General features: G+C 31.4%; 5 protein-coding genes across 6 annotated transcripts; 3 read left to right on the forward strand and 2 right to left on the reverse strand.

The window, feature by feature from the left end:
- Nucleotides 1–15622: 15622 nt before the first annotated feature.
- LOC123899699 (transcription factor JUNGBRUNNEN 1-like) lies at nucleotides 15623–17965 on the forward strand. Its single transcript, XM_045950912.1, has 3 exons — nucleotides 15623–15925; nucleotides 16480–16805; nucleotides 17475–17965. The coding sequence occupies exons 1-3, from the start codon at nucleotides 15718–15720 to the stop codon at nucleotides 17889–17891; spliced, it is 951 nt and encodes a 316-aa protein (XP_045806868.1). The 5' UTR covers nucleotides 15623–15717; the 3' UTR covers nucleotides 17892–17965.
- A 4923-nt stretch (nucleotides 17966–22888) lies between these two features.
- On the reverse strand, nucleotides 22889–25862 carry LOC123899698 (1-aminocyclopropane-1-carboxylate oxidase homolog 1-like). The gene is made up of 3 exons (XM_045950911.1): nucleotides 25180–25862; nucleotides 24170–24491; nucleotides 22889–23240 (listed from the first exon to the last, which is right to left on the reverse strand). Exons 1-3 carry the CDS (start codon nucleotides 25719–25721, stop codon nucleotides 22983–22985), a joined length of 1122 nt encoding a protein of 373 aa, XP_045806867.1. The 5' UTR covers nucleotides 25722–25862; the 3' UTR covers nucleotides 22889–22982.
- A 2084-nt stretch (nucleotides 25863–27946) lies between these two features.
- Nucleotides 27947–33751, reverse strand: LOC123900061 (nitrile-specifier protein 5-like). Of its 2 annotated transcripts, XM_045951360.1 has the most exons (4): nucleotides 33656–33751; nucleotides 29623–30306; nucleotides 28719–29040; nucleotides 27947–28350 (listed from the first exon to the last, which is right to left on the reverse strand). In XM_045951360.1, the coding sequence occupies exons 2-4, from the start codon at nucleotides 30159–30161 to the stop codon at nucleotides 28093–28095; spliced, it is 1119 nt and encodes a 372-aa protein (XP_045807316.1). In that variant the 5' UTR covers nucleotides 30162–30306; nucleotides 33656–33751; the 3' UTR covers nucleotides 27947–28092. The 2 variants fall into 2 exon arrangements, with proteins under 2 accessions (XP_045807316.1, XP_045807317.1); XM_045951361.1 differs by lacking the exons at nucleotides 27947–28350; nucleotides 28719–29040; nucleotides 29623–30306 and adding an exon at nucleotides 30957–32143.
- A 6846-nt stretch (nucleotides 33752–40597) lies between these two features.
- LOC123900060 (elongation factor 2-like) lies at nucleotides 40598–44922 on the forward strand. The gene is made up of 4 exons (XM_045951359.1): nucleotides 40598–40798; nucleotides 41727–41774; nucleotides 41869–41956; nucleotides 42441–44922. Exons 2-4 carry the CDS (start codon nucleotides 41772–41774, stop codon nucleotides 44879–44881), a joined length of 2532 nt encoding a protein of 843 aa, XP_045807315.1. The 5' UTR covers nucleotides 40598–40798; nucleotides 41727–41771; the 3' UTR covers nucleotides 44882–44922.
- A 5176-nt stretch (nucleotides 44923–50098) lies between these two features.
- LOC123897664 (1-aminocyclopropane-1-carboxylate oxidase homolog 3-like) lies at nucleotides 50099–52722 on the forward strand. The gene is made up of 3 exons (XM_045948384.1): nucleotides 50099–50701; nucleotides 51774–52095; nucleotides 52340–52722. The coding sequence occupies exons 1-3, from the start codon at nucleotides 50199–50201 to the stop codon at nucleotides 52589–52591; spliced, it is 1077 nt and encodes a 358-aa protein (XP_045804340.1). The 5' UTR covers nucleotides 50099–50198; the 3' UTR covers nucleotides 52592–52722.
- The last annotated feature ends 19367 nt before the right edge of the window (nucleotides 52723–72089 follow it).

Consider the following 72089-nt stretch of genomic DNA (forward strand, 5'->3'; position numbering starts at 1 on the left):
GATCTCATTCACTTTGCATTACTAGCTGATTCTGAACCATTGAACTACAGAGATGCTTTGAAAAGTAATGTGTGGAAGAGGGCAATGGAAGAAGAGCTGAAGTCAATTGAAAAAAATCAGACTTGGAAGCTAGTTGACTTGCCAGACAAGAAAAAGAAAATTGATGTGAAATGGGTGTTCAAAGTGAAATTGAACCCTGATGGCACAATTTCAAAGCATAAAGCAAGGTTAGTTGCTAGAGGATTCTTACAGAAACATGGAATTGACTACAATGAAGTGTTTGCACCAGTTGCTAGAATAGAGACTGTGAGATTGGTTGTAGCATTGGCCTGTAAGAACAAATGGAGCCTGTACCATCTGGATGTGAAATCAGCATTTCTGAATGGTCCACTTGATGAGGAAGTGTATGTGTCACAGCCTCCAGGTTTTGAAATAAAAGGAAAAGAATCAATGGTGTATAAGCTGTATAAGGCACTATATGGCTTGAAACAGGCTCCTAGAGCGTGGAACAAAAGGATTGATGACTTTCTGATTCAGATAGGGTTTAAAAAGTGTGCTGCTGAGTTTGGTGTATATGTACATTGCCCTAAAGATGAAGATATAGTCATAATCTGCTTGTATGTTGATGACTTGCTCATAACTGGAAGTAGAATTGCAGAAATTGCAAAAGTGAAAGATAAGCTCAAAAGTGAATTTGAAATGTCTGATCTTGGTGAACTTTCATTCTTTCTAGGAATGGAATTTATGAGAAGAGGAGATGGTATAGTAATGCACCAGCAGAAGTATATTGGTGAATTGCTTGAAAAATTTGAAATGGAAAGCTGCAATCCATTATCAAATCCATCAGAAACAAATACAAAAATTGATGAGTGCTCAGATGAAGAGAAGGTTGATCCAACTGTGTTCAGACAAATAGTTGGCTCATTGAGGTATGTGTGCAACAGTAGGCCTGATATATGCTATGCTGTGAGTGTTATCAGCAGATTTATGCATGATCCAAGGAAGTCACACATGATAGCTGCTAAGAGAATCCTCAGATACCTCAAAGGTACTTTGGAAATTGGCTTGCTATTCCCTATTGGTACAAACAGTGCAGGGAGTACTTTGATAGGGTATTCTGATAGTGATTGGTGTGGAGACATAACTGATAGGAGGAGCACATCAGGGTATGTTTTCAAGTTCAATAATGCTGCAATCTCTTGGTGTACAAAGAAACAAGCTGTGACTGCTCTCTCATCTTGTGAAGCTGAGTATATAGCAGGCACCTTTGCAGCATGTCAAGCAATTTGGTTGAATTCAGTGATGATAGAAATCAAGTGTGAACCAGTGAAGCCTCTAATCCTAAGAATTGATAACAAGTCTGCTATAAGTCTTGCTAAAAATCCAATTTCACATGGCAGGAGCAAGCACATTGCTACCAGATTTCATTTCATTAGGGAACAAGTGACAAATGGAATGATTGAAGTGCAGTATTGTCCAACTGAAGTACAGCTTGCAGATGGTTTTACAAAGGCTGTGAAGCTTGACAGGTTTGAGTTTTTAAGGAGGAGCTTAGGACTGGTTGTTTGCAATTCAAGCATGAATTAAGGAGGAGTGTTAAGAAAGTGGTTAATTCATCTTGAAATTTGTTTTTTTGGTGTTGTTAGAGTTAGTTACAACAACTTGTTAGTTAAAGTTTGTTAGTAACTAACTAAGTAGTTAGGGAATTAGTTTAGGCCTAAGGGATGAGCTGGCTTGTTGCATAAGCCACCCTATATAAAGTGCAACTAGTGCATTATATTGTAATTCAATTTTTTTGGCCCATTAAGGATGAATAAAATCTCTATTTTCCCTAAGTCTTTCATGTTCAGTTGTTAATCAATTCATCAAGAAACTTGTTCATCTTGTATATAGCAGTTTCTGCAAAACTGCTAGTTTGCCCACAGTCAAGCCTGCGTGCCTGCTGAGCTTGCCTGCAACCATCCTCTGAAGTGCAACAGAGTCAGAGGCAACACATCCTCTGAACCGTGCATCCTCTGAACCAAGCAAACTCTTGCTTCTGCTGCGCCAACAGTATTGTGTTTGTATTCCCGCAAATTCTATCTGCCACTAGTGGAAAACACAATGTGAGAATAAAACACAAAAATAATAACAATAACAATATCAGAGATCGGAAAATCGAAGAGTATGAAAAAGGAAGGAAAAGGAACAACGATGGCGAACCACGAAGACGACCGAAAGCAAAGGAAGGGAAAAAATTAACAGAGGATGATGCGCGAAATTAACAGAGGATGATGGCGAATGACTGTAGAACAACGGCGACGAACGACGGTTGAAGTTTTGGGAAAAATTGACAGAGGATGATGAAGAGATGATGCGCGAAATATTTCAGTTAATATAAACCGAAATATTTTGTGTTCCAATTTTTTCGGTTCGCAAAAACCAAAATTTTTTGTTTCAATTTTTGTGAATTTTGAAAGGAAAAATGGGATTTTAGGGGTATAAAAGAAAGTCATGGGTTGGAAGAGAAATCATCCGATTTTAGGTACCACAATTATAAAATTTCTTTTTAAATCTGATACTACATTTTGAGGTGAAGAAATTAGAGAGATTTTTTATTTTTTTGGACATTTAATTGCTTTAAAATCAACATTGGTTGATTGAAATCAGCATTAGCATGAATCGAAATTTCGAATCGTGCACGAATTATTTAAAGATGTTTGAAGACACATTGCAATAGCTAAAGTCTAAATTATTGAGAGAAAGGATTCATGTTTTCTCTAGTGCATTCTAGAAAGAAAATTATTGAGGGTTGAGAGAAAGAGAAAGGTAAAAATTAGAGTTGTTATTTGAGAATTCTTGAAGCTAATTTGTTATGATTTTTTTGCATCCCTTATAAAAAATTATTGATAATAAATTAGAGAGCTACTTACTTCTTCGGACATAATTTAATTTGAGTAGAATAGAATAAACAATTTTTGTGTCTTTGGCTTTCTTTAGTTTTTATCTTTACTTTTATTGTTTATTTGTTTTTTTTTACATGTAGAAGAAACAAAAGAAAAACAAAAACAAACTATTTAAAAAAGAAAGTCCCACAAGCATCCGGTAGTAGAAGAAGATTCATTCCATATGGGGAATCAACTATAGAAAAAAAATGTCTTACGATTGGCAGCTCTAAATTTTGCAAGGTAGTCAACAATAAGTTTAAAATATATTTTTTATTGAATTTATTGTTTGATTCGACTTATTATAATATTATTATTATTATTAGAATATTAGAATATTCTTGTTTTTATCAATATGATTGTATAACAAATAAAGACAGAAAACTTACGTTGTACTATTGTAAGAATAATAGACCTTATTTTGCAATAATATATATACAATAGAAATTTCTATCTTTGTTTGTTATACAATCATGAATAATAATAATAATAATAATAATAATAATAATAATAATAATAATAATAATAATAATAATAATAATAAAAGGACTCTTTAACTTTAGTTTCCATTGTTATATTATTCTACGTTTCTTGCCCAATTCACAACATTTTGAATCTAATTTTTGTCATTAATTTTTTATTTTTTTTAGTAAAGTGAATTGGAATTAACATTGTTGTTAAAATCGCGTTTTAAGTTGTAAACTAGTTCGATTTAATGTTTTTAGGTATGAAAACGTGTTAAATCGGATGTAAACTCATTTTTTTGGTAAACTCGGGAAAAAAGAGAGCTTACACCGAGTTAACTCGGTCAAACTCGCTGGAAACGTGTAAACTTGTGGTTTTTTTTGTATACTTTAACTCTAGGTTTTTTGTATACTTTAACTTTTTAACGATTTTAGAAACTTATGAACCTTCTTATCTAGATTGTTATTTGGACGTTTATATGATTTGATGGGATAATTATATATTTTAATACAAGTTTATGGACATAATGTTATTTATATGTTGATTTGGTGTATTTTGCCTTTATAATTAAGTTTATATTTTGAAATATCGACGTTTTTATAGTATTATACTAGTATATATGTCATGTACATAATAATTTTAATATTATTTTAATTTTTGGTAAACTCGTAAGATTTTAGGAGTCGAGTTTACGTGTCAAATTTACCTAGACAAAATGAGTTGAGGTAAAAACTGAATCATGACAACCTTGGGAATTAGAAATTAGGATAGCATCAAGAAAAGACGTGGTTGTATTTACGTGATTTATTCTACAATAATGTGAACAATATCTGAAGTACTTTTTATATATTTTTTATTTATCCATGAAGTACTTTTTTTTCTTTCTATATTTCTGATTTGGATGTTTTCTCTTTCGAGCCCGTGTTTCTTTTATACTCCTTGAATTTCCAATTTTGCCCTTGAAAAAATTTCGGTTTCTCTGAATTTGCACTAGAAAAAATTCAATTTTTGCGAAACGAATTTTTCTACAAGAACAAAATTAAAATATTGGGAGTATAAAAGAGTCACGGGGGTCAGAAGAGAAAACATCTCTCATTTATCCACTCAAAAAAAAAAACATCAAGATTGAAGTGCTAGATTTTATCCATTTCAATTCTGTGGGTTTCCTAAATCTTTGAGAAATTGAATGGACCATTAATTTGGATAATAGACTACGATATTTATGTGGTGCAAAATATGAGTTCTTTTAGCACCTCCCATCATTCCTCACGCGCATTCTAAAATTATCAGAATAATCCTCTTGCAAATAGGGTGTGAACGTAGAAAGCGAGTGCTACAAAAATGTGACTGTTGGGTTACTCTCAAAATGAAGTCACCCGTTTTGGGAATTTCTTTTTAAAAAAAAAAAAACGTTTGTTGTGTACAACGCGAACTCATCTCAGATGTTCGCATTTTACATATATAGCGAATTGTGTCTATATATATGCATGAACCTTCAGACATAAACAGTACACACCTTCACCAATATTTTTCTTCACTCTAGACCCTCCAAAAAGCGGCCATTTTTGGCGAAATTGTGTATCCAAGCCACAATCCAAACATCAAGGAGCTCCACAAAGATCACATTGATTTGAATGCAAAGGTAATGTGACTCTAAAACCTTCTACGTTTGATTTGTAAAGCTTTTCATTTCAATTACGTTAAACATGTTTCACTGCTACAGTTCGCACGCTAATGATCGAACTAGTACAGGAATGTTCGCATTTTACATAGTGAACCATTTTGGGACTAAAACTGTTATTTTTTTTTTCTTCGAATTTTAAGAATTGTTATAGATGATTAAAAGGCAAGCAAAGACGATAAACATAAGGTTGATATTAAGTTAGGCAAACAACCTAAGGTTGAAGAACAACACAATGTTGATGCAAAGTCGACCAACAAACCACCTAATATTGAGGCTCCTAAGGTTGATTTTCCCATGAGAAGGACCTGGTCCGTGAGACAACAATTAATATCACGCTTCCGAGAAATATCATGTCAACATTGAGGAACAGACGACAACTGACGGCTACAACCATCAAATATATTTACAATGCAAGTGGGAAAATATTGTGGAAGCAAATTTCAGAGAAAGAATATAAGATGTTGTTCGAAGAATCGTGTGGACAATGGCTTGGGTTCGTAGCTAGCATATGTTAAGGGTACAATACTAGTGCCGGTGAATGAAACATTTGTAAGGGCGTGGCCTCTTTCAGCATGCCCTCTTTCCTCATCACTTTGATTCCTTAAACACTTAGCAAGACCTCTCAAAGTAATATAGTTTCTTTTAAAATAAGAAAGTTGGATTGATCACCCTTCAAAACAGGGGCTGAAATTGCAAATTAAAGGCATAGGAAAAATATATATTAAAACAAACATACCATAGTCATGATTTGATATTCCATCAATATCTCAGCATGCCCTGTTGGAACATGATGTGAAATTGAAGGAAGAAACTTGGTATAGAATAAACACAAGTTATGAACTAAGTGGAGTGTGAATTTAAAAAAAGCAATTTTAAATCCCACATTGGAGGGAACACAACTCTTAGTAGTGTTTATATATTGAAAAGTGTCCCCTTGGGGTGTGCCCCAAGGGGTACCCAGTTCATGCACTCATTGTCGAATATCACACACTCGCACATTCCGTTGTCCGGCCGGCTCGACTCGGATCGGGCCGGTTTTAGCTTGGGCCTTGGTGATATATTAATTTTTTAATACTAAGAAAAAGAAAATTTTATTTTTTCTTTAAGTGCGTGCGTGAGCTTTAAATTTTCGCACATGTTAATTGTGCGTGAAACCAAGTCATCGATGCTGTCACATTTTTTATCAGTTTTTTGAAATTCAACTGATTCCTAAAATTCAGTAATACAGTTCCCCACTTCCTCAAATTTGGTTTTCAAATTATAGGATAAATAGCAACCTTTTGTTGTAATACAAGTCTCTGATTACAATTTTTTCCTTCTCTCTGCTTTGCTTTATTCACGAAAAAAAAAATCTTTCTTTCTTTGTTGTTTCATCGAGTGGCTTCTCAGCCATGGAGAATTGATACTCTTGTATCAATTATCGAATTGATTCATCGAATCAATAGAGAAGGGTGTATCTCTGCCCGAATTCTACAGTGCAGTAACAATTCGGTATTAAATTATGAAAGTTGTTTTATCCTGGAGACTTCACGGTTGATAGTCTACTCTGCACAATTTTGAATAATACCGTGAAACGTCTTAAAAAGAGTGTATTCACTCGCGACTCAGCCGATAATATTTTTACAGTAGTAGCATTTTTGAAATTTTTTCAAAATAAAAAACAACATGCCCTCTTTCCTCATCACTTTGATTTAAGCCAAAGAATATTTAGTAACATTATTGCAATGGTTTGGCATGAACTTCAAAAAATATATTGGTTGTAATAAGGTAATCTTTTGTAATATTTTCATGTCTATGTTAATATTTGTTGTTATATTTCAAGATTGTAATAAGGTAATCATTTGGATAACTTAAAATTTTTCCTAACAACTACTTCAAGGTTGGTACTTAATAAATGCTTTTACATAGTTTTTCAATTTTTTTACTACTTTTGATATATGAAAAATCATAAGCATTATAAAGCCAACATTGTTTTATTAATCTTAACTATGTCATGACCTTTCTATTTTCTTCTAACACCATCTCCTATGTTTCTATTTTCTTCAATAGTTTTTCAAAGTGACGGACAATTGATTATATATATTTTATTTTCAATTCACACATCAATGTGAACTTTGTTCCAACAATATGTAACAAAGAAAAATTCAATAACATACCATAAAAATAAAAAATAAAAAATAAAAATAAGAAGAAAGTGATAAGCCGGAGTAAGTTAAAGAGGACTTGAAAATTTCTTTTAGGTGCAACTTGCCAACTCCCTCTTCTAAAAACTTCATAAGTCAAAACTAGTTTTGTTTTGCTCTATTTGATAATTTTTGTTAATTTTGAACAAAGACTAAGAATGAGGTCCATAAAATAAAGGGACCCCAAATAATTTGCTTTCTTCGTCACAAGAATTTTAGCACTGAATTTCTCAATTGTGGCAAAAAAGTCCATATCTGTCTTTTTGTTACACAAAAAATTCCACATCAAAGAGGGCCATTTTCTTTAAGTATAAACTACACATGGCAACCAAGTGGTGCTGGCAGATTTTACGCTCCCAAATCGTAAAGTTTGGTTATCTCCAAACTCGCTCAATTTTTAACCGATATAAAAATTAAAACCTCGAATTCATATCTAACATGGGTATTCTGTGAGGTTCAGGTATCCTTATCCCGCCCACCTCTATATGAACTTGGGTTGTCAGGGCCCCTTTTCCTGAAAACCAAAGGATTAAATATATATATATATATATATATATATATATATATATATATATATATATATATATATATATATATATATATATATATATATATAGCTTGTCTACGAGTTTATAATTTAAGAGAGGTAAATGTAATTCAATATAAGCATGGCGGCTTTGGGGACGGGTTCAAGGTAGGTTTTAATGTCCTTGTTACCCATCCCACCCCTGGATTTTAAAATTGAAGAAAACACAAAACCGAACTAAACCCCGTCAATTTGGATTTTCCTATAAAAATCGGGGCCGGCTAAACAGGTATCCACAATAGTTATGGGTTATTTTGTCATACCTAGTATACAACAAAAGATCTATTTTTTTTAAAGTAAAACAAACTTCATTCATTTATATGTAAAGTAGCAACAGGACAAGAGATGAAGATAGTTAAATGTTCACTAAAGATATATATATATATATATATATATATATATATATATATATATATATATATATATATATATATATATATATATATATATATATATAACTTTTTTTTTGGTACATGCTCTTTAGGAGGATTCTCCAAAGATATTACCTCAAAAGAACTACTCCCTCCGAACACAAATATAAGAAAAAATAACAATTTACGCGGTGTTTAAGAAATTTAGTTAAGTGTAGTTAATTTTCTTGATTTAATGCAAAACATGATTTAAGTTTACTATATTACCCTTTGAAAAATGATTTATGCCTTGAAAATCACATAAACTTTTGAAAAGTGACGCGATTAAATAAGGGTATATTATTCATAGTAGTATTAATTAGTTTAAAAGTAGTTGATTTTTGCTTATATTTGTGTTCAAAATTGAAGTGTTTTTTTTTCTTCTTATATTTATGTCTGGAGGGAGTATGTGATAAACTATGATTAACTAGCCAATTAGCGCTTCTATTGCCTTCTCGCTACATATGCTTAAACTAGATGTGTCAATCTAAGTTTATGAGCCCCTGAATTCTACGGATCAATATGGGTGTGGCCCTATTAAGTATAAAACTTTCAAGTCACAATATAACGTAAACAATTAGGGATATTAATTAATTTGAGCCATGTTTTGGTTTAAATTTAATGCATCACATGTTGTTGATTGTTTCAAAGGAGTGTTGTCTCTTGCAAGTATATATCGGTCCTTTTATCTTAGATTGTAAGGATTTTTTTTTTTGTTACAAGTAGAAGAAATAAAAGAAAAGAAAAACAAACTATTTAGAAAAGAAAGTCCCACAAGCACCAGTTAGCAGAAGAAAATTCATTCCATTTACTTTTTTTTTTTGTTACATTTTCATTCCATTTACTTATTAACTTGGTTGATGTTTCAATTAGTTAATTTAATTAAGCGTAATTGTAATCAGACGGCTCATCAGCTTGCTCAAGTAGCTAAAAATATTGGCTCCCGTACCTGGGTGAGGAATGCCTGGCTGAGGAATGCCCAAACCTGCAGGACTGGTCCCATTTATTAAATGAGTTACACATAGGAGTACTCTGAAAATATATATTAACAGGAGTACGGCCGGTCCGAGTATTTGGAGGCCCGGTTTGAAAATTAAAAATGAATCTTTAATAAAAATATAATTTTTTTTAAAAAAAATTATTCTCTATTTAAATTATAAATAACATAAAAAATAGTCATCATAGTAAATAACATGTAAAACCAACATATTTTAATCAATAACATTAAAATACATCTTCAATCTAATATAATTATCAACTTTACATTTCCTTCGGAAAAAAAAAACTTTCTTGTAATGTTGCTTCGTTTTTTACAATCAACCGCAAGTTACTTATAAAATTAAAAGTGTATCTATTAAATTTTCTTTTTCTTGAGTAATAAAATATTTTTTGTAGTAACAAAGTCATTAATTTTTTTTACATATATAAATTTTTTAATAAATCGATATAAACAATCGGAGGCCCCTAAATGTTTGAGGCCCTGCGCGGTGGCACACCTTGCACACCCACAGGGCCGGCCCTGAACAGGACAAATATAAAAATATTATTTTGAAACTTGTGTATTTAATTTCTTTTATGTATTTAATTTAGTAATTTTTGTATTAAATAGAAAATGTAGTAAAATTTTTTTGGTACATGTAGTAATCTTTTATATTATTATATAAATTACTGTATTTTGTTATACCACTATTATATGATTCATTGGACCGTCTAATTTAGTTCGTCATCAACTAATTACTGCATTTTTTATCGCAATATATATAATCCCACACAAGATTAGTCCATCACGAATAAGAAGATTCTTTCAAATCTAACTTCAATCATCTAATTTAACTAAGAACTCTGACCACTTCATCTTCAATTCATCACCTACTCGATCTAATAACTTTATTTTGTCTGCTTCTCGAGTCAAGTCTCTAATTTGGATAGACTCATGATGAGTTTACTTTTTCAAATGCAAATTATTGTCAAAGTTGCAAAACTTTGAACAGAGTATACTCCTATAGAATTTGATGAGTGCTCATTTTTTTAGAAGAGTGTTCAAGTTTTATTTATTTTTTGTCAAGGAAGAGTGTATTAATTAAAAATAAAGGATCTAGAAATAGAAAAATATACGTCCACACGTTTTAGCCCAACGGGTAAAAATATTGAAATTGTTAGAGCAAACAATCTGACAGGAATTTGAACCTCAGTTCTCTCACTTTGTGTGTATGAGTTTATAATAATTTTGTCATTTTATCTATCTATAAAAAACACAAAAAATATACTTTTCCAACAACAAACTACTATTAAAATAACAACAACCAAAAAAAAAAACTAGCGTAAAGAAAAAAAAACAGAAAAAAAACTATTTAAATACGCAGACACTGTGGGGTCTTGAATCGTTACACCAAATGGCGGTATTGTATTGGTATAAAGTATAAATTTTTTTTTTTTTTGCGCAGTGTTCTTTTTCTGGTTACATGATCTCATTCTTGTTCATTCTAAACCACTCAATTTCAAATGACATTATATTCTTTTTACTAAATAAGCATTATTCATTCATTTAAAATTATAGAATATAGCGATATAATAAAAATTTAAAACAGTTAAAAATAAAGCGGATTAATCTACAAACAATCTCACGACACTCATGTAAATAACATAAAATAACAAATTGCATCAGACTAAATATTTGACATTATTGTATCTATGTTAATAGCATAAAACACAAAATTGTATGACTACATATTTGATTATATTGAAGTGTTCATAATATCCATATCTCTATATATGTAGCATTGGTGACTCAAAACCATTGATTTGATTTGTATTAAATCAACTTTAAGACGAGAATATAAAATACACTGCACTAAAATGGAAAAATAAAATGCACAGCACAAAAATGAGAAATCAAAATTAACATCGCATAAGTAACGAAATAACATATATATATATATATATATATATATGAGTCGGGATCCGTTGACACTAAGTGTCAAAATTTATTTTGACACCAAATATTATCCGTTGATTTTATTTGATCCAAAGGCTAATATTTTGTTTGCTTACAATATTTATTGCATAGCTTACAACGGATCCTGGTGTCAACGGTTCAGTCTTTACTTCTTAACATTTCCTTGCAGGCTCAGTCTACTGATATGTGGCAGTGCCGCCCAGACCTTGACACAGGCTACACTGTTAGAGGAGCATATCAGCTTCTGACTTCTCACGCTTCGGTTACTATGGATGTTGCGAAAAACTTTATTTGGCACTCTCGGGTTCCTTTGAAGGTTTCCATCTTCGAGTGGCGTTTATTGCGTGACAGGTTTCCTACGAGAGTAAACTTAGTTGCTCGAGGTGTTTTATCTCCCACAGCTCACACTTGTGTTTTTGGACGTGGAGCGGCCGAGTCGGCCCATCATTTATTCATCTCCTGCAGCACTGTTGGACCTCTGTGGGATTTAGTTTGTTCGTGGATTGACATTCCTTTGGTGAATTTTACTACATTGCGTGATCACTTTATCCAGTTTACATCTTCCGCAGGTGGATCTTGAGCGCGTCTATCTTTTTTGCATCTCATTTGGCTTACTTGTGTTTGAGTGGTTTGGACGGAGATAAATCATTGTTTGTTCAAAGTCTCAACATGCACATCCCATCTTTTGTTGGACAAGATCAAGTTTTTCTCATTTAGGTGGTTGAAGACAACGAGTATTACGTTAGCTTCTAACTATCATAGCTGGTATAGTCTAGTACTTTACTCTGTTTGGGCCTTGTATGCTTTAATTTTGGTTTCGACTTTTCGACTCTTTGTAAACTCTTATAGTCTACCTCGATACGTCTTATGTTGGGGGTTGTTTTTGTTAATATATCCCATTTTGACTTGTTAAAAAAAACTAAAATAAATAAAAACAATTTTGCAGGGTAATTCTACGTCCAAATAATTGACTCTATCTAAACTAATATATTTATTTAAAAATATTTAAAATTGAATTTCTTTATTTTGGTGCATAGACTATTCCGACAACTCTTACTATTTGTGGTACATATACTATTACGACAACTCTCACATTTTTTTTCTTTTGTTTGTTATTGACAACTCTCGCATATAGAAGAGCCTATAATACGTGTCACTAATCCCGTTTGGCCAAAAAAATTTAGGTGTAAAAGTTATTTTAATTCTAAAATTAGAAGTAATAGCTTTAAAATTAAAATTGTTTCACAAATCTTATTTTCTAAAAAAAATATTAAAAGTTTTTTTTATTATATTAGAATTAAATGATATGTTTGATAATATATTATAATTTTTTGAAATAAATAAAATATTAAAAATGATCAAATTTTCACAAAACATAATTAACATTAAGTTTGTTTTTTTATAAACAATAACTTTTTTTAAAAAAATATAAACAAAAAAAAAATTAAAAGAGATTAATAAGATAATTAATAGTAAAGCTTTTACTAAGTTCGTAAACAAAAACATAAAATAAATAAATAAATAAAATATGTTCCTGGCAAAATTCGAAGAGGCGTGATTTGACAAAACTTCCGAAAAGTTATTGCAAAGTAACACCAGCTTATTTTGAAGAGCTGTGTTATTTAAACACAAATTTGATCGACACGTATTTGACAATGTATAAATATAAGAGAAAATGAGTGTGCACGGTGACTCACCTTGCCTAACCATAGAGCCGGCCCTGCTTAACTAATACTCTCGAAACACTATTTAGTATTTTCATAATATTGTGGTCTTCCTTTTTTGAACCCTTTTTAGAAACAGGTCCATATATTAAAAGCACTCAACATACAATCAATTTAGACAATTCTTTTTATTGGATGGACTAAAAAATATCATTACAATTACAATTAAACGGGTCCATATATTAAAAGCACTCAACATACATTTAACTATTGGATGGACTATAATTAATCGATTTTCTACGTGTAGCCGGAGTTTCGGACTAGATTATCTGACTTCAAAGGGACAGGAATTTGACCTGACTTGTTTATGCATGTTGACATATATATATAGCATTAATTAGCAACATAATAATAAGAGTATCATATTGCAAGCTTATATTTGCTCTTTTCTATATTTGATGAAAATATATCTTCCCAAGTTATTATGCTATGAAGACACTCGTGATTTATTTTAATCATTCAGTTTATCATCATGTCCCCTAATTAAGATAAAAAGCTAGCACTTAATGAATCTAGAGGCATTTTTCAATATATGCATGCCATGCCTCAATAATGTCAACATCAACAACTTCTTCTATATTTAGACTATATCAAAGTCGAGGCGAAAAATATTTCTTGCTTAAGGCTGTGGATTTATAAATATCAAAATCATGTGATGTATATTCATTGAAAAGCCGCCTCTAGCATTTATTTAATTTTCATAAAAGGATATTTTAAAAGAGTGTTTACCTTGAAAAAAAACTTAGAACAACAAATGCAAATTTTTGTTGTACTCTATTTAATTTTAAAAATGACAAAAAGGCTCAACAAAACATGGGTTAGAGAATGGATAAAAATATAAATTTAGTCCATTAAATTTTGAGATAATTTTATTTTTTTAACAATTATTTCTTTGCTTTTTTTTTTTTTTGATAATCTACGTAAAAATTCTTTGATAAGAATACCAACTATATATTTTGACATTGCTTTTTTTTTTTTCCTCTTTACCACTAAATAAAATTATATATACTAGCGGGCCAGGCAGGCGCGTTATGTACCCAAAAAAAAAGATATGCCTTATGTTATGGTGAGTTTGTTAATAAAAGATTTTTGTTGCTACTAAAAAAAAGCAAGGATAATGTTGGTATTATGAAAATTCTACCCCAAAACTCATGTATTCTTTTTATATATTATAGTATAGAATAGATATAGATGAAAAAACCATAAAAAAAAAAAGAGAGGAAGTTAAGGGCAATTATGGAATAATTAAAAAACCATAAAGGAAGTTAAGGGCAAAATGGACCAAAAAAAATCCAGCTCAAACTCCCTTATCCCCTTTATATATTGTTATAGAAGTATAGAATAGATATAGATGAAAAAACCATAAAAAAAAAAGAGAGGAAGTTAAGGGCAATTATGGAATAATTAAAAAACCATCAAGGAAGTTAAGGGCAAAATGGACCAAAAAAAATCCAGCCCAAACTCCCTTATCCCCTTTATATATTGTTATAGATAATTAAAAAACCATAAAGGAAGTTAAGGGCAAAATGGACCAAAAAAAATCCAGTCCAAACTCCCTTATCCCCTTTATATATTGTTATAGATAATTAAAAAACCATAAAGGAAGTTAAAGGCAAAATGGACCAAAAAAAATCCAGTCCAAACTCCCTTATCCCCTTTATATATTGTTATAGATATATATATGTGTGTGTGTGTGATATTTCAAATTTTGTCACTTTTTCACTTTTTCATTTCGGATTAAATGAGTTATTTTAATTAACACACAAATTTCAAAATTCAATTCAATATTATGACTTCATTGGGTTGAAAAAATGTTTATAGACCTGTGTTATCTACTACAAAACCTATTTTCCTAAATGTATATACTTTAATGAGGCCGTTTAATATACATCGGATTTAAAGGTTAATTTTTTTTTTCTATCGGTTTAGTATTTAGAAATTCTACTCTAAACATGGATAAGTGGGTTGTCCGAGATTCGAACAACAACCACTACATATAAAATACGATGTCCCGCCAACTGAGTTATGTTCACGGGACGTTTAAAGGTAAACTTTACGGTGGTTAAAATATGGATTAAATATGTTTTTTATCCTTATATAATATTTTATTTTTTATCCCTGTAAAAATTTAAAAGTGGTATGTTTTGTTCTCTAGAAAATTTTAATCGATGAAGTTTTAGTCTCATAACGACTCAAACATCTTACTATTTAGATTATTTTATTATATTGGCATATATGATCCTCTTAAAAACTTAAAACAACATTTTTGTTTCATATTTTAAATTATAAACTCTATTTGAACGGAATAGGAGTAGCTTCCAAAGCAAAAATCGATATATGTATTTTCAAACGGAATAGTTCAAACTTTATTTTCTTGATATTTGACAAATAGTTCAATCTTTTAGCCTATTCAATCACTTGTATGTATTTAATTCCTTCCTAAATAGGTAAGATATACTTTTCTTCTTTCATTTATCATGAGAATTAGGAGTACTACTATTACAATAGAGCAAGTCTAGCCATCCAACATAAATCATAAATGTAACAAGTCAAACAACATGACTTGACCAACATGAAAATTACGTATAATACATATGACTCTTTACACCAATAGAAGGTTCTCCGTTTCATTGAAATTCTTCTATGACTTTTTTTGTGATTCATTCTCCTTTTTTTTTTATATATATATATGTATATCTTTAGTTACTATTTATTAGACACTACAAATAGAGAAAAACCAAAAGCATTCACACACACACATAGAGTGAGAAAATATATTAATCATATGGGTTTTAACGAAGATTTCAACATGGATCATAATGAATATGTTGTTGATGATGATGAAGATGTTCCACTTCCTGGATTTAGATTCCATCCAACTGATGAAGAACTTGTTACTTTTTATCTTAGAAGGAAACTTGATAAGAAACCTATTGCTATTGATCTCATCAAACAAATTGATATATACAAATATGATCCTTGGGATCTTCCAAGTATGTCTTCACTCTCTAGTTATATCTTCTTCTTTTTTTTCTTTTTTAATTTTATTGATTCTTCTATTTTTCTTAAATTTACAAGTTTTGAAGATTAATTAATTTCTTACAAGATAAAATTCCTATTGAAGATAATAATAATTTTCAATTCCAACTAAAACACAAGCTTAAGGAAAAAATGAAGAAGATGAAGAAATATGGTGATAATTTTTTAAAGCACTAAGACATGGTTTCATAAGCTATAGGTCAAGTTTTTTTTTCTCCTAACCTTCAAATTTTTGTTGAAAGGGGAACCTTATAATCTCGAGTTCAATTTTTTTTTTATGAAATCAAGTATTGTGACATGATTAAAGAAAAAACTAAATTAATGATAAAAATTATAAAAATATATAGAACGCTTTTTAGAATTAATTATATTCCAACAACTCTCTATATATGTAAGATTTCATGCATCAATTACACATCTATACAACATAGTGCAACACCATAACTTTTTTTCTTCACTTATTTTTCTTTTTGTTCTTCACTTATAATTTCATATATACATTATACAGAATCAAGTGTACCTGGAGCAGAGAAAGAAGCATACTTTTTTTGCAAAAGAGGGAGAAAATATAAGAATAGCATAAGGCCAAATAGAGTAACTGGCTCTGGATTTTGGAAAGCAACAGGAATAGACAAACCAATATACTCAAATGGAGGAGAAGGAAAAGATTGTGTTGGACTCAAAAAAACACTTGTTTACTATCGTGGTAGTGCTGGCAAAGGCACTAAAACTGATTGGATGATGCATGAATTTCGTTTCCCTTCTAAAATTATTGATGCCAACACTAATCTTCCATATGCTAAGAATTTTGATGTTGATAATGCTCATGAAGCTGTAAGTAATTTGCATTATATATTTTTATAATTTTTTTATGATCCAATATTTTTTCACTTCTCCTTCCTATCTAGTCACATTTTTCACTTTTTCTTGGAACATAAGAGTATACATTATTTGACTAAAAATTAAAATTAGTTGATAATGTGTGTCTAATATTATAAGATATGGCTTAGAAGTGTGTTTATGAGGGAAAATTATTCCTCATCGTCAATTTTATAGAGTTGAGACTTATCCCAAATTTAAATATAGTTATTCAGTTGCTCAGATTATACTCTAGGTATCTGGATGCGAGATAATCTTATATTCAGTGTCTCATATTTAATGAGATATGACCTAAAATTTACGGAGTCTAAATTTTAAGAGCGATTAAAATGTACACTAGAACTGGCTCTTGGACTACTTGATGCCTGAACTGTCCTTCGGATCAGATTAAACTGGTGGTGAAAGCCCAAAAAAATGTAACGCTAGAAAAATATATAGCTAGAGTGCATTTATTTTAAATAAGTAAAATGTTAGTAGAAATGAAAAGCTACTTATGATCATTACAATCAAGTTTTCTATTTTACATAAGAAAAGTAAAAGAAAATAAATATATATGTAATTCTTAACTAAATCTTTTTCATATTAAACAAAAATGTCCTAATGATTTTTCTTTATGACATGCAGGAAATTTGGACATTGTGTAGAATTTTCAAGAGAAATGTATCACAAAGAAAACCACAAATGGCAGAGGTGAAATCATTTGCTACCAAGCGTCAAGCCATTCAAGAAAAGAGAAGTAGAATGGATAGCAATATGGAGTTCAACATAAATCAACAAACATATATCAATTTTGGTGAAAGTCATGAGCAACATCACCACAATGAAGACAAACCAATTAATAACTATGCAATAAGTGATCAAAGGAATCAATTTCATGTAGATCAATTGAGCTCTTCAGTTCCACATCAACCTCAACAAAATAATGTAACACAATATTCAAATTTTTGGATTAACCAACCTGCAAATGAGTTATTATCATTTGATAATTGGGATGAGCTTGGATCAGTTGTAAAGTTTGCTGTTGATTCACCTAGTTTGTAAATAGTAACTGCCATGTAGTAGTTTTATACTATGGCATGTATCGTTGGAAGTTAGAATATATATATATATATATATATATATATATATATATTTAGAATACATTGATGTGCTTGTATTTTAGGCCTATGTATATTATTGATATTGTTTGTAACATGTGTAACTTTTAGGCTTTGTTCGGTAAAAATAGTGGATGATTGATAAGCTAGCTGATGGCTTTATAGCTTATAGCTGATGGTTGACAACAGATGGTTTATAGCCAATAAGCTAATTGAAGTGTTTGGTGAAATTAATAGTTCAACTAGCTGATAAATGTAAAATAACATAAAAGGATATTCTTAATTAATAATAAAATTTATATCAAATGTATATTTAAATTTAATAATGTAATATATCTTTTATATATATTTTTATATGCTGAAATGTTATTTTAAATTTATTTCACCTTTTAATGTAATATATCTTTCCCATTAATGTGTATACTTACGCGTACACTAGCCAACTTGCAAAATAATTAAAAATTGACGTCATATTTTAGCAATGAAAAATTGCAAACATAAAATATAGAATAATACTACAATATCATGAGGGAAGATCAAAGTAAGATTAGTACGGTCAGATGGCACTACATATCATGAGAGATTAAAGGGAAATAATCTTCGGAGTCAAAGGTAGAGATCATTTTATTTTATTTGGTGATTTGTTCAAATGAAAGATAAAGGTCGTGTCCGATACTTGGTATGGTTGGCAACCACTTGGAATATTTGGAATCTTCGCAATAAAATAATTTTTAAGGGCAATATTCCGGATGTTTCGTCGTTATTGGAGACAATCAAACTTCATTCTTGGTTGTGGTTCACTAGTCGGTATGGACGTAGGACTTGTACTCCTTTTCCTTTTTGGTATTTAAATCCTATGTCTTGTATTCTGAGCACTTAGTTTAGTGCTCTTTGTTGTAAGGGTTTGAGTACCCCTCTGTACTCCCTTATAATAAATTTTTGATTATAAAAAAAAAAAGGCAAATAATCTTCAAAAAAAAATAATTGACGCAACTATAATCTTCAATTGTAAAAAAAAAATACAGATATAAAAACCAAAATTCACCTATATAACATGAGACAAAGTAAAATTAACCCTAATTTATATTATACCACTTTTATTTTAAAATTTATTTTGCTCTTCTTTTTTTTTTGTCAAGTAGCCCTAGTGGCTAGCTAGAAAATCCACCTTAAAGGTGAATAAGTGGAGTCTCCCGAGTTCGAACCTGGACTCCTGCACATATAGTGCGATGTTCATACCAACTGAGTTAAGCTCACGGGGACAACTTTATTTCGCTTTATTTGCTAAAAAGAAAAAGTCTACAACCACAAATAATCATGTGGCCGCCTCAAAGCCTCTTAAAATAATTTGATGTTGAGAAGAAATATGTTTTGGGAGTATCTCTTAAATTCTCTTTCTATAAAACGAAATTATCATATAAAAAACAAATTAAAGTTAATAAGAAAATTATAAATAAAAATGCACACTTGTTTAATGCCTGCGATTTTTTTCTAGAAAAGTATTCCATATGGATATATCAAATTAAAGGAATAACGTCAATATTCTGGAATAATATACTCCATAAATAATGCAACGTATTAATCATAATCTTACAATTATAATGAAAAGGACCTTAATAATAAATATACTCTACGTACTTCTGTGAAGGAAAAGAAAAAAAAAAAAGACATCTTTTGAGTTTCCAATGTTTTTATAAGGTTGAGACAAATTTAAAAAATTAAATTAAATATTACTTGTGTCAAGAGTCTCAAATTAAAGTAGATATATAAAATGGTTCAATTTGCCTACAGAAAGAAGAAGAAAAAAAAAAACTCAATTTGAATTGGTAAGTATTAACTAAATTGTTCTTGAGCATAAATCAATTGGTAAATATATTGCATTTTATAGATAGGATTAGAGTTGGAGCACCGAATTTTCCACTTATTTATTTTATTTCAAGAGGTAAATTTTTAATTATTAGGCTAGTTGACAAAAAAAAATATTAACTCAATTAATAAAAACTAAAATTATTATGCTAGAAATTTGTGATATATTGCAGGTTCGAAATACTCATATGTTAGTTAACTAACAAACCCAATTCGTCACATCAGTAGCAAATGAAAAAAATTAAATATTTTTTCATCCGCTACTTAATTAGCAGACAACTTACAGACATAAAAATCAGGAATTACATTGCAACGTTATATTTAAGAATTAGTTAATTTATTTGATCCTTAGTCTTGTTTGTGTTATGTTTTTAATTTAAGATCTTCATTCTCAATGTAACATGTCGTTGTTTTTATCGGATATTTCTTTATCGTAATTGTCTAATTTTTTAAAATTTTTGTTCTAGTGTCATTCGCTAATTAAGTAGCAGACTAGTCAATAATATGAACGAAAATGATAACAACAAAGGAAGATCAAAATTGACATAAAAGTTAAACATCAAAAAATTTACTATTTTCATTACAATTGAAAGTAAAAATACATTGAAATAGATTTGTTGTAACGTAAAGCAAATTAATTTTATAAATTAGAAGGAAAAAAAATTAAATCAACTTATACACTCTTAATAAAATATTCACCCGGGGGAAATCACTCCAAGTAATGAATTGAAAATTTTTACATTACCCCAGTACACCCACACTCTCCAAAATAAATATTTGAACAACATCTCAGATACTCTTTTTTTGGTTACAATCTCAAATACTCTAAAACAAGAGCATAAAAGAAAGAAAAAAGACATAAATATAAACTTAAAATGTTTACAAGTGTTACTGCCTGGTGTGTTGAAATAAGGAACTTCAGGTCTTTATATATAGCATGAAGCTCCACCACGCTTCAGTTCTCTAAGCAATGTGAGACTTCTCCAATATAACTTCCTTGACCTTTTTTCCTTCATTAGCAATGTGAGACTTACATTGTAATCAACCCCAACAATCTCCACCTTGATTGTAATGGTCTTCAATCTTCATTGTCTACACCGACAATCATTATCTTCCGCTTCCATTGTCTATACCAACAAATTAAATTATCATACTCCACCATAAAAAGTACATTGCACTTGGAACTAAACCATCACAAGAATTTTCTTCACTTGGAATTAAAGCATCCGAAGAATTTAAACATCCTGAAACCTTGCTTAAAATTTATGGTGCAACTTCCATGTTGGCTTTCCCGGAAGTTCATCAGCCATCGAGATAACTCACAACACACCTTGCATCAATGTCAACCAATGCCCTTGTGTTGTTCTGAATCCCTTAGCAATAACTTGTCCTTTTCCATGGTATAGTGGAAATACCATAAGGACACATACTGCTCCACCTGGATAACCTCATAACACCTTGTGTAACCCTGATTGCATTCACACATCCTTAACTTGATTTTTCACAAGCCAAACAAGATTCTTCCATCGGTTTTCTCTAGCCTAAACTTCACAGCGGATAAGAACTCTCTCTCCCTGAATCAAACCAAAAGCTCTGATATCAGTTGTTGGGAAAAACAGGCATGGAGAAAATAAAAGAACACAATTAACAACACAAGAATATAACATGGAAACTGCAAAACCGGAGAAAAAACCACGGCCGTTGTTAAAATCGACAACCAGAGAATAAACACTATGTGAAAATTGTTATAACACATAGACTTCACTCTAAATCACCCCATAACCTCAGTACACTCACACTCTCCAAAGTAAATATTTGAACTACATCTCAAATACTTTAAAACAAGAACATAAGAGAAAGAAAAAAGACACAAATATAAACTTAAAGTGTTTACAAGTGCTACTGTTTGGTCTGTTGAAATAAGGAACTTGAGATCTCTATATATAGCATGAACCTCCACCACGCTTCAGTTCTCTAAGCAATGTGGGACTTCTCCAATATAACTTCCTTGGTCTTTTTTCCTTTCATTAGCAATGTGGGACTTACATTGCATTCAACCCCAACACTTTAGGGGTGAAATTTCTAGCCATTAACTACTGACTAAAAAAAGTGTGCAAGGAAAGATGACCATTGACCATACTCAAGGGCGGAGCCCCTCATGGGCTGGGCTATGGCCTGCCCCAAAGTTTTAAATTTTTTTTCATAGTTATACTCTTTAGTGGATGTATTAAACCCCCACTAAATAGTCTGTGTAGTTTGACTGCTTTTTGGTTTGCGGGGGTTTCAAACCCCCTCTTATTGGACGACCCCGAATTTTTTTAGTGCTTTCCAGTTTGCGGTGATTTCAAACCCCCTCTATTTAGAAGTTGACATTCTAATTTACAAGATTATTAACCTCCTTTAATTTACTTTTTGAAGTGTTCATGCTAATGTTTTATTGTTTAATAATTTATAGATGTTTTACAAATGTGTAATTTATTTTTATTTAAAATAGAATTTCAATGTATAAAAATTCATTTTTGACGGTAGTGTATAAAAATTCATGTTTGATCAATCTTTTATTAAAAAATTTAAAATTTTTGTTGCTGAGTTTCATATATTATTATAAACATAAATACAAGAACTAATTAAAAAGTGCGAATTTTACACATGAATTGACATAAAATATATTTCATGATATATTTCAAAAATTTATTTATTAAAAATGGTAGTAATCAACCTTTTGACTATTTTTGAAATATTCATATTAAACACACTTTCAATATGATATGCTTTATTTTTTAGTAATTTTTTTTTTCATAATTGATTTATATTTATAGCGGCCCTCCCCAATCTTTTGGGCTAGCCCGCCACTGGCCATACTTTATCAGATTAAATATATTGTTTTTTTTTTTCGCTAGGTACGTAATATAGTATTCCAAATATGGATTATGCACTTATTACACAAAGAAAATCAATCAAAGCTCAATAGGTTTGTAAACCAAAAAAAAGCTCAATAGGTTCAAAATTACATAATTTCTAAGTTACTATGTTATTAAGTGATTGATAGAGAACTTAAAGAATAGCTTAGCAATTTATTAACCAAGATAAACACTAAGTTGTTTCTTTGTGTAAAAGCTTACATCGAAGAATATGAATCCCAAGACTGCATGCAATAATTGTTCATAAATCACAACTTGAAGGGTGATAGTGAAGAAATTCCAAGGCCATTTGCTAAACGATGTGTCATGTACTCTTTGAAAGAAGTATTTCTGAATATTGGTGGATTTTCTTTAGATAATAATTCCTTGATTGGACCAATTACATTTTCCATACCATCAACTGAATGATTGCATGTTCTAAAAATGGATGCAACTGAAATTCTTGGACCTACATGTTTTGCTAAAACTCTATGTTGAACACTTGTGAACTTGTCATTACTCACTAGCTGTAGAAAAGAAAAATTAAAATTGATCATAGTCAGCCAATATTCAATTTTTTGACATTTATTATATGATCTTTGCTTCATTTATTATACTTGAAGTACTTAAAGAGGAGAAACGATAACATTATAAATAAGATTACGAATAAATCATCTGAGGACTATGATTCCTCATCAACTCTAAGATGGAAAAGGAAAACCCGGGTTTGATTCTTGAGTGGAACAATTTCTTGGTCAGATTTTGCTTACCTTGTGGCCGAACTCTGGACTATTAGGGTTCTTTTCTCTTATGAACCAGAGGGTTATAAACAAAAAAAAACTCTAAGATGGAAAAGAAGTAATTAATGTTTATTGAAAATGTTTATTATTTAGAGACAATTTTTATTTGAAAAAAAGTCATTCATATTTCTGTAACATAGGGAATATATTTTGTTTTAAATCTATATAGATCGTATTAATATAATATGGTGAATTCTTAAGTACACATCTTGTTTAGGTATGTACCGGTACACCACCAGTGACGGAGCCAGAAATTTTATATATTGATCTGGCAAAAATTTTGTCTAACAAAAAATCTCAATTTTGCCCTAAGTTAACCCCTAAAAATTTTAGTTTATCTCAGTTTTGAATAAAAAATCTTAGCTTTTCCCCAATTTTGCTTAAATTAACCCTTAAAAATACCAAAAATTTTGGCGAGAACCTAGGCAACTGCCCTAGCTTGCCCCCATGTAGAATTGCCCATGTATACCGCTAAGGTAGATAATTACGATAGATTCATAAATAGTGTTTATTAATTTTTGAACCTATTAAAATTATTCACTTCAGTGGTATACATGTACATATCCAAATAAGATGTGTACTGGAATGTTAACCATCTAAATAAAATTTACTAAGTAGAATGAATATACTAGTTATATGCATGATGAACTCATCACCTGTAAAAGATCTCCTATGTTCACTACAAAAGCTCCATGAATGGGAGGCACATCAATCCATTGATTATCATGAAGAACTTGTAAGCCACCAATATGATCTTGCAAAAGTAGTGTAATAAAGCTAGCATCTGAATGCTTGGTAGTGCCTATGGTTAACTCTGGCTCAGGACATGGTGGATAATAGTGACATAAATGAAAAAAACTTTCAGCACCACCCATTTCTTTGAGGTGAAAACGATTAAGGCCAAGAGCCTCTGACAATAACTCATACAAAGAAGAAGCAAGTGCCATTACTTCTTTTGTGTATTCTTTCACAATATCACTGCAAGTTTGTTATCATCAGCAATTCATCAAAAACAGAATTTCAAGTATAGAGGATCTCTAACTATGTATAAGGAACTTAAAAAAATTAAATAAAACAATATTAACAACTAAATATTTAATGTACGAGCAACTCTTGGTGGTCCCAAAGATTTGATCACTTGATTTAATTTAGTCACACACATGTTTGGTAAAAGATAGAAAGAGAAAATAATTAAATAATATGTATTTTTATACGAGTGTGAACAAATATTTGTGACAATATATAGGTTTAAACACGCATTCAAACATATCAAATGTCTTTGGAGTCTTTCACCATTTTTTTATAGGCATCCTGCTATGATAGATATGGACCATCATTTCTAAAAACTGCAGTCAAGATTGTTTTATTGCATGTCTGAAACCGTGTTTGTAATCTGAGCCGTCATATCTCAAATAAACGACTGATATTTGTTACGGCAAGAAACTGAGTCAACCGTTTAGAGCAGGGAATCGGGGTCCGGTGACTTAAGAGTGCGCAGATTTGAATCCTAATTAGAACAGATTAAACTTTACATATCTTTTCATTGAATTCCAGATTACAAAGAATTTTTTTCTCTGAGAATCGGAGCATTAAAACAAAACAAAAAAAAAAACTTATCTATCTATTAAATTGGTGTTTACTTAAAGGAGTATATTATATGACAAACCTGCAAACTGGAGGCAGTTCATCAGCTTTGGGAGGATGAGGTGCCCAGAAAAATGCAAGTGTGTCCCTCCACTCAGCAGATAGGTCTTTGTAAAGACTAAAATTGGAGAGATAAACAACTTTTTTGGTGAGATCTCTTGTGTAATATTCTTTCCTAACCTTAGCATCTTGTTGATGAAATCTACATATTCCTTTGATCATCTCATCCAAAACATGTATTGGAATTCCATGATTTATTACTTGAAAGAATCCCCACTTCTCACATGCATTTTGAACTTTTTTCACAACTTCATCTCTCAAAACAGGATCATCATGGATTCCTGTCAAGTCAATTATAGGGACACTGACCTTTGAATTTGATTCATTGACTGAACTATCATTGATGTTAGATTGCTCACAATAGAACATTTGTGGAACTTTTGTTACTCCATTTTCTATTAGTCCTTGGACACCAACCTTTGACTCATCAAATTCTTTTAGTTCACTTTTTCTATCATATGTTGAAGAATTTCCTATTAAATCACTTGTGATTGTGGCCATCATATATAATATTTTGAGATTATTATGTGTGCATTGATTTTGAAATGAAAGAAAGTTTGATGGATTTAAAATGAAGGGGTTGATGGAAGGAACAGATATATATCATTGTTTCCTAATTAAGCTGCTCTTCATAAACGGTCAACTAAATTATTGTCATAATTAACTTGGATTTAATGAAGCAACTAGATATGAAGCATTTCTTGTTTGTCCTTATTAGCTACATCAATCTATTGAATAAACTACATATATTTTTTAACTAAAAAAACTATAGAGTTAAATATATTTTTTATTTCGATAAAAAATTTAAATTTCATTTTTAGTTGCTGAACCAAATTTTTGGTCTCTATAAATTATAAAACAATATAGTTTAAATCCAATTTTAGGGACTAAAAATATATAGTTTTGTACTTTTGGTCCGACAAATAATTTAAAATATTTATATATAGGGTCTAAATTGTATGTTTAATTCCAAACAACCATGTTATTTATTAATCAAAACAAAATCTAAAGCCATTGTAAGTGGGCACACTGAAAGTGAAAACGAAACCATTCTTTTATAAATGGCCATTGTTTTATTTTATTCTACAGATTATGTCATGACATTGTTAGTATTGGCTCTTTTCAAAATAATATTCAAGTATCTAAGCCTTTTTGCTACACAAATATTTAATTAAGGAGATACTTTTTTTTTTTGACAAATAATTAAGGAGATACTTATACATACGAGATATGGTTTCGCCAAATTAGCCTAGTTCCCTAGATTTTACCAAATAATTCATTTAATTAAAGAAGACTTTTGAAGAAAAAACCAACAGATGAGAAGTAGTCAAGGGTAGTTGATAGCAACCATGATATGGGCAGATTTTATTTCATTCTTTATTTATTTATTGGATGGCATTCTTTGTCATCACTCTTCACTCACATTCATGATGAATCATGAATGTATAATTGTGACCTATAATTTGTTCATGTTGATATTAAAATATGCATATAAAGGAATAACTTATTCTAGCATATTTCATTGTAATTAATGTTGCTGATCGGTCCCTACGAGTTTAGCTTAGTTGATAAGGGATATTGCATTTTATATATAGGGACCGAGGTTCGAACCACAAATACCCCACTTATTCACCTTAAGGAAATTTCTAGCCACTAAGCTATCTGACAAAAAAAAAATGTTGTTGATCGTACAATGGTTTTTCATTGCAAGTCTATCGTCTTCTCTTATTTATTTTTTGTCAACATGGTAGCCGATACACCACCGCCTATTCCGGTGACTTTTCTAATAAGTCATCCCACTACAAGTGTCGCCTCGTTTGATTCAGTTTGTCTCCAAAACCTCTCTGTCAGAATCAGAGAACTGTTGTCATGCGCTCTCACGCGCAACTTCTTTCTCTGGTGTGTCACGCTCACTCGCTGTCGCTTCCACTATATGTGATAGCACATCCAGTCGCCGTAGTCACTATTTAGATTGTCTGGCCACCTCGGACTAGTGTCGTAGATATGCCCTTAGGTTTCAGTTTTGATCTTGTCCTTGTGTCACATGTGAGTTGGTTTGGAATCAAGCTAAGATACTATAAACTAATGACATTCCACGTATCTATGGAGTTTATCACAGATTGATGAATATCATTACATCAAAGAAGATATATGGTTCTATTGCTACATATCTTGGTAAAGTTCATGTTTCCTCTAAATTTGGATTCCTTGTCTATGAGGTGGTAACTCAATGATAAAAAATTTGTCTTGTAACCACAAAAAATGGAGTTCAAATCTCCTCAAAGACTTTTGTAAAATGATTATTCGTGTCACTTTAATTGATAAAAATTATGATGTTTTTCTTTTTAACAATAAAAATTATGATGTATTATTTGTTAGGAGAGGTCAACCCCTTAAATGGATCTCAATTACCTCGAGGGGATTAGTCTCCGCAGTTGCGCGCGGAGGATACCTTTGGTTTACCAACAAAAAAAATTATGATGTATTAAAGACTAGAGAAATTGTGGTTCTTGCTTGAATAAATAAACTGCAATTAAACTTGCTAGAGGTACAAGATTTTGGTGACTAATGTTGATGTTCAGCTGTAAGGCTGATATTCAATTATAACATCTGTAAGGCCTAGTTCAACTGACAATGTTGATGTTGTTAGGTTGGACATCTTCACTCAAGTTCGAATTCGGGACCTCGCAGTTGTGTGCGAGTTTTAAGTGATGTTTGTCACTACTTCATCTACAAAGGGAAACAAAATTATTGATAGAGAACTTCAAGAGTTTAACAATAGATTCACCGAAAATAAACACTAAGTTGCTTCTTTGTGTAACAACCTTAAATCCAAGAATATACATCCAAAGATTACATGAAATATGTTCATAAGTCACAGCTTATAGGGTGATAGTGCAGAAACTCCAACGCCATTTGTAAAACGATGTGTCAAGAATTCTTTGAAAGAAGTATCTCTGTATATTGGTGGATTTTCTTTAGATAACAGTTCTTTAATTGGACCAATCACTTTCTCCATATCCTCAGGTGAATGATCATGTGTTCTAAAAACAGATGCAATTGAAATTCTTGGACCTACATGGTTTGCTAAAACTCTGTGCTCAACACTTTTGAACTTGTCATTACTCACAAGCTGTAGAAAGAAAAATTAAAATTGATCATAATTAATACTCCTCCGGTCACTATTATAAGCAAATAATCACTTTTTAGATTCATTGAAAAATTGATTAATATAGTCTATAATATAGATCAGATACATCAGTCTTTCAATGAACCTAAAAAGTGATTTTTTTTTCTTATAATAGTAACCGGAGGGAGTACCAAATTTTTATTTGATGACATGATATAAATTTTAAAACATTTTTAGGCATTATGCACAAAGAAAAATAGCACACACAAAACACAAATTACTCTACAATTCACCATATCTAACTATACTGTTGTCCTTTGTGCTTTGTCTTATATAAAATTATATGATAATTTGATGTATGATGAACTCACCTGTAGAAGATCACCAATGTTCACTACAAGAGCTCCATGAATGGGTGGTACATCAATCCATTGATTGTCATGACGAACTTGTAAGCCGCCAATATGATCTTGCAAAAGTATTGTAATAAAGCTAGCATCTGTGTGCTTGCAAGTGCCTATGGTTAATTCTGGCTCAGGGCATGGTGGATAATAGTGACATACATGGAAAAAACTTTCAGTACCACCCATTTCTTTAAGGTGAAAACGATCAAGGCCGAGAGCTTCAGACAATAACTCATACAAATAAGAACTAAGTGACATTACTTCTTTTGAGTATTCAGTCACAATATCGCTGCAAGTATTATGATATGATCAACATCATCATCAATTACAAAAATATTCTAAGGACTAATCATAAAAGTAGGAGTATACAATCAACTCAGATCTTCATACACCCTCTCACTTATAATTTGGTAAGTAAAAACGTATAAAAGATTGCTTATGATTTGAATCAAACGAGTTCTGAGACACATTTTAAAACATCAGTATAGAATATGGACACAAACATTGGATGTTTACTACTTTGTTTTGTGAAGCACCGACAGACACGAACATCGAATATGACATCGACACAAACATGTAAACAACCATAATAATTTGAAGGGGCAAAAGTGATTATATGTAATAATAAGTGTCGGTGTTTTGCAGAACTCTCGACATGTCAAACACTCAGACAAGTGTCGAACAATCTGAATGTCGGTGCTACATAATTTTCATTTACTTATGAAATAGTAAAGATCCCATACAAAATGTGTGGATGTGATAAAAAATAGCGAGAAACAAATGTGTGAAACTCTGACACGTGTCATTTATTTAATATTTTTCGTAAAATAGATCGATCATTTACTCATAAAGTAGTAGTATTATTACAAACCTGCAAACTGTTGGTAGTTCTTCAGCTTTGGGAGGATTAGGTGCCCAGAAAAATCCAAGTGTATCCCTCCAATCAGTAAAAGGGTCTTGATAAAGAGTAAAGTTTGAAAGATACACAACTTTTCTAGTGAGATCACGAGCATAGTATTCTTTCCTCACCTTAGCATCTTGTTGGTGAAACCTACAAATTCCTTTGATCATCTCATCCAAAACATGAGTTGGAATTCCATGATTTATTACTTGAAAGAATCCCCATTCCTCACAAGCATTTTGAACTTTTCTCACAACTTCATCTCTCAGAACAGGATCATCGTGGATTCCTGTTAAGTCAATTGTAGGGATACTAAGCTTTGAATTTGATTCACTGATTGAGACATCATTGAGATTAGAATTTCCACAATAGAACATTTGCGGAACTTTTGTTACTCCATTTTCTATAAGTCCTTGGACACCAACCTTTGACTCGTCAAATTCCTTCAATTTACTTTTTCTGTCATAAGATGGAGCATTTTCTGCTAAATCACTTGTGTGTGTGGCCATTGGAAAGAAAGTTGGAACTTTTCTGCTATATGTTGATGTTATCTGTGCATTAATTTTGTAAGGAAACAAATTTTGATGGGTTCAAAATGAAGGGGTTGAAGAGGAATTGATGGAAGGAAGATGTATCATTGTTTCCTAGGATGTTCTGCATAAAAGGTCAACTGCATAACTTGGATTTAATAAAGCAACTAGATATGAAGCATTTTTTTGTTTGTCCTTATTAGCTACACTAACCTATTAAAAAATATCTGGTTTTTATTTTCAAAAAGACTAATACTTTTGATTCAATCAAAACTACTGTCATTTAGTAATCAAATTAAATTGCCATTTTTTATCAGCACTTGCAAAACCTTAGTGCAAGCACTTATTTTTGGTCTGTTTGTGGAAGCACTTATTTTGTTTATATTATCTTGTCAAGAAAGAAATTCATCAAAAATTTAGAGCATACCACATTCGAAAAGACAAATAGAGAGTCTCTGTTTCCTAATTACTAAGTTTATACATTTACACTCCCATGGGCCATAAAGGCAGGTCAAGTTCTCATAAATAGTGTTAGATAGAGTGTAAAAGAGAGTGTTCCTAACACTTCTCTTACAGATGAATTTTGCAGAGTATAAGTAAGAATTATAAAATAAAAAATAAAATAAAAAAGATAATATGTGAAAAGAAATTCTGAAAAAAAAATACAGGGATGATATTCACTTTCAAAAAACTTTTTCCTAATACCCTCCAACAAGCTTTGCCACAACAAATTAAATAGAAAGTAACCTTTCAACACTACCACCAAACATGAAATTGAAAAGCTCATTTCAAAAGACAGAAATTACTAAGCCACTAAATCATCCATTCAACAATCATCACACACTTCTTCTGTTGCCACATTTTATTTCAGCACACAAGTACAATCACAACATAAACAGACCTTACTTCATATGCCATACTGTCCTCTTATTCTTATCACAACCACAAGCACCTAGAATTCATCACACATTATGCAATTACCCTATAACATATGCTAATTATATATTCACCGACTAATTTTGAGCAAGAGCAAGGAAGAAAATGTCATCAAGCCTGTCATTACTAGGAGAGTTTCCCCCATATACCAATAATCCCTCTTGGCCACCTCGGGAAGCACCGGCAAACGCACACCACCCACGTGGCCCTGGATGGCCACCAGATTCCACCTTATCATCCAACCTCGTCCATGATAGTGTCTCAGTGTCTAATGCATAAACCTCTCCGGAAAATTGGCCAGCACCCATGTGACCTTGGTCACTAGGGTCTATTTCCCCACCATATACAATTATGTATTTTCCACTCCTTAAAGTGGAAAACACGCTACGGGCTGTTGGTTTCTGCCCACTCGTTTCCACTTGGGTCCATGTTTTTTGGGCCAGATCAAAGAAATGCACGTCGTCCACTTCCATTCCAGCGAAACCATACACAACCCATATTTTTCCTTGGGCCACTGTTAGGCCCGGCCCACCTCTTCCCTTGCAATTTTCCCCTGGAGATGGAAATTCCACCCACTTCCCATCAATGGTATCAAAGGCCCATAAGTCATTGAGCCTTCCGGCGTTCCCACAACCACCAAAAACATACACGCGCCGATCATCGGCCGTGATGGAGTGGTAGCTACGGTGAGGAGGCCCAATATCTCCACTTGAAATCAAGGCCCAATGGTTGGTTTTAGTATCAAAAGAATAGAGTTCATTGAGCTCTGTGTGTTCAACATCTCTTCCACCAAATACATAGATGGTTTCTCCAACTGCAGCCATTGTGACACCGACACGTGGTGGTGGGGTGTCGCCGGATACATCGGCTACTGACCATGTCAAGGTATCCAAGTCGTACACGTGTAACTTGTTATCAACGGGCACACGTGGCACAAACTCACCCCCAAATGCATAGACCTTTTGTCCTACTATGGCAATAGCATGTGAACTTCTCGCTCCTTGTGTGGTTCCTCTTTGATCAAGCTGACACAAGAATTTAAAAAAAAAAAATCTGAATGTTTCTTTTAACAATTCTACGGGAATTTCATTAATCTTTAGCATAAAAATAACTATCCCAATTTTCAGAGTCATAAATATTATCTATAGGGCCTAAGAAAACATCTTAAGAATATCATCTGATAGAAGATAACACAGATTATCTACCCAAAAAAAAAAGGATAACACGGATTTTTTATAATTTAACCAAAGGAATCGATAATTAAATTTGCGTTTTAAATTTGAGAGATTAGTTTCTCTAGCTACACACCGGTACCCAAACTATGCCAATTTCTCTTATGGCAACCTAATTACCTAAAAAATCTAGAAGTTAATTTCATGTGATTTCTTATAAGTTATATCCATGCTGATGTGATTTCCCTAATAAAATTATCCATGAGAAATCCTCTCTCTAGTATCAAATGTAAGCAAAAACATCTATTTATTTGGACTGAAGGAAGCCTGTACTAATATGCAAGAGGCTGAATCATATCAAAAAATATATAACTTCAACGACAATTGACATTGTCACCTTTAAGTAAAGGTCATAGTCCTCCCTCCATGTCCTTGCTTGCACTTGTCTCAGTGGAATGATTGGTGCTAATTTGACAATAATAACAAAAAAGATTTGATACTTTTGAATAATTTTCAAATATCAGTGCACCATGAAGAATATTGTATGATACTTCTTCACCTTAAAAGGCTCTCCATGGACCAGGATTATGTGTGGCCACAAATCATTGACTGCATCCAGATATTAAGTTTAAAAACTTCCAATTAAGATCGAACAAGATTGAACGATTGTGACTTCATAATCAAAATTTAAAATCAAACAAAAATTAAAAGCTGTCTTTAAATAGGAACCGTCCGATCTTGATCGATCGGACGGTCCTGATGTACTGACGGCAGCCGACTGACTGCATGAACTTAATCCAAATTAGTGTAGTTGAGTATAGGCCTCTCAAATTCTAATACTCATTGTTTTAGGAATTTAAACTCGTGTTCTTTTGAATGATTCGTCTTTAATTAAGCTGATTATTGTTGATGGTGAAAACTAGTGGACGACCAAAACAAAATTGGGATTGAGACTTGTTAGAGAAAAATTGAAGTTGGGAAGTTGATTTTGACCTGAAATCATTATGCTATTGAAAACCTGAGTAATCTATCACTATCAGCATCGCACGCAAAATCACGAAAGAATCCTTAAACTAAAACCCCCCAAATTTTAATTTCACATACTTATTTTCGTCATTTCAGAACAAAATTAAAAAATAAATTCTACCATAGATATTTATCAATTAGTATCAGTGAAAGTGAAACTCAAAAGTAAGTAACTGTGAAAGAGAGAGAATCCAAAAAAGCTAGAATAATCAATTATTATACAAATTAACCTAGGCATAAGAAAAAAGATGGTAGAAAATAGGGATAAAAATATGAAATGAAAGAGAGAGAGAGAGAGAGAGAGAGAGAGAGAGAGAGAGAGAGAGAGAGAGAACAGACCTTGACCCAACTGCCATGAAGTATCGCCATTGCTGTTCACTGTGCTGTTGTTGTTGTTGTACAAGGTAATGAGTTGGGTGGCCTAATATATATATACTCACGTAGGAAAGAATTCGACGGAAGGAAAAAGCTAACGGTATTCGGTCACTAGTTAAACTTAAAAGTATATAAATAATGGTGACCGGGATTTTCAGCTTTTTTCTATCATTTTTTATTAGGAATCGAATTCGGGTTTATCTAACTATTCGTCTTAGAAGAAGTTAAATAATAACTTGAGTTCAATGTCTTGGTTGATATATGGGTTATATTTTATATGGCTAGAATTTAATTTTTTTAAAGTGAATAAATGAAAGTATAAGAGTTCGAACTTCAATCTTATATATTATATGCAATGTTCCTATCAACTGAGTTGGTGTTATTTTCCGTTGTTTGATTATTTTAGTTTATTATTTGCATGGATCATGCCTTGATGATGTAATACCACAAGCTTTTATTTACAATTAATTTAAACTAGTGCCACAAGCTCGCAGTCCACTGATCTCTCCTTTGTTTGGTTTAAAAAATAGCTCAAAGTTTTAGGATTCTGGTTTAGGTGTTATGTGATTTCAAATATCATTGTTTTTTGAAGGAATTCAAATATCATTGTTAACGATAATATTAAAATAGGATTTCTCCAAGTATAAAGATTGTGATTCCCTTGATACGGCCTAAATCATGCCTTGTTGTAACTTGCAAATATGATGACAAGTTAATTGTCACAAGGGGGCTATGGTAGTTATACATATATTTGAGTTGAATTTGTTTCACGACCTGTTGTAAGCATGAGCTGTACAATATCATTAAGCTATTCTTGTTATAATTGCTAATAGATGTTGTAGCTAATTATAGGGATCTAATTAGTTGACAGTTTATGTATATTACAATTAGGAATATTTGTTTTTTCTTAGTTAGAATACTTCCTTAGTTGACAGCCTATGTGATTGGCCTTTGCAATAATTTGATGTTAAGAATGTTTTTCTTAATGGAGACCTAGGGGAGGAGGTATACATGGACTTGCCACCAGGAGTTAAGCGTGGTAATTCATGTAAAAAGAAAGTGTGTAAGTTAAAAAAGTCTTTGTATGGACTAAAACAGTCTCTTAGAGCTTTGGTTTGGAAGGTTCTCTTCAGCCATGAAAATTTTTGGATATAAGCAAAGGAAGGTTCTCTTCAGCCATGAAAGTTTTTGGATATAAGCAAAGTAATTCAGACCATACTTTGTTTATAAAGCACCAAAAAGGGAAGGTAACCATCTTAATTGTGTATGTTGATGATATGATTGTTACAAGGGGATGATCCTTGTGAAATAAAAGTATTACAAGAATATTTGGCTGCTGAATTTGAAATGAAGGATTTGGGACAACTTAAGTATTTTTTGGGAATTGAGGTTGCAAGGTCGAAACAAGGGATTGTTCTCTCACAACGAAATGAATCATAAGCTTGGAATCTTCCCACACCAAGTCCCTACGGATAAGGATCGTTATCAGCGACTGCTTGGGAGACTAATCTATTTGGCACACACACGACTTGATATAGCTTATGCTGTAAGTGTTGTAAGCCAATTCATGCATTCACCAAGTGAAGAGCATATGAATGTTGTTTATCGAATTCTACGATATTTGAAGAATGCTCCAGGTAAAGGATTATTGTTCTCAAAAAATGGTGTTGCTAACATTGAAGGCTATACAAATTCTGATTGGGCAGATGATCAAACAACTAGAAGATCTACATCCGGATATTTTACATTTGTAGAGGGTAACCTTGTCACTTGGCGAAACAAGAAGCAAAAGGTTGTGGCACGATCAAGTGCAGAAGCTGAATTCCGAGGTATGGCCCATGGTATGTGTGAACTGTTGTGGATTAAAAGTGTTCTAAAAGACTTGGGAATCAAGTATGAAGAACCTATGAATCTTTATTGTGACAACAAAGCAGCCATTGAAATTGCACAAAACCCGATACAACATGATCGCACCAAACACGTCGAAGTTGATCGCTACTTCATAAAGGAGAACCTCGACCAAAAGATTGTACAATTTCCATTTGTCAAATCTGAAAGCCAACTAGCTGATGTGCTCACAAAAGTTGTTTCAGCAAAGGTCTTTCATAGTGCTATTGACAAGTTGGGCATGATAAATATCTATGCTCCAACTTGAGGGGGAGTGTAGGCATGAGTTGTACAATATCATTAAGATATTTCCTATTTTGTATAGTAAGTTGTAACTATATATGCAGTAAGTTCTCACACTTGTTAACTCGGTTGTCAAGTCTCATGACATTGTGTCTTTGGGGGTTAAAGAAACAAGTCGTTAAATTGTTTGAAATTAACTAAACGGAAGAATTTGTTGTGTCTCGCATCTTTAGAGAAGACAACTATTATGCTAACAAAATGGCATCTTTTGGTGTTCATAATCAAGGCTTTGTTTGGTGGGATACAATTCCCTCTTGCATTAGAGATTTATTTGTTAGGAATAGACTAGGCATTTTTCATTATTATTTTTATTAATATTTCTGATAGAATTTGTTTAGGACAAAACTTAAATACCGTACCATAAGTACTGTTTTTACTGTTCTCCAATTACAAATATACGCGTGTATCGTTTTATATTCAGTTTTAACACCGTTTGAGTTTCCGTCACATTCCTTTGTGTCCTCTTTTACCCCACTTCTCCATTCTCCCTCCTGCGTCAATTGTTGTTCCATATTCTTGTATCGTGAAGAAAAAATACTGGTTTGCGGCTTGCGATTTTGAAACTATTGAAAACAAATTTTGGGCCGGACATTTATTGTAATTCACCGGGTCATTGTCGAAAGAATCAGTTAAATACAGATCTAACTTTTTTCCTCCATGGCAGTGGATCCGATTTAGTAATACGCGAAGTTCAAGTCGCACCGCCGGTAGTCATGAATCCGATTTCCTGTTAAACATCAATTTTGGTCCTTTGGGAGTAGTTTTCTTCTGAAAAGTCTCACATAGATTTCCTGCAATAACTAAAAACAAGTGGAATTTTTGGATTTTGTTTTGTTGGACGAAACGGTGAATGAAGAATGCACCGGTTTTGACTTAAAAAATTGGATAGTGACCAAAGCTCCATGGTAAAGATGAATTTTTGGGGTGAATACTGTTCAACTGCTTTTATTAAACAAACAGAAGGCTCACGACGTTAAGCTAGAACATTAAAATAGTACACGTGTATAGATGTAATTGGAGAACAGTAAAAACAGTACATATTGTACTGTATCAAAGTTTTGTCCATTTGTTTATTTATTTGATTATTTGATGGTATCATTTTATTTTCTTGTTGCAACATTTTTTTTTCCGTATAACCAAATGAATTTCAGTATGTAAGTCAAGTGAGTCTATATATGAGAGTCCAGTGGCAGAGCCACATTAGTTTCAAAGTAGAAAATTGCTTTTTAGGCCCCCCTATAATACTTTCAGGCCCCCCGTCTTGACCAATTTGCCCTTAAAACCATTTTGGTACATGCAATACGAAATAAGACTATTTTGGTACGTAACTACCGAATTACAAAAAAACGTGCTTATTTGCGGGGGTTTTGTTCAAGATAATTTGGAGGAGGTTCAAAACCCCCGCAAAATATACAAAATATGTAAAAAAAATTTAAAGCTATAATACATTCAATAACAACCAACAAATTCGATTAAAGCTGCTGAGCCAACAAAAAACCTGATTCTAATTTATAAAATGCAACGTACATACTTCTCTGACAGTTCTGTAGTCATGTTTTCAATAGATGCATCAACAACATGGACCATCAAGGCGACCAAGATTTGGCATTAATGTTGTAAAAGGATAATCGGCGATATCGGGTTTTGGAAGTGTAATGGCTGCCAGAAGCGTTGATTTCCCATCATTTGGGAGTCCCTGCAACATGATTAACTTGATCTTGAGCAGCTGAATGAAAACATTTTTGCAGGAGTAAAACCTTCTAAAAAGCAGTCTTTCACTTCCTCTAAAGCCAATGAATTTCACCATATTAAAAAATGATTTATACAATCCAAAGAATCTAGATGAAACAACACAAGCTTTACAACATCTCACCCTACTATTCTTCACAATTTTCAATAGAAGTCGTGGTTAGTAAAATCACCATTTTAGTTTCCCAGAAATCTCAAAATTATCATGATGCTTGGTAAAGAGATAAGACACATAATTAACTTATCAACATCCCACACAAAGTATTATGAAGATAAAAATGAGAAGACCCATAAAGAACTAAATATAGCACTATGAATAGATGCAATACTTACAATCAAACCAACATCAGCTACAACTCTTAGGATCAACTCCAACTTAATCTTATAAACAAAGACAAGTTATTGACACTCAATTGAAAACCAGAGCATAAATGCCTCCAAAACAGACTTCGAAACAATTCACAACTTTTAAGTAGTACAAGCTTACCACTAAAACAAGTTGTTCTATCCTCATGAAGGCTAGATATCTTATGAAAACCTTTATTGACATTCTGAACCCTAGAGAACATATCCCTGCTACCAAGAGATCCCATATCAATTCTCCATACATATTCTAATCCTACCAAAAACATGTGATGCTAAACACCATAATATTTTCATGGGCATTTAATCAAACACCTATGATGCATTTTTATCAAACACTTATTCTAGCCTTACGAAACTATTAGTTCCTATATATATTGCAGATTGGAGGCCATCTCCGAAGCATACCTGCACCAATTATAAGTCGAGCTTTCAATTTCATAATCTGAGAAAAATGATCTCAAAATAGTATAAAGCAGGGACGTGGCATAAATCAAACTATCAAAGGGTTACCCGAGACAAATTAACATAATGCTAACTTGCTGAGAAAAATCAGTAAAACAAAGATCATCCGAACTGTGTTTTTTTCTATTTTTTTGAACTGCAAATTTTATTAATAAAAGGCAAGCTATGTACAAGGAGTACATAACCGCCCAGGAGAGATACAAGGAGGAAGTAGCTGCTCCCATAAGGCCGAAAAACACAAAAATAGCAGCAACACAAAACAACATAAAAACAGAACAGATGCAACACAAGGAAACAACACAACAGAAGGAAAAAACGCAGCAACACAAAAACAACAAAGCAGGACCTGAAGTTGAACTTGAAATATCAATTCCTTTGAAGATAGAGTAACACAATTACCAGACAATGTGCTAATACATATTAAGAAAACAGAGTAAGCTTTTCGGTAGACTGAAACCGAATGGGAGCGTTTTCGGTAGATAGAAACCGAATTGAAGCATTTTCGGTACAGAGAAACCGAATCGAAAAAAAAAAGAGAAGGTTGGTTTGGCTTTGATTTGCTGCTGCGCTTCTGTTTTAATTTCTTCTGGTTTTTTGTTGGTTGCATCGCTGGTTTGTTGCCTATTCGTTAGGCTTGTATTTAGTTTTCTGCTACACCAGAAACACAAAAACAAAAATAACAACACGAGAGGCTGAATCGAACAAACAATGGGAGAATCAAAACCCCATCGCCCACACATCACCTAAGCAATTGCAATTCCCAACATAATTCCGAACATGAATAATTGCAATTTCAGGAAGCAAAACTCAAATAAGGGAAAAAGTTGGCATTTCAGGAAGCATAATGCAATTCCAGGAAGCAAAATTCATCAACTTCGGAAGGTAGAAACCGAATCTAAGCGTTTTCGGTAGATTGAAACCGAATCGATGCATTTCGGTAGATAGAAACCGAATCTAGATGACAACCTGCTTGTCGTGTGTGCCTCTGTTGTTGTTCGTGCGGTTTGCCGGAACCTAAATTGAATTCGGTAGATAGAATCCGAACGGGACAAGGACATAAATTGAATTCGGTAGATAGAATCCGAATGGAACTGAGACATATATTTGGGCATTTTGGGATTTTTGGGGGGTTTCGGAGCAATTAGTAGGGCTTAAAAAGCAATTTTCTTCAAAGTATGCAACTAACCTCCCGAGATTTTAAAATTTACACTAATAATGTCATATTTTCTCTATATTGCACCCCCTTCAAATTAAAGTCTTGCACCAACTTTGGGTGTCGGGTGATACGGGTGACAAATAGAACAAATTGTTTTAACGGGTTAACTTGAAACTTTGTTGCTACATTTAAAATTCCATTGAACTTTTGATACCCCTATTTTAAAAGCAAACTTTTTGATCCCCTATTTTAAAAACCTAACTTTTTGATCCTCTATTTTAGATTTTTTCCGAATTTTAGTCCCCTAACTAACTTTGGTTAAAATTTTACTAATGTGTCAAACTTATTAATAACATGACAATTTACATATTGACAATACATTTCCATTTCATTAATCTTTTTTAAAAATCAAATATTTTAAAAGTATAAAAAAATAAAATAATTAATAATAATAATAATTAAAAAACAATAAAATAAAATTCTTTACATTATTATATAACTAAAATCAGTAAATTACTCAAAAATGTCTAAAAAGCAAACATTGGTTCCCAAACCATGCAACCCCAAGAAATCATAAACACATATGATAGTATTTTACCATTACTTATCTATGTACTATAAAAAAAACTAAAAATATTGTGATTTATACATGTAAATCTAAGTTGAACAAATTATTTTTTAATTTTTTTTTAAAATAACATATGATAATATTTTACCATTATTTGTCTATTTACTATATTCAAACAAACTCAACTTTTTAACGGATTCTAAATACATATAAAATTATTTTAAATTTTTTAAAAATTTTACATGAATAATTTATATGATATAATATTACTCAAATAAAATTATAAAATATCTCATTATAAATAAAAAAAATTATAAAAATATATTTCTACTAAAAAATAAATTTTTATAAACAATCATGGTAAAATATTAAATCCTTCTCAATTTATATACAAAAAATCATCAACCTTTTTTTTAATATTTTTTTTATTCTAACAACAATCCTGAAAAATCATCAACCTTTTTAGGAAAAAAATAAAAATCATCAACCTTAGAACATATATATATACGTGTTAATACTCTGCCTCAGTTTCACGATTCACTCTAGGGTTTTCTTTCTTGCGGCTCTGAAGGGGACCTCTTCTCCCTTGACGGCCGTTTTATCTTCGTTCTCATCGGTAAATTTTCTCGCTCAATGTTATGAATATTAGATCAATCAACTCGTATTTGTGATTCTGTTACATTTGCTTTAGATCTAAATTTTATGAATATTCGAACAATCTGATTTCATATTCTGAACTTTTGCATGTGTTTAGATTCTCCTTTTTTGTTGTTTTTGCCGTTAATTGATACAAATCTGTTCATTTTCATGTTATTTGTAATTGCATGCATTTGATGCGATTATGTGTGAAATTGCATGGTTTTTTTATTTTGATAATTCTCTTCTTTTTTGTTTCTGGAAATTATTCAGTATTAATTTGTTTGAACATGTTAACGACTATTTGATGTGATTATGTGTGAAATTGTATGGTTTTTTTATTTTGATAATTTTGTTTTTTTTGTTTCTGGAAATTATTCAGTATTAATTTTTTTGAACATTTTAACTACTATTTGTTTTATGTTCTTATCTGTTTCTTATTTGTAAATTTGCAATTGTATCAAATCAATCTTTGATGTAATTGAAAGACAATTTTTGAGATGTTTGGATTTTAACAATTTTTATAGTTGAATGTCACTGTGTTTTGAACTTTGAAGTGATAATTATGTAGCTTGTTTTTGTGATTTTTTGTAACTATTACACATTTAGATGAGTGTGTTATTGTAACATCCTTTGGTAATCTGAATTAATATATAGCTTTAGTGAACGTTCTTAAATATATACCAAACAAATTATCTGTTTTGTTCAATTGGGTTGTTGTTGGCCTGTAAATATAGTGGTCTTCATAATTTTGTCATTACCTGTTGTCTGATATTTGAAGTGTTTAGTGTATTTGTTTTGATTTCTTAATTTTTGAGTTTTCACGGAGTAATCACCATAACTCTGATGTATTTTCTTTTCTTGTGATATTTTTCTATTTAGCTAATTTGAATGCTTTGACATTTCAGATCTAACAGACTCAACTCCTTTGTCGACTACAAAGACTAGTCAAAATGGTTAGTTCATGGACAGTGCTTCAAATTTTTGTTTGTTTGTTTGTTTTGAATGGATGTTAATAATCTGAATTGTGATTTGTGTTTGTATTTACAGGTGAAGTTCACAGCTGATGAGTTACGTCGTATTATGGACTACAAGCACAACATTCGTAATATGTCTGTCATTGCTCATGTTGATCACGGTATTGATTAGCAGATTACTTTTATAATTTATTGTTAATTTCTCTATGATGCACTTTCCTGATTGTTGTGGTGTTTCCACTTATCCTATCTTTCTTCAAGATAAAGATATAATTTAAATTTCATTTTTGCTTGACAAGAAAATATTAATTTTTTTTAAAACTTGATAGAGAAAAACTATTCCTATTATATATACCACTATTTGCAGATTCCTTTTTTTTTTTTGTTAAATTCTCTAGATGCACTTTCCTGATTATTGTAATGTTACTTTTCCTATCTGCACGATAAAGATACAATGAAAATTTGATTTTTGCCTGACAAGAAAATGTTATTTATTTTTCTTAAAAACTTTATAGAGAAAAACTAGTCTTACTATTTACAACCATTGTTTAGTTATTTTTCAGCGTGCATTGTAATATTTTGTCATGTTATATGAATTAATTTGCTAGTCTGAATACTAATTTATTCTCTGTTATTCCCTTTCAGGAAAATCAACTTTGACAGATTCTCTTGTTGCTGCTGCTGGAATTATAGCACAAGAGGTTGCTGGAGATGTTCGGATGACAGATACCCGTGCTGACGAAGCTGAGCGTGGTATCACTATCAAGTCTACCGGTATCTCTCTATACTATGAGATGTCTGATGAGTCTCTCAAGAGTTACAAGGGAGAGCGCAATGGGAATGAGTATCTCATTAATCTCATCGATTCCCCTGGGCACGTCGACTTCTCGTCTGAGGTTACCGCTGCACTTCGTATTACTGATGGAGCACTAGTGGTGGTGGATTGTGTTGAGGGTGTTTGTGTTCAAACTGAAACTGTGCTGCGACAGGCCCTTGGAGAAAGGATCAGGCCTGTTCTTACTGTTAATAAGATGGACAGATGCTTTCTTGAGCTCCAGGTTGATGGAGAGGAAGCTTATCAGACCTTCCAGAGAGTTATTGAGAATGCTAATGTGATCATGGCTACATATGAAGATCCATTGCTTGGTGACGTTCAAGTGTATCCCGAGAAAGGAACTGTTGCTTTCTCTGCTGGTTTGCATGGTTGGGCTTTTACACTGACCAACTTTGCAAAGATGTATGCCTCCAAATTTGGTGTTGACGAGTCAAAGATGATGGAGAGGCTCTGGGGTGAAAACTTCTTCGATCCTGCCACTAAGAAATGGACCACCAAAAATACCGGTTCAGCTACTTGCAAAAGAGGGTTTGTTCAGTTCTGTTATGAGCCTATAAAGCAGGTTATTAACACTTGTATGAATGATCAGAAGGACAAGTTGTGGCCTATGCTGACAAAGCTAGGGTGCAGCCTGAAGTCAGAGGAGAAGGACTTGATGGGCAAGCCTTTGATGAAACGTGTCATGCAGACTTGGCTCCCAGCAAGCAGTGCACTTCTTGAAATGATGATCTTTCATCTTCCCTCTCCATCTACAGCTCAAAGGTATCGTGTTGAGAATTTGTACGAGGGTCCCCTTGATGATCAATATGCTAATGCTATCAGAAACTGTGACCCTGAAGGACCTCTGATGCTTTATGTGTCAAAGATGATTCCCGCTAACGATAAAGGAAGGTTTTTTGCTTTTGGACGTGTATTTGCTGGTAAAGTTTCAACTGGTTTGAAGGTCAGAATTATGGGACCAAATTATGTCCCTGGGGAGAAGAAAGATTTGTATGTGAAAAGTGTTCAGAGAACTGTCATTTGGATGGGAAAGAGACAGGAGACTGTTGAGGATGTGCCCTGTGGTAACACAGTTGCTATGGTTGGTTTGGATCAATTTATCACCAAGAATGCTACATTGACAAATGAGAAGGAAGTCGATGCACACCCTATTCGTGCTATGAAGTTTTCTGTCTCACCTGTTGTCCGTGTTGCTGTTCAGTGCAAGGTTGCTTCAGATCTTCCTAAGCTTGTTGAAGGTCTCAAACGTCTTGCTAAGTCAGATCCTATGGTTGTTTGTACTATTGAGGAGTCTGGAGAACACATTGTTGCTGGTGCAGGAGAGCTTCATCTTGAGATCTGTTTGAAGGATTTGCAGGATGATTTCATGGGTGGAGCTGAAATTATTAAGTCTGACCCTGTTGTGTCATTCAGAGAGACTGTTCTTGAGAGATCATGCCGCACAGTGATGAGTAAATCACCAAACAAGCACAACAGGTTGTACATGGAAGCAAGACCTTTAGAAGATGGGCTTGCAGAGGCCATTGATGAAGGCACGATTGGACCAAGGGATGACCCTAAGAACCGTTCCAAAATCCTGTCAGAACAGTATGGTTGGGATAAGGATCTTGCAAAGAAAATCTGGTGTTTTGGACCTGAGACCACTGGACCCAACATGGTGGTTGATATGTGTAAGGGAGTCCAATACTTGAATGAAATCAAGGATTCTGTTGTTGCTGGGTTCCAGTGGGCATCAAAAGAAGGTGCTTTGTCTGAAGAAAATATGAGAGGCATATGCTTTGAAGTATGTGATGTTGTCCTCCACACAGATGCTATCCACAGAGGAGGTGGTCAGATCATTCCTACTGCCAGGAGGGTCTTCTATGCCTCACAACTGACAGCCAAACCCAGGCTTCTTGAGCCTGTTTACATGGTGGAAATCCAAGCTCCTGAGCAAGCTCTTGGTGGTATCTACAGTGTTCTTAATCAGAAACGTGGACACGTCTTTGAAGAATTGCAGAGGCCTGGTACTCCACTTTACAACATCAAAGCATACCTTCCTGTCATTGAGTCCTTTGGATTCTCCAGTCAATTGAGGGCTGCAACATCAGGACAGGCTTTCCCTCAGTGTGTGTTTGATCATTGGGACATGATGACATCAGACCCATTGGAGGCTGGATCACAAGCTGCAACACTTGTTACCGATATTCGTAAGAGGAAGGGCTTGAAGGAGCAGATGACTCCACTGTCCGAGTTTGAAGATAAGCTTTAGATTTAAAACTATTTTCTTTTTATTAATGAACTTAGCTGATGTTTCCATCATTTAAACCGCCACCTTAGTTTTTAAATTGCAGTACCTCGAGTTTTGTTTCTGATTTTATCATTGAGTTGTTCTGTACTTATGATAATGTCTTTGAGTCGCTGTATTTTTGGACATGGGTTGTAGGATTTGCAATCCTGCTGGTCAATCTTATTATGCAAATTTTTGTTTTTTAATTATCTTTTTCGTTTACTTTCTTTTGCTTTTATCAGATTCAGATGTTGATGTGGTAAATTGTCAAATCTAATTGGATTTGATGAAATAAATACCATTTACCTCTATATAGCATCCTTGATGACAAGGTTTGGCTCATTAGAATTATCATACATGACAGTAATATATGGATGAAGATACACTGTGTGGTTGAGTTTATCCTTAAACTTTGGGTATTCATGATATTATTATGGAAATGGATATGAATCATGGTATTGTTGATTCAATCTGTTTAATTTGAGATATGCATTGGGTTTTGAAGTTGCATCATACCACAGACAAAGTTTTTTGCCTTGCTCAAGCGCACTTTTTTTGACAATTCCTTTGCTTTTTTCTCTTTCCTTTTTTACATTAACGTACTCAATTTGTTTACTTCATCAAAAGATGTCCAAGTTTACTTCATCAAAAGAAGTTCAATATAACTAGGTAACATGCCAAACAAATATGGACTAGACACTTCCTTTGTCTTTTATGTTGGTTTTTTATATGCATCCCTGATAAAAAAAATATCATGGGACCCTTTTTTTAGATTTTTCAAAAAATTATTTTGTTAAAAAATCATTTTTAAGCTTAAACAAATGCTTCCAATATTTGGATTTATAACTGATGGCGAGTATTCTGAAAATTACAATTTTGTAGCCTGATCTTGGTTTAGAATTCTTGATCTTGGTTTAGAATGTTGTTTTAGTACTTCATATTTTGAATTTAACCTTTCATTAATTACCAAAGAAACAATTTTGTTATGTGTTTTTTTTAACCGTTGGTGTTTTTCGGGTTAAGTTCAATTTAGTTCTCAATTAATCTCAAATTTTTTAAACTTTTTGAACATTTCTAACAAGAGCTTATCAATGTGATGGGGATGGGGTGCAATACTTTTCTGTTTTTTGGTATCGTTTTAATATAAAGCTCTTCAACATAGTGAATTATCGTATTTTATTTCTTTCTAATTCCACTCATTTTAATTCACCATTTACTTTTACCATATACACTTATCCTCTCTTCCGTGATGGAGCCACACACAGGTCTAGGGGTGGCCATGGTACCCCCACCTTTTTGATTTTTTTTTATAGCACTAGTACTATAATACTTCCGGTCCTTTTTATAAGTGAAATCAACAAAAAGGATTATAATACTTCCGGTCCTTTTTATAAGTGAATATTGAATCAACAAAAAGGATTAGAGGGAAAGTTACTAGGTTTGATTTAGTGGTAAGAGATTTGGATAATACGCTACAAGTTTTGGGGTTGATTCACAGCTCATTGTAGAAAAAATATAAAATAAAATTAGAGGGAGTACTATATATATATATATATATATATATATATATATATATATATATATATATATATATATATATATATATATAATGGGCCTTTGTCTTTTATGGTAAGAAAAAGGTATGCAAGCATGAGGTATGTTTTGAGTGAAACTTTGTTATTTATGTTTGGTTAGTAATTGCTTGTCTTTGTCGGCCGTTTTGATGTGTATTGTTTTGTTCATAGTGCTAGAACTAGGTCATAGTGCTAAAATGAGTTTTGTATTGGTTTTTATCCTATAGCATAAACCATGTTGTGTACTTTGCTTTGCCTTTTGAGTATTTCTTATACTTAGAAGGCTATATCTAGATACTGACTTTGGATATTACTTATATGCTCTTAAATTTCTTATATATGTAGTAGTTTTTATTAAAAAAAAATAAAATTACATTTTATATATGCTAAATTATACATTTTAGACTTGTCCTATGCTCTCTCATTATGGAAAATGTAAATTGGAGTTATTGAGAACGGGTATAATTGATAAATTATAATATTAAACTATCAAAATGATAATTAAATAGGAACAAAAATTCCTCTAAAACGACACTTAAAAAAACAGAGATGCTATTATTTATAGATCAAACATGAGTAAGGCATGCCTAACATGATAACAGACTACAACATCTATAACACCTATAAGATAGATACATGCAGAGACGGAGCCATAAATTGAATTTAGGGGGACCAAGTATAACATATACAAAAATTTCTAAAATAAATTTAAAGTTAATATTTGTGAATCTATATTTTATGGGTCATTTTGTTAAGTCGAATTTTTTGGCTACCCTTTTTTCACGTTTATTGTAATTTGGTCTAAATTCATGCATTGTGCAATAAATTTTGTGACTTCTTACGTAAAAAATTGTGAATTTTAATCTCAAAAGATATATTTTGTTATTAAATTCAATATTGCAACAATAAATCAATTTTTTGACAAAAAAAAATCATATTTAGTTGGGAAAACATTCGCTAAGATAAAATTTACAACAAATTTGTAAACAGAGTCCAAAAAGTTGAAATAAAAAGGGGATCAATTTTGTGAGTTTAATAAAATAGGAGGAAACAAAAGAAATTACGCCAATAATATAATAAAATACTAATATAATTATTGTTTTTACAAAAATTAGAGGGGACCTTGGCCTCTGCCGGTCCTCCTTCTAGCTCCGTCCCTGGATACATGAATAGGCACAAGCAAAACCTCAAGAACCCAACAACAGGAACAATCAACAACCTCTTCAAATTTGCACCACACTAATTTTCAATGGAAAATTCAAACAAACATTCCATTTGTTAATTGACTGTTCTACTTCACCACATACTAGTCATCTTTGCTATCCCTGCACCGCACACTCAAATTTGCACCACACACTAATTTTTCATTGAAAAATCTCCTAAACAATATATACTATGTATGTATGTATGTATGTCTCTATCTGATGTATTTGACTAGTATATACTTATAAAATGAACATGTTAATTTTTTTTTGGGGGTCAAGAATGAATATGTTAATTTTAAAAAGTAAAAATCAATTAATCAAAGGCTATATATTGAAACATGCTTAATTCAAATTTATTGCTTGGAAGGTATATAGGATAGGATAGAGACATACTCTCCATACACTCATATATACAGTCAATAATAATTCGTTTAATGCAATTTCTTAAGGGTCCGTTTGGTGCGCAGGATAGGATAGTGACAGGATAGGATATACAACAGGATAGTGATAGGATAGGATATCAGCAGGATAACAGTTATCCTCAGTTATCCTATCCTGTGTTTGGTGCACACAGGATAACAAACAGGATAACTATTATATCATATTTTTAATACATATTTGTTCATACCAACATGATAAGATACATAACATGTTTAAATGACAAAATTACCATCGTAAAACAATTGTTATTTGTTAAAAATTATATTGTAATACTTTGAATTTTATAAATAAAAATATAAATAAGTAATTGTACAAAAAGAAAAAGTAATCAAATAACTTTAAATTTTAAATACAAATCATGAGAAAATAAACAAATTAAGTTTTTTATATCAATCATGATCAAATAAATAACTCAATTATACATGTTAGATAAGCTAAATAAATATATGATATATGTAAATAATAAAACTACCATTGCAAAAGAATTATATTTAAGTTGTTATTAAATTTAAATTAATATTCTTATTTTGCAATTTTTTAATAATTATTTTAATTTAAAATATTGTAATTTTAGGAGAATTTTGATTTTTTAGATTATATAAATTACAAAATTACCCTTGTGAGAAAATCACATATATATTTAAAAATTAATTATTTTATTATTAATTTACTATCAAATTATTTTATTAATTTTCAATTTTTTATTTTAAAATATATTTTATAGAATAAATCAATGATTTTTTTTTCTTATCCTATCCTTCTGGTAACCCAGCTCAAATTCAGGATAAGGATTTTAACTAGAGAAACAGGATAGGATAAGCTTCAGGATTAACTTATCATATCCTGTTGTGTCACCAAACACTGGATTGAGACAGAATATGATATAGTTATCCTATCCTGTCTCTTATCCTGTGCACCAAACGGGCCGTAAATATTTTAAAAAATATGCGAGATATGATTTATTTAAATTGAAATTCATTTATTAAACTTTATTGAAATTCATTTAATAAACTTAAAAAGCTAGTAAGTTGTATAAATTTAATTGAGTTGAATTGGTTAAAGAGTTCAACTTATTAATGACGAATTATATTTGAGAGAACTTTAGTTCGAATCTAGGATAAAACAATAGACTTTATTTACTTTCAAATCAATTTCGGATAACCCACACTCCATAATGCCTTGGGTTAAATTGACAGCAGCGAGAGACTAACATTTTTTTTAAAAATATTTTTCTATAACATATTTGTCTATTCTTTAAATATTAAATTTTCTTTATTTTAAAAAAGATTTTACTATTCTTTTTAAATTAATATATATATATATATATATATATTGACAGCAGCGAGAGACTAACATTTTTTTAAAAAATATTTTTCTATAACATATTTGTCTATTCTTTAAATATTAAATTTTCTTTATTTTAAAAAAGATTTTACTATTCTTTTTAAATTAATATATATATATATATATATATATATATATATATATATATATATATATATATATATATATATATATATATATATATATATATATATATATATATATATATATATATATATATAGCGCAATATAACCCTTGTTTCTTTAACAAGATCCTATATATTTTATGACCATTTTGAAAATTGAATAAATTTAACTTTAACAATATATAGCGCAATATAATTAATCCTTGATTCATTAACAATATAACTCAATTTATCCTTAAAAGAAGTAGAGAAGTAGAAAATAAGTAGACCAAACGCAACCTAGTTAGTACTTAAAAATAGTAATGTAACACAAAAATTATTTCCGGCAGAAAAGTCTTTGCTATGTCTCATCGCAGTAGAATGCCACGTATGCAAGTTAATGTATACTAGTAGTAAAATATTTAGTAGTAAAAAATGACCAGCTAGCTGTTACAAATTTTTTTACTTGAGAAATTGGTGATTCAATATTTTTTATGAGACCATGATAGTGACAACATAGTATTTTATGAGACCATTATTGTGAAATCATAGTATAAATATTTCACAATTATTCTCAACTTGAACAAATAATTTTATCTCTGAGACCACAGAAAACCAAAAACACACTAATATGGGATCTACTACTACTACAGATGAAATCAGGCTCCAAGAACTCAAAGCATTTGATGAAACAAAAGCTGGTGTTAAAGGCCTTGTTGATCAAGGTATACTCAAAATCCCAACCTTATTTCATAATCCACCTCATAACTTTTCAACAAACACAAAACAAACTATTCCTGTTATAGACTTTACAAATATTGGTAAAGATCCAAATGCAAGGCAAGAAATTATAAGGCAAGTAAGGGAAGCATCTGAGACATGGGGCTTCTTTCAAGTGATCAATCATGGTGTTCCTTTGAATGTTCTTCAAGATATGAAAGATGGTGTAATTAGATTCCATGAACAAGATACTGAAGTGAAAAAAGAGATGTATACCAGAGATCTAACAAAGCCTTTTATGTATAATAGTAATTTTGCTCTATACAGTCCAGCACCACTCAATTGGGGGGATACTTTAGTATGGCACATGTTTTCTGATACTGCAAAACCAGAAGATTTTCCAGTAGTATGCAGGTGAGAGTTCTTGTTTGTGCAATTTTAAATCAGTTTTTCAATTTTTCAATTTGTGTGTTGTGTTTTCTCTCTTGTTTGAGAGATAAGATTGGATGAGTAACGACAAAGACGAACTCACAAGGTTTTTAATACATTTAAAACAATGTAAATGTTTTTAAATTATTACTCCGTCGACACAGTTTCACTATTTTATTTCATATATGTCAATGCATAACTTTGATGATTAATATTTTAATTGTATAATAGTAAAAATTATAAAAATTTGATATTTTAAAAATACGACGAATCCAACATCTGTTTAGCATGACCCTTATTTTTATTTATTAGTAAAAAAATATGGTCAAAACAAGTTGTATGAATAGTGCATATAGTCAAAATGGGCCACTCATTTTGAGATAGAGGGAGCATTTTAGGACGCAGGGAGTATCGGACACAACAATAATAATTTTTATTTTTTTTTCACTCAAGTATCCGGCCTATTAGACCGTCTAATCTGGTTCGGGGGTCAGTTATGACACAGAGTGGTTCCAACCCCTTCCGATCGTAGTTGTGGAGATCGAACCGTGGTTCCAACCCCTTCCGATCGTAGTTGTGGAGATCGTAGTTATCCTTTATTATGAAAATTATGAAAATAAAAAAACAAATAATTTAAACATTAGATTTAAGTGATTAATGAGCTCCCATTGTTTGCACGCATTGGATCAAATTGTTCAAAGAACCGAGTTTGTGACGCGGTCGGAAGTGCAAGGAAGCACTAATTCTAGAAACGAAAACACAGGATTACAAGTGACAAACAACAAATATGTAACATAAAAGCTTATAGAATCCACCGGAAAGAGAAAATAACTCTCAAAATTTTATAATAAAGATAACTTGATTTCTTTCTAATATGTCGCCATTAAATAGGCTTACAATTGAAAAGCAAGAGAGCAATCTCTTTGTCATGAGACAAATAATCAGATAGGATCAATGATGTTAGGGGAAATTAAACAATTATTGATAAAAGAATATGAGGCTAAATTAAGTACATAGGGAACTTAACTAATTGTTTGGTGGTTGGTTCTTCTTGTAGGGATATAATTCTGGAATATGGAAGACATGTAATGAACCTTGGACTGGAACTTCTTGAATTACTATCAGAAGCTCTTGGATTGGATCCAAACCATTTAAAGAACTTGGATTGTTATAAGGGGAATGCTTTACTTTGCCATTACTATCCACCTTGTCCTGAACCAGAATTAACTATGGGAGCTGCTGGACATTGTGATCCTAGTTTTTTCACTGTGCTTCTCCAAGACCATATTGGTGGCCTCCAAATCCGTCATGAGGACAACTGGATTGATATACCAGCAATACCTGAGGCTTTTGTCGTTAATATCGGCGATGTTATGCAGGTATAGTTTTCTATTACTACTTTGCTTACGCGTATTTCGTGCAACATAATGTTTTACTAAATGGAGTGTCTGGAGTTCAAATCATAGCTCTCGCATAAAATGCAATGACTCTACCAGCTGAGCTATGACCACATATAAACTACTTAGTTCTTATATGGGCCCTTAGTTCATCAAACGTTCTTGTATGGTATGTGAAATGAACTTAACATGACTCTAACTAATTATAATTTTTAATGAACTGCAGCTAATAACAAATGACAGATTCAAGAGTGCTGAACACAGAGTGCTGGCAAATAACATTGCTCCCAGAGTATCTATTGCATGCTTTTTTAGGGCAGATGTTAGATCAAAGGAAAAGCTCTATGGACCTATAAAAGAATTATTATCAGAAGACAACCCTCCTATATACAGGGAAACAACTTTTGTTGATTTTGTAACCTACTTCAATTCTAAAGGGCTTGATGGCATCTCTGCTCTTCAACATTTCAAGCTTTGAGTTGGCTAATATGGATTGAGCAAGTTTATATTAAGCATAATAAATGATTGTAGAATTGTGGAATATTTTCTGAATATCATTTCAAAAGTAATTTGAATACAATCAGTAATAAAGTGTTTTGAAATAATAAAGTTTATTGGGAGTCAAGTGAATATGGTTGCTCATACTCTTGTTAGGGTGATCAATTCTTGGGATAGTTTCCATAATAATTTCTTGGACTTTTTCATTGGTATTCCGCTTATATACGGCATATTTGTTTTGTAGTTTCATTTTTCCCGGCCTCTGTTCGTCTTGTGTAGAGACCGGTTATTATTAATAATATTTTGCCGTTAAAAAAAAAAAAATTATTGTCTTGTGTATTATGTATTGAACGTTTACTAGTTAATAAAAGGTTAATGCTACTTGTAGTGAAAAAGTTGTCGTGAAACAACACGATGTACTGATGTAGTGGTGTAACTCAAGTTGGCTTTTTCACCTTTTCATCCATCCACCCATGTTTTCAACTAAATAAGAATCTGACAGTTCTAAATATTTCGCTATGAATTCGTGATGATTTTGTTCGTTTGAAATAACACTACTCTTGATAAAATGTATTAAGGTAGTGTTTGACCGGATTTATTTTTTACTCTTTTACAATTTTAAGTAAAAATTAGGCCAAACATATAAGGTACAATATGAGAAGGAACTTTTTTAGAATGAAGAAAATTGAATAGAAGCAACTTTTGGAAAAAGGTGTTAAAATGAACTTTGTAATTATTTCAGTTACATTAGCCCGTGATCAATTATAGTGCTTCTTTTGGTCCATCAGTCCGTGATCAATTATAGTGCTTCTTTTGTTTTATATGGATTTATGTTTATCAATAATTGATTAAAAAAATGAATTGATTTTTACTGATAAAAAAATATAAATTTATGTTTTATATCATTTTCTGTTGTTTTATATTGCAATTTCATTTTAGAATGTTTATATATTTTATAATTAAATATAATTTTATTTCCTATTAAATTAATGATAATTTTAATCTTCATAATATTGGAGTTTGTATATTAAGTTTATATTTTAAAAACTTTTTATACAAAATAATGCTTATAGTCTTCAAAATAATCTTTTTTTTTTATTAGTTTAAGATTTTCACACTAATAACAAATTAATTCCTCTATTGTTATGAATCATAGACTAAGTTGTTCACAATATAAAAATGCTGAGAATTAATTTGATTTTTAGTTTTATAGAACCTAAATTAGACCGTAAAAAAATTGTGAGAAAATAAAATGGATGTTAGTCTCTTTTAAAAAGAATTAATATTTTTTGTTTTTCATTTATTTAACATGGTAGTTTATATTTATAATAAAGTCAAAGTTTTATAAAAATATTTTAACAAATAACTTTTAACATAAAAATAGCTTTAAAATAAAAATTGCCAAACAACTTTAACTTTATTTATAAAGTTCTTAATTTTTACTTTATTCTAAAAGTTACTTTTAGACCATAAAAAAGTCGGGTCAAACAGTATCTAAGTTTGTTTGATTAAAAAAATTAGACTATGCTATACCTAATGAGTCTAATTAACTGGTTAAGTAAAACTAAATAAAATCTATAATAATAATATTTACAACACTCCCCCTTAAGTTGATGATGCCCAAAAGAAACATAAGTTGTAGTTATCAATCCAATATCCATCTTCTCTTTGATGAAATATCGGTCTATCTCAATATGTTTTGTCATATGTCATGCTAAATGAGATTATGAGCAATATTGATCGCCGATTTATTGTCACAAAATAATTCCATAGTGCTTCACATTTTATCTTCAAATCTTGAAGCACAAAGTTTCACCCATAATGTCTTTCAAATTCCTAGTGTGATAGCTTTAATTTCTACACAAAGGATCTTGCTATGAATAGACATAGTCTTCCCTTTTATATATGTTGTCAAGTTTCTTTTGAGAGTTTGGTTTGGTCATCGTCTTTTGTACTTCACTCTTATTTTTAATATACATCTTAGTTTATAAAAAAATATTTATAGATAAATTTTTTTTTTACACAAAATATTTATAGATAATAGAAGAAAAAAAATTCAATTTCGACAAATATAGAAAAAAATGTACATTGACATATCTCTATAATATATATTACGAAATTTCTACGGAACTCTCTCGTGCCTTCTCAATTAACACGCTTAAAAAAAGAAAAGAAAATGGATAACGCACAATAATTTTTTAAGTCTGGTCAACAGTTGTAAAACGGTGGTTGGCATGCATATTTAAACTAATTAATAATACACCAAACACATGGGATTTATTATTATTTTTTTTGTTTTCATCCTCTGGTTCCTAGGGGAAGAGGGCCCTAGTAGTCCATAGTTCGGAGCGAGTTCTGGCATCAAGTGGTTTCAGTCCCCTCCCAAATGCAGTTGCGGGAGATCGAACCGTGGTCATCCCTACCAAGTTCAGCACCAATCACCACTGAACCAACTAAAACATGGTACATGGATTTATTTTTTTGACGTAAACCTAACGCATATGGGATAACACTATCACACTAAGCAAATCAATTTCATACACTTTTTTTCTTGACTAAAAATTTTATGATACACTTTTTGACTAAAAATTTTATGATACACTTAAAAGTCTGTTTTTTCGCATTATGTTAGGCCAGGAGTATATAATATATCATTAAACTCTTATAAAAACAATACGACTATTCAACTTACTTGCTAACTCACACAAGCAATTGTTACTCCCACATAATAAGGTGACTTTTCTAGAGTTGAAAAATGGGTGAATTTATAATTGTATCGAGTAGTTTACTAGTATATCTTGTGAGAATGAAGAAAATGGAGCCATATATATACCGATATACGTACCATTTACTTTGTACATTTCTTATAATACAATTGTGACAATTTTTATAGTTATTGTTATTTTAGTGTTTGAAGAACCGGTTACAAACACAAGTAATTTGAATTAAGGTTAAATATGTTTTTTGTTCCTATAATTTTTCAGAATTTTCATTTTAGTCCATGAAGTTTTTTCCTTCAATGTTTTTAGTCCTTACTTTTCATTCAACTTGTGCGTACCATTTGAAATTTTAATTTTTTTCTGCGGTCATGATTAATACATTATATGAATATTTGTTACAAAAGTTTAAATTTTTTTAACAAAAGATGAATTAAATATGAAATATTTTTTTTTAACATAAAAATTCATAAATAATTCATCTTATGTTAAAAGATTTTAAATTATTATCGGGGATGTTCTTATAATATTATAAACATGAATACAAAAAATCATTCAAAAATGTGAAAGTATACATGAGTTGAATGAAAAGTATGGACTAAAAACATTGACTGATGAAACTTCAAGGACTAAAAAGGGTGAAAACAAATTTCAGGGACTAAAACAAAAATTCTGAAAAACTATAGGGACCAAAAACATATTTAACCTTTTGAATTATTTAGCAATTTTGTAAAATAAATAAAAGATAAATTTTAAAACTCTAAATTAGTTACAGAAATAGATAAAAGGAAAGAAAATCCTTGAAAATGGATTTTTTAATTAAAACTAAAACAACCGCGTTACTTGAAAAAAACATTTACGTTAAAAGAAAAGACAATACTTTCAACCGGATCATGATAATGAAATTAACAAAATATGATAAACTATACAGTAATTCCTAACTATTTTTGACATTTTGATGAGATTTTATATGTTTTCTCATACAAACTAAAGACATATCCAATTTATCTCATATATAAAAATTCATATTATTAGTCATCTATTTACGATATAATAAGTTCTTGTGTATAATAGTTAGGGGTGTATGTGGCCGGATTGGGTTGGGTTTGGCCAAAACCAAAACTCAAACCACATATGGTACTCTGGGTTGGGTTTAGTAAAATAACTACCCATTATAACATTGGGCCGGGTTGGGTAAATTCACCAATTTTCGGGTTGGATTGAGTTGAGTTGTGGGTTACCTAAATTATTTTTCTATTTTTTTTATATTAAATATCTAAATGTTGAATCATCATATTTTTTCATAAAAAATAACTCAATCAATGTATTTTCTTGAAAAATAAGATAACTTTTTTTCACTATAAAAAATAATCACCCATTTTTTTGTGTAAATCTACTAATTTATGGGTTGGATAGCGTGTTATCCAAATAATTTTTTTTTGCTTTTTTTAATATCAAATGACTAAACCATGAATCACTATATTTGTTTATGAAAATTATTCAATTTTTTAAAATTTTAAAAAAATAATGCGAAAAATTATCATATTTGTTCATAAAAATTATTCAATCTTTTTGATTTTCGTAAAAAATAGTACAACTCATTTTCAATATAAAAATATTTAATAATCAAATGAAAAAAATCTTTAGTATTTACATAAAAAAAAATTCAAGAAATATAGCACCAGTGGGTTAGTGAGTTTTTTGGGTTGGGTTCGGTTTTACCCGAAACCCGATTTTTTTAATGGGTTTTTCATTTTTGAAATCCATATCCACCCACTTGCCCGACCCAACCCACTTTTTTGAGTTGGATTGGGTGGGTTTGACCGGGTCGACCGGATTTGCTCAATCCATGTACACCCCTAATAATAGTGGTGTTTTTTAAATTTTAATCTATGTCCAACTTATGTGGTGACAAATTTAAACATTGTGACATGTACGTTGAACTTATCCCATGTATATAACTGTTTAACAAATATGGAAGTCAATATTATTCGCCATTTTATTCATGACATAATTTATTGTGTATAATAGTTATTTTAAAATATTAATATTTAAGATATATGACTTCAACGTCCTCTTTCGATTAGAGAAGTGGTGTGGTGTGGTTGTTAGATGAAATAAGAAGGAATCGTGCTTATGAATCTCACCATTCTTTTGTTTCTTCTAACAGCGGATCTGCTCCGATAATGGTGAAGAATTGAAAGTCAGAAGATTATTTATTCTGACAACCGGATCATGCTTATCAATTTCACCGTACTTTTGTTTCTTCTTCTAACAGAGGAAATTTTGACTTTAAAAAAGTTGAATACACAATTTTTATAAGAGTCATTTTCTATATTAAGTACCTTAATTTTTGTTTGTTGGTGTTAACCCTGCCCTTAACTTCCTCTTTTTTTTTTTATGGTTTTTTCATCTATATCTATTCTATACTATAATATATAAAAAGAATACATGAGTTTTGGGGTAGAATTTTCATAATACCAACATTACCCTTGCTTTTTTTTAGTAGCAACAAAAATCTTTTATTAACAAACTCACCATAACATAAGGCGTATCTTTTTTTTTGGGTACATAAGTTAGACACAGGCAGGCGCGGAACGCGCCTGCCTGGCCCGCTAGTAATAATAATAATAAGAATAATAATAATAATAATAATAATAATAATAATAATAATAATAATAATAATAATAATAATAATAATAATAAAAGTGATGTAAATATAAGATAGTTAAAGATGTGTTTATACATTTCGAAAAGATTACAATGGATCCCATCGCATCTATCAACATAAGTTGGTAATCCATAAATTGTCATGCATGTCATTATGAAAACGGTTTGTGGTCAAACTCATATATTGTGGTTAGATTAGTGGTTGCACAACTATCTAAGAATTATACATATAGTTGTTTATACATTTAAAAAACTTATTTATACATCACATTTGAAGTTACTTTGGTATCTTCTTCATTAACATTGATTAGCAATATCTTTAACTCATTCTTCAAAATAACTATGGAAATGACAACATATAATTGACCATGGAAAACAATCGATGTTGAAACATAAGTTTTTATTTATATTATAAATCTCATTGAAGGATTCTGAGTTGGATAAACTACTTCATTATCTCTTACCAAAAAATTACTATATTATCGAATTTGACATTTATATTAATTTGAAACTTATTGGAGCAAAGATAAACCAACTTAACTCATACTCAAATATCGAATATGATAAAAATCATACATGGCATAACAACCATTAGTAAATTTTATTTTATCTATTTTTTTTACTAACATTAGAAAGTAGTCATGATAATCGACCAACTCCTTATATTTACAAAGATTAGACAAAAGATTATTAGCAAAAACATTAACTTTTTTGAAAAAAAAAACAATAAAATACACAAAATAATAAAATGCACAAAAAAATGTAAAATGAATAATAACCCAAAACAATAATAATAATAATAATAATAATAATTACAATTAGTACCCCACATTAAATGAATGTAAGTGGATGATGTGGCTAAATGAAAGGTTTTCATTGGTTTGTGGATTAGGGTTTAGATAAACAATTCCACAACTATCTAGGATTTATATATATAGATGGTTATCGACTCATCGTCGATTATTTTTACACTTTTGCCGCATTTATTTGGTGGTCTTAGCATAATCACAACTCTTTTTGTTTCTTCTCAAACATAGATCGTTTGGTCTATTCTTCCCCTCCGCATAACCTATTAGAGCTTCTCTCAACGGACTCTTCTAAAACCTAATTAATTTCAAAAGGTGTGTGGTTTCTCAATTTCTTTTTTTTTTTTGGCTTTAACTTTGTAAAAAAAAAAATCCATATAAAGAGACCAATTTTATTTTATTTTTTTGTTCGTCTTTCTTTTCTACTCCTTTAGGTAGGCAAATAACCAATATCTAATGGGATCTCATGAGCTCAAGTTGGTCGACAACACACATATATATAGTAGACAAGAGGCAAGTTAGGAGAGTACAATAAAACATTCAACAAAAAAATACATCATCTTAAGCATAAAAAATTCTTCACTACAAAAAGTTTTTATAATTTAAAATATCCTACACTAATTTAAAGAAATATAAGTTCAATCATTGGCCATCTAAGACATGAGTAAAACCAAAAACATATAAAGGAGGTTTGTATGTGTTCATAGAGTGGCAGCCCCCTAAATAAAGGATAGATCAAAAGACAAATTCTACCCACTGAAAAGGAGTTGTCCACATGAAAAAAAGACAAAAAAAATTCATATAATACATATAGCACACTACAAAAATGAAGATTGATTAGCTTATACACTAGCTGAATAGTCAAGTAAAGGTGTGTTAGAAAAAGAAAGGAGAAGAGAACTCATAAAGTGAAAGAAGAGATTATATAATGGCAAATGCTAACTAGTGCCCCGGGGGCACTCGTTAGCGAGACCCTTATATAATTACCAACTCTAGATCATATAAAACTAAAAGCATTTTATATATATAAACTTTGGATTTTTATGGTATGTGTTTCCCATTGTGATGGTGGGGTTCTTCTTTTGAAGATTTACAGATATCTTTTACGGATTTTTTTTTTAAAGGATTACAAAAGAAAAAGAAAAGAAATGGGGACATCAATTTTCTACCGGTTACACAAAGAATGATTTTGGTTGCAAAAGCAGTGTCCAAACATTTTCAGTGTTTTCCTATAATTTTGTTTGTAAAAAACATAAGCCAACTACTTTGGTTCCGATATTAGAAATATATTTAATTTTTTTTATATTATATTAAAGTATCCATTGTGGAAAATTCCCCACTGCTGCCTCCCGTAGGAGTCTGGGTCGTGTCTCAGTTCCAGTGTGACTGATCATCATCTTGCACCAACTACTGATCATCGTCTTGGTAAACTATTACCTCACCAACTAGCTAATTAGACGCGAGCCCCCTTGTAAAATAACTCTTTCGTTATATCAGAGAAATAAAACCATTTCCTACTGTATACACCGCTGCGACGCACTGTAGCACTTTCGTCTTATTCTAAATAAAGAATTATATATCCTTATAATTCTTGTCTAGAGTTTTTCAATTAACTAATCCTAATTCAGTTCATTGGAAATCAAAATTTATTGATGGTCTACCTCACTTATTTAGTGAAAAGGTAAGGCAATCCCTTCGCAATAAAAATGACGGAGTTAATATAAATTACTCTGATTTGACCTACGGCCAAATTATTAGTGCCTGTGTAAATGAAGGATTAAGTTTATGTAATGACATAAAACTCAAAAACCAGTTGAAAAAACAACGTCTCACAGAGAAACACCAATTAGGAGAGTTTTGTGAACAATTTGCCTTTGACTTAGGGACACCTCCTTCTAAAGAAAGGAAGAGAATAAAATTAGGCAAGGAATACAGAAACCCTAGAAAAAAATAAGGGTTATACTAAACCTTTTAGAAAAAAAGGGTATAAATACAAAAAGGAGATAGACAACAAACCTTATAAATCTTACCCTAAAAGGAAGAGAAAAGCCAAGAAGTTAGGAATCACTTGTCATAAGTGTGGAAAAGTTGGCCATTATGCTAACGAATGTTTGACTAAGAAAACTCTCAATAATATTGAGGATGAGGATCTTAGGAATCATTTACAAAAGGTTTTATTACTAAACTCAGATCATGAGTCTGAAGAATCTGATTATATGTCAGAGATTAATGAGGAATCTGATTATATGTCAGAAGAAAATGAGGAATTAAGATAATAATCTGAAAAGGAAAATGATTGAATTTCTGATTAAAGAAAATTCCAGGGAAAAATCTCCTATGATTAATGAAGCTCCCTACCAACTCAGTGAAGTCTTATCTAGATTTCAACAGGTTAATATCAAAGAAACTCCGGTTTCAATAACAGATTTAAAAAGGGAAGTTAATCAGTTAAAATCCGAGATTATGCAGATAAAAAATAATAATGATATCCTTAATCATAAGGTTAGTATTTTAGAAAATAATAATATTCTAATAAATAATAGTGATTTAATAAAAAATCCCTCTTATCACTCTGAAGGCTATTTGAATATTATTCAAAGAGTTACTTCTCAAAAATGGTTTACTAAAATTACTTTGATAGTTAATAAAATTTTTGTTTTAAAAGATGAAATAGCCCTTATTGATAGTGGAGCAGATCTTAATTGTATTCAGGAGGGTATTATCCCTACAAAATATTTTGTCAAAACTACCCAAAGTCTTACCCAGGCTGGTGGAAGTAAACTTCAAGTTAATTTCAAACTTGATAATACTTATATTTGTAAAGATAATATTTGTTTGCCAACTCCATTTATTTTTATTGCGAAGGGATTGCCTTACCTTTTCACTAAATAAGTGAGGTAGACCATCAATAAATTTTGATTTCCAATGAACTGAATTAGGATTAGTTAATTGAAAAACTCTAGACAAGAATGTGTCTTTATACCACCTAAAATGTGTTAAAGATGGACATCTAAGGTTTTGAAGAAGGGTATTCAGCTTCTCAGCTATGGGAATATTGGTTCCAACAAAATGTTGAAGAATAGAGAGACACAGTGTATAAACTGCATCTTCTTCACCAGTCATAGCTGTGGTAGCCAACATAGAACTACTAGATTCTTCTATTTTAATAATTTTTTTATGAGAAAGAATTTCTTTCTTTTGGGCATCACTAAGATAATGATCCCACCAGCCTCTGAGTTGACCGACAAAACCCGTAGTAATAAAGGAGGCTATAGAGCTGTCTGAATTACCTTGTTGTTTACAGACAGTGGAATACATAATCATTCTATGTATTATATCAATGATTTGCTTATCATTTAATCCATCTATATTCCATTCATAAATGGATTTTCCAGAATAAGAATTCTGGAAAGTTTCTGTTTCCTCAAAAAGTAAATCTTGAGGAGAAGGTCTTTTATAATAATGCTTATCTAAAGCTCTAGAAGCATAAACAGGATTTATGTTAACAGTTTCATTAATATCCTGATTAGCAAACATAGCTGCTAATTAATCAACATCTTTCAAATTAACGGGTTCATCAGATTCTGATAAACTGTTGTCTTTATTAATGACACTCAAACGTAATTGTTTAAGCTTTTCATCTAATATACTAATAAATTCATCACTATCTTTTTGGATTTTAAATCCTTCTATATTAACAGGAGGTTGTATAATAGGAACATCATTATGGTCCTTTTCATAATCTTTTCTTTCAGAATTCTGTTTGTATTGCAAAATCTGTTTTTCAAAAAGATTTTTCATATCAACTAATTCTTTTTCAATATATATTAATTGGTCTCCTATACAATTTAAAAAACTATTAGTATAATTTTGAGATTTAATTATCGAATTAAATTCTTGAATAGTGCTAATATTATTATCAGTCTTTTTACTCTGTATAGCTAAATAGGCTGTAGCTTCAACATTTTTTCCCAAACTTAGAGTTTTTTCAGGGGGAAAAGGAGAAATAATATTATTTCCTTCTAAAGTCATCCAAGATTTAGATTGTAAAACCATAATTTCTTTTTTCATTTTTTCAACAAAAAAATTTGTAAACCATTTTACAAAAGGAATATAATCTTGTGTCTGACTTAGATAAGTATAAAAGTCTTCTTTAAACTGAGCTAATTCCCAGGGTTTAAAAGTCTTAAAATACCATTTTCTAAAATCAGTATACCTTTCATGATAAAACTCATCATTGATGAGTTTTCTCCAAGCACTATTTGGTCTTAGATCCATAAAACCTAATCTTCTTGGAGATGAAAACTCATCTCCGAAGGGGTAGGAGATTTTCTACCTTCAATATTAGATTTTTGGTAAATACCATGTGGAATTTTATTTTCACTTATACAAATATTTTCAACCGTCTCAAATTCTTCTTTAATTCTAGAAGTAGATGCTCTACTAGGAGCAAAATGAGCTGAATAATATTCAGATTCTGAATGTCTCTCAGACAAAGTTCTAGGTATTCTAAAACTTCTTCTAGAGTTAAATTTTATCTCTACATCACCTTCAGTGGTTTGGATGATTTGGTCTATATCCTTATTAAGGACAGGTTCAGGATCTACAACCTGATTTAAGGACCATGTCTCAGGGAATGTAATTTCATTCCATCTGATCATTCTATTAATTAGTAGCAATATTTGATGTTAACAAATTTGTTTGTACTAGCGTTGTAGTTCCTGGAAAACTGATTTGTTTTACCCTAGGATTTAAAGTATTTAATACTTTATAATAAATCCTATAACATACAGCAATAACTTCACTACCTTGTTTAAAATTATAACCATTGGTATGGATGTTTAATTGTAAAGCATCATCCATGTGTTTATCAGTTAAGGATAAACTTAAGTTTGGAGAGACATCAAAATAAACCGGTCCATGACATAGACTAGTTTCAATGACTGCAGCCAAAGATTGTTTAAAATCTTTACATCTATTATCTCTAACATAAGTCATTATACTAGAATTCAAACCTAATAAGGTTAAAGGTTTAAAAGCAATTTGTATTAAACCTATGTGAACAAAATTGTATCCTTTAAAAGATTCTAAATCCTTTTTAGACAATAACTTGATAGTCTGGTGATTACCAGAAACCTGAACTGTCTGTTCCAAAGTTTTAACAGCAAATCTTGCAGATATATCAAAGAATCCAAATTTATAAATTTGTTTAGAAGGTACATAAGGAACAATCCATTTATTTAACCTTTCAGCATCCATGGGATATTCCATGAGTTCTTCATTTTTAATGTTATTATTATTATTACTAGGAATAAACCCGTGCGTTGCACGGATTCGATTAAAATATATAATTAAAATATTTTTATAAATAAAAAAATAATGATTGTGATAACTATAATCACATATAGTTAAATAATATATATTATTTTAAAATATGATTATGTTTAATATTAGTATATGAGTAAAAAAAAAAATTGTTTAGAAATATTAGATTTTTTATTAATTTATATCGTAGTTTGTTTATATTTTAATATAATAAATCTCTTATAATATTTCATAAGTTTGAAAGGATGTATCATTTTTTATTTTATTAGTGTAATCATATAAGATTTTAGTTTTCTTTATATGAGTTGCAATTTTATAGTCAAATGTCACTTTGTTTTTTATTTTTGATGTATTCCTTATTTTATTATTTTCAATAAGAGTTGGAGGCATACCTAATTATACTTGTAGACAATATTGCTCATGAGAAATGTTAAAATAAGTTTTGATTATAGAATATGATTCATATATGGTGGCTTTGCCTATTTGTTCCACATGATCTCATTTTTTGAAAATTATGTATCAAATAGTGTATTTGCTTACTACGTTCTATGCAATTTAAGGATTGACTTGGTGGAATTTTATCCAGACTTTACTATTCCCAATTTTTTAAGTCTATTGTTTTTTTACATTTTTTTTGGTTGGTCATTTTTTTAGTATAACAGTTTTTTCAACACCCTCCACCTGTTCGATAGTACAAAGATTAAGAAATACTATTCTTCTTTTTTTAGTTTGCATGATATTATAAGAATTTAACATTCAACATGTCATCTTATTCTTAAGACTATCTCACTATGTACTCACTCATAACTATAATATCTTATCTCCTAAATACTATTATGCTTAAGAGAGTAATTTAAATAATAAAATAGATAAATATAATATAACATTTTATATTACTTATTAAGATTTCTTTGCCTTTTATTTGTCAGAATTATTTAGCTAGTGGTTTCGTTTATCATTTTCACCATATGCTTAATTCTTTTTCTTTTCTATTTTGGTTTAATTTTATTTTTCTTAGTGAGGTTTATGCCACTATCCTCTCTTTAATTTGTTTGCATCTTTAATTTTATGTGTCTTTTTAAGCAATGGAATATCAAAATTAGTAGTTAAAATGTTGGTGTAATAAAAAAGTATAAATTGTAAAGTAGTGACTAAATTGCTACGCCACTTTTCCTTCATCAATCAAACAAAATTTAAGGTAGATAGTGATATACTTTTAATATTTGTCTTAGAAACTAAATGAAATCTTACGATTTTTCTTAGTGACTTAAATGAGTTTATTCTAAAAGTAATAAAGAAATTAAAATACAACTTAGCTCAATTGCAAACTTGAAAACCTTCGTACCAGCCCAATCCACTAATTTGAATCATAACCAAGATGATTAAGCATATGAAAACACCTCTAACCAAGTAGAGATTAAATTCTTCCAAATTTGCTTCATACGACCAACTTGTATTACATTTCCAAATCTTCTCTATTAAAACCAAGTACCACTAAAAAAAAGTTAAGAAATTGCAGTTATATATATTTTTCATTGTCGCAATGTTATTCTTGAATATACATTTCATTGCTATATTTGAAAGAAAAAAAAGAACTTATCCCAAAAACAATGAGGAAAATACATTTGAAAATAGAATTACATTTTTCCTTGAAACAATGAGATAGTGTAGTTGATTTACTCAACAGTAGACATGACTTGATGAAATTACTACAAAGAAGGTTAGAAAACACAAAAAAGAAAAAAATAAGATTACAAAATATGAGACCATGGGCAAGTAGTGATGTGTGAGTATCAATATTTATAAAGACTATTGTGGTAAAACATACAGTTTTTTTTTTATATATAATTATTGAAAGGAACTCCAACAATAATGAGGGTTAATTGTATAATATAATAATAATAATTTTGCAGTTATAGTTGCATCATATGAATACCTAAGGGTCAATCATAATTGTTTTTATTCCTTGAAATTAATCGTTTGATTTTTTTTTTTTTTGATAAGCTAATCGTTTGATTGTTGATTTAACCTCTTGCAATGTGTAATAATATATTAATATGATTTATCTTGGTTTTTTTAGAAAATTAGATTATATATATTTAATAACAATACTAAAAATTATATATACATATAATTTATATGTACATATTTTAGTGACATATGGATATATTTTTTTGGTTTTTACGTATGAATGTTTTATTGATCCATATATACGAATTAAGTTTTTTATTTGGGCAAGTATATGGATATTTAGGTTACTCTTAATTATTTAGTCATTTACGTTTTCTATTAATCCATATTTATCATTTTATATATGCCAAAATATAGTCTTTTGGAATTATGGGGGTTTCTTTTTCTATTCATGTATTAATCATTAGACATGAAATTTAATTTGTGGAGGATAAATTTTATTTTAGATATTTTTAATAATTAAGAGAAGTTGGTAAATTTTCAATAAAAATATGGAGTTTTTTTAGAGGTGCCACATCATCACAATGAAGGCCTATGAACAATTCAACCTTCCTTTTACTAGTAAAAGATTATTATCTTCCATAAAATATAAAAAGATTAAGATTGGCTATCATGTTATGGTTGATCAAATATTATAACTAAAATCAGTTAAATAATATCTTCCTTATGGTCTATTATTCAAAGAATCTAACTTCAAAATTTTGTTTTAATACAGTAATAATCTTAACCAAAAATACTCAAGCTCACCAAAGGCACAAAATAACGGCACAACTAGCCTTCAACATGCCACAAAGAGCGAGTAACATTAAAATCATTCCTGACTAAAATAAAATATTGAAGTTGGATTCAATGGATAATGGTTCATAAGAATTATATTACTTAACAGATTTTAATTAAATATTTAATCTTCCATAACAAAGATTTAGCCAAGAAGGTCCATTACCTGGATTCAAAAAGGCGATGATACCAAAGTATGTAGCAAGTAGTATGTAGCAAAAGTATGTAGCAAGTATATATTTAGAATAAGACGAAAATTCTACAGTGCGTCGCAGCGGTGTATACAGTAGGAAATGGTTTTATTTCTCTGATATAACGAAAGAGTTATTTTACAAAGTGGTTACTAAGTGGTGCCTCAAACGACCAAACAAATTCCCTTTTTATAGGGAAATATGGAACACTATTTGTTCCGGTAAAAGCTGCTTCTTACCTAAAGCAACCAGTAAATAAAAAAGACAAAATTAATAATACAAGCAAACGACAAAAGTTAATAATGCCGGGTACACTGAGGGCCCCATCGACACAATTATTAACTTTGAAACAGAAAAAGAAAATTATAACATAAAACAAACAACTTTTTATAAAGTAGTGTAATTTGTCGGCAGCATCATTTGCTTCTTTGAAATAAATTTTTCTTAACGGGAGAAAATTAGCCACGTGTCCTCTTCCCTTGAGCCACTCCTTCTATGAGACTGTCCCAGAAATCTTCTGGAGTGGGAGATTGAGATTCTCCTGCTAGGATGTCCATTGAGCCCTGAGAAGATGTCGACATTGTATCTTCTTTGCATGAAGGAAATGTTTTCAAAAACTGGGATTTCATATGATCAAGAGTCCTGATCATAATCTCGTCTTCAGATTCATTGGGATATTTCTTTTGGAAATAGCTCTTCATTTGATCTAGAGAGAATTGAGTAGCATCTTGACCTTTCTTGGATTTATCTTCCTGAATTGAACTATTTGTAATTCTGGTATCACTAGAATGATGTTGCCTAAGATGTCCCAACAACTACTTTGTGGATAATGTTGTTTTCTATTGTTGGCACATCTTATATAACATATAAAAACTGACAGAGAATAAATAAATGACACAAGTAATTGTTAACCTAGTTCAGCCAACTGCCTACTCTGGGGGATACCAATCCAGGAAGGAAATCCACTAATAGCTCTAGTTACTAAGACCTCCAGCAAACCCTAGGATTTACGCCTTACACTAAGACCTCCAGCAAACCCCTGGTTTACGCCTTATAACCTCGACACTACTCATGCAACTTCTGCCTAGGAACTCCTAGACATGAGATCCCATCTCACTTCCACTCACACAACACAACCTGTGTTGATTATACAATGTTGGGAAAGATGTGGCGACAACTTGCCAAGACAACACTTCACTTTTGCTTAAAAGCTTCAAGTGAATCACACACGGTAAACTCCGTACTTCAAAGCTTAGGAGTAACCTTAAAATAATAAACTTACTTCTTAACTCGTGTTATAGAATCCACAAGCAAGAATTACAATCAAACAATAAAAGACTCAACAAAGACTTAACAAAGACTCAATATGTGTAACTAATATTTTCAATGAGATACTTAGTCTTGAACTTGGTCTTCGTATATATAATGATCTAGCACGCTCCTCTTTCTTCATTACTCATAGGACGCTCCTTGTAGCTCATAAAAGGTGATCTGATTCTCTTTTGATCTTCATCAAGAATGTATATAAACTTTCCAAAAGTGTTTAAGGACTTTATAGGATAATTGTGATCATACCGTTGTATCATTAAGTCTGTCTTATCCTTAAAACTCCTGATCAGATCAGATCTCTATAACGCGTGCTTTTAAAGTGGATTTCCATATATAGCAGATGCTCTCATAAATGCGCGAGATTTCCTTGAATAAATATGATGTTGTAACATGTTTTCCAACATCTTGTTAGTATATTTGTTTTAGCAAAATTAAGCCAATTCAAATATCCAACAATCTCCCCCTTTGGCAATTTTTGGCTAAAACAATTTCAGACCATTTTAATCACCTTTGAGAGATATAAAAGCGCAATCCTTCAAATCACCATGATCACACAAAAGACGGATGTTAGAGCATCATTTAAACAAAATTTCACATAGGTGAAAAAAATATGCATCAGAGGCAGCAGCAGCGGAGTTATCATCAAATAGCCTCGAGCAAAATAAAACGTGGTATCAGAGCAAAACATGTATCATATGTCATATGTCATCAAAGTTGTTGTGACATATGGGAGCACATCTTCTAGCACCTGTTCGTCAAATCAGGGCAGCATCCATACAGTAGCAAACTCCCCCTGACTTCATCATCTTGTGCATCATCTCAGGGTAAAATTTTTACTCCCCCTGAATACTTGCTTACTGCTACTTAAAAACATGTCATAACAAAAGACACAACAACATGTAGCAGAAACAAACAAACCAAATGCTACTCCCCCTTTTTAGCCACAAAATGTGCCAAAATAGGAAAGTAAAGTATCCAAAGTGCAGAATTAAAAGTACAGACCATGCACTCAGAAGGTGCTAAATCCAGGGCACAAACAACCCACAAAACAAATAACAAAGTGCAGTAAAACATTAAACAGATTACAAAATCATTCAGCATCACTGCTATCAGAGGCTTCATCCTCATCTGTAGCAGTTTCATAATCTTCATCCTCATCTGCATTGTTTTGATCACCTGTAGCAGCCACATTTGCACTAGCTTTGACAGGTATTTCATCAGCTTCCAATCCTTCAATCATCTTTAAGAACACTTTCTTCCTTTCCTCAAGCTCAGCCTGCTGTTTATCAATGTCCTGACATTGAACCTTCAAACTAGCAATAATTTCCCTTTTGGTCATAACACCAGCTCCAGCAGCAGATGTCCCAACATGATCAGTAACATTGTGATTACCAAAGAGCTTATGATGAAAAGTAAAACCAGATTCCCTCTTCTTAAGTGTGTCAGTCACAACCCTGATGTCTGGATATTGGGCCAAGATAATTCCACATAGCAAAGATGGAAATGCTATTGGCATCTTCACAGCTGTTGATCTAATATGCTTAATGGTTTGATCAAAAATAAAGGTCCCATAGTCATAGTCAAACTTGGTTCCTACAGCATATATAAATCTACCCAGGTTGGTTGCAACATTGGTTGCATGCTTGGTTGGTACCCAATTGGTTGACCCTATCCTATTGAGGATGGCATATTTGACAATCAATTTACTCGTGGGTATCAGCTTCTTTGTAGGCCAGACCTTAACCTTACCACTAGTTATCTCAGCACTCACAACATCATTAGCAACTTCTAATTCAGCCTTAGGTTCTATAGATCTTCCTAAGTAGTTATTAATCACAACAGGAGAAAAATTGATACATTTACCTCTGACAAAAACTTTGTGGTAGTCCTTGCTCAGTGGGTTATCACATTCTTCAGGGATGTTCACCAGAAATTCTTTCACAAGCAGCTCATAACATGGACTGAAATCACAGACTGTCTTCATCAGACCAGCTTCCTTGATGTAGTCAAAGATGTCTTGACATTTGAGAGCATCTTTGGTCAGTTCCCTTTCTACAGCCAATCTCCTTTGGTAAATGTAGTCCCATCTCAGTGCAAAGGCAGCACGATGGAAAGATATGTTATCACATGGGGCTTCTTCAATACCTTGAGGAACCTTCTTTGCAGTAGCCTTCTTAGGATTGGGAGATGAGATGTTAGCAACATCTTCAGCAACATCATAGTCTGAGTCACTAGATGACTCCTTCTTTCTCTTCAGTGTCTCCTTCTTCTTGCTGGGAGGGGAGAAAACCTTACTCCAACCTTTGACTGGTCCAACACCTTTTGTTTTCACCCTTGGTATAGGAGTCTTGCTTGCAGTGGCCACAGCCTTCCCTGTACAGCTTCTCAACCTTTTTGTTATACCACCAGTTGATTTTACAGCAGTCTTGGTGGTGACATAATCATCAACATCTACTACATCTTTCTCTGTTTCCTTCTCAGCTTCTGCAGGCTTGTCAGCTTCAATCTCTGGTTCTTCTGTGGGAATGGACTGGTTGCTCTCTTCAGATTGAGTGTCCCCTTCATTATCAGAAGTACCCTCATCAGCAGTTCCTGTTTCTTCATCTGTGGACTCAGATGTTGTGACAGTTGTCTCAACATCTTTTGCAGCATCAGCTTCCTTCACAGGTTCTTCCTCAGCGTTTTCAGTTTCTTCATCTTCTCTTAAGGATGTCTCAACATCTTGCATGACAACCTCTTCAGTAACAACAGGGGTTGATTTTTCAGCCACCATCTCAGCAATTGTTGGTGATTTGTTAGCAGTTTCTGTTTCAACCTCTGTAGGAGTGTCTTCCATCTCAATTTCAACAGGCATAGAGTTAAGATCTTGCTTTGCAGTGTCAGATCCCAAATTTTCTTCGCGAGGGTCACCAGCAGGAGGAATTGTTTCAACAACTTCAGACACAGGTTTAGGGTTCTGAGATTCTCCTTCGTTGGTTTCAGATGTTTTCTCAGATGTGTTAACATTCGAATCAAACACCAAATCAGACATAGACAGAGAAAACTTAGATTTGTAATCCCTTCTTTTCCTTTTAGTACTTCCTTTACTAGATTTATTACCCAAAGGAGAGATAGTATCACTTACTTTGACGATTTCTTCCTTTTTCTCAACAGATTTTTCTTTTCCTTTCTTCTCAGCGACATTTGTTTGAGCTTTGGGTTTGGAAGCACGAACAGTCGTAACAGGAACGGCGTCCTTGATGATCTTTGAGGAGTCAATCTTCGCCTTTGATCGAGTAGAACGGCCAGACTTTGTAGTTTGTGATGATTCAGACATGTTTGAATGAAGGTTTTTGAAGTTTGAGAAGTTGGATAGATGGAGTTTGATGAGCAAAGTGAGAGAATAGGGTTTGCAGACAAAAGTTAGAATTTGGAAGAAAAACAATTGAATGCGTGTGATGATGTATTTAAGGGAAGTTTGTAATGATTTCCCTAAATTAGCGTGCATTAAATGATGGGAGAGAAAACGGTTTCCTTTTGCACGCCACAACTGCAGTAACTGCTATGCTTCTTCATGCAGGCAAATTCCCAATTTGCCCCTTAAAAATTCAAACTGATTAGCATCAAGCGCCTTTGTAAAAATGTCAGCTAGCTGTTCACTTGTACCAATGTGCTTGAGTTCCACACAATTTTCTTCAACAAGGTCTCTAATG

This window comes from Trifolium pratense, linkage group LG7, assembly GCF_020283565.1.
Source record: "Trifolium pratense cultivar HEN17-A07 linkage group LG7, ARS_RC_1.1, whole genome shotgun sequence".
Classification (NCBI taxonomy): domain Eukaryota; kingdom Viridiplantae; phylum Streptophyta; class Magnoliopsida; order Fabales; family Fabaceae; genus Trifolium; species Trifolium pratense.

Coding starts and splice junctions, on each gene's coding strand:
- LOC123900060 (XM_045951359.1), top strand. Junction 41,957..42,440: donor CATTGCTCATGTTGATCACG/GTATTGATTAGC, acceptor ATTCCCTTTCAG/GAAAATCAACTTTGACAGAT.
- LOC123899698 (XM_045950911.1), bottom strand. CDS start 25,721: ATGATGGCCACAATCACAAGTGATTTAATAGGAAATTCTTCAACATAT. Junction 24,492..25,179: donor GAACTGCCTCCAGTTTGCAG/GTTTGTCATATA, acceptor ACAAACTTGCAG/TGATATTGTGAAAGAATACA. Junction 23,241..24,169: donor ACATAGGAGATCTTTTACAG/GTGATGAGTTCA, acceptor TCTTTTCTACAG/CTAGTGAGTAATGACAAGTT.
- LOC123900061 (XM_045951360.1), bottom strand. CDS start 30,161: ATGGCCACACACACAAGTGATTTAGCAGAAAATGCTCCATCTTATGAC. Junction 29,041..29,622: donor GAACTACCAACAGTTTGCAG/GTTTGTAATAAT, acceptor TAATACTTGCAG/CGATATTGTGACTGAATACT. Junction 28,351..28,718: donor ACATTGGTGATCTTCTACAG/GTGAGTTCATCA, acceptor TTCTTTCTACAG/CTTGTGAGTAATGACAAGTT.
- LOC123899699 (XM_045950912.1), top strand. CDS start 15,718: ATGGGTTTTAACGAAGATTTCAACATGGATCATAATGAATATGTTGTT. Junction 15,926..16,479: donor TGATCCTTGGGATCTTCCAA/GTATGTCTTCAC, acceptor TACATTATACAG/AATCAAGTGTACCTGGAGCA. Junction 16,806..17,474: donor TTGATAATGCTCATGAAGCT/GTAAGTAATTTG, acceptor TATGACATGCAG/GAAATTTGGACATTGTGTAG.
- LOC123897664 (XM_045948384.1), top strand. CDS start 50,199: ATGGGATCTACTACTACTACAGATGAAATCAGGCTCCAAGAACTCAAA. Junction 50,702..51,773: donor GATTTTCCAGTAGTATGCAG/GTGAGAGTTCTT, acceptor TTCTTCTTGTAG/GGATATAATTCTGGAATATG. Junction 52,096..52,339: donor ATATCGGCGATGTTATGCAG/GTATAGTTTTCT, acceptor AATGAACTGCAG/CTAATAACAAATGACAGATT.